The sequence below is a fragment of the Daphnia magna genome, linkage group LG5 (genome assembly GCF_020631705.1).
Source record: "Daphnia magna isolate NIES linkage group LG5, ASM2063170v1.1, whole genome shotgun sequence".
In the NCBI taxonomy this organism is placed as follows: domain Eukaryota; kingdom Metazoa; phylum Arthropoda; class Branchiopoda; order Diplostraca; family Daphniidae; genus Daphnia; species Daphnia magna.
Genome location: NC_059186.1, coordinates 4,053,776 through 4,124,089, shown reverse-complemented (window position 1 = coordinate 4,124,089; position 70,314 = coordinate 4,053,776). Strand labels below are relative to the sequence as shown.

The following is a 70,314-nucleotide window of genomic DNA, read 5'->3' as shown; positions in this document are numbered from 1 at the left end:
TGGTAAAATGTGGAAAAACCATGTAAGAAATTGCCATGGAAACGAGACAACCATTAGTTAGCTCACATCCTTACATCAGTGTGTGCTGGGAATACTTGCCGTTAGGCATAGCAAAGAATTAAACAAAGTTTTACCATTTTTTTTACTCTACTGGTCTACGCGAGACAGAGTTAAGGAATGGAAATCTCGTTTCTATGGACGAGAATCTATGCAGTGAGTCACTGCATAGATTCTGTGTTTCTCAAGACGTTTTAGTTGCCCAGCACCAATTGGGGTAACTCTTTGATCAACAAAAGTGAAGTCACGCCCGTCCGTCAGGGGACCATATGCGTTCGGATTTCTCGGTAGTCCATTTCTAGTTAGTGTGCCATAGAATAAATGATTCAGTATTTTGTTTTAAAAAATAGAACTTGTTACTTGTATCGCCAATCTTGCTCCACCAGGCAACAACAGCTTGTAACAAAACTCCGTGGTCCATTCTGTCCTATCCTTGACAGCTCGAAACCTACACAGGCGTTACAAACAAAAAATAATAATCCATAATAAATTTTATGATTATTTATTAAATTGTGGAAACTCACCAAGTTTTGAGATCGTGGGTAGCGCCATTGTATACAAAAATATAGCTTGGCGAAACGGCCACCAGTGTCGCGACCCACTATTATCTGTCTGCTTCTTCGGGCCAGGATAAAATGCGGACAGGAGAAACTGCGGACTTTCACCTGCGGACTGGCCCAAAATTTTTGACAGATTTTTCGTGGACTTAGGGATAAAATGCGGACCGTTTCGTACATGAAGCGATTGAAAGTGCGGACCGGACAGGATAAACTGCGGACTGGTATCTGTGGACTCCATGCCCATATCTGATATTAAATTTCAAACTAAAAATAGTATTTAAAAGTCAACATATGCATTATTCAAAACACGATATAATAGGAAAGGTACACTCTCGCGCTATCCCAGTCTCTTGGAAGAAACGGCGGGTGTTCAGTAAAGGGTCCCAAGATTCCTCGCCAGGTTCGCTAGTATAGGAGGCCCCTCGCCTCGGGGGTATAGTAAAAATTGGGGTTTTTCGTTCGTTATCTATAAAATTACCAATCAATGTGTCCAGAAATTGATTTCATTTAAGCTTAATTTAATTCCCTATCCTTAAATACCTAATTCATCTAGATTAGGCAATTATTTATATGTTAAATTTGTGATTGAAATTCACAATTTTTTGAAATTTGCGCCTTTCGCAACATTGCCTATTTCATTATATTAAACACGTTTGTCTTCTCTCTAGTGCAGCAACTTTTACACCTTTGTTAAAAATGGATATATTTATTAAATATTGACGAATTCTATTTATAATGAATTCTGCACTAGAGAGAAGACAATTCACGAGATGGTCTCACACCCTTGACTGGTGAGGTGGTTTTCTAGGTATTTTAACATCCGTTCATTACAGCTTCTTTATGAATTCGACAAATGAAATATGTCATTTTAGAAATTGCGATTGTGACTATCAGCTCCATATGCAACATTGCGAAACTTATAAATATAATCTTGAATTTTGGTCAAGTAGGGGTGCGTTTTATCGTCAACTTGTAGTTGAGCTGCTCAACTTTTTGGTTGACCATAAAACGGTTTTTACGTTGGTTGAGTAGAACTTTTTAGTTGAACTACGCAGTTAACCATAAAACGAAAATCGATCTCAACATGTGGAAAGCTCCTCCTCCTTTCCCATTCCTTTCAGAAATGCTAATTGTAAATTTGATAGAAATAAAAAAAAATGGTTGTTGTAGGAAATAACCGGTGTCTGTAAATTTTTCTAAAATATTGATAATAGTATTACGTAGTCAATTGAAATTTGCTAAAATTTTATTATATATTGATTAGTGTGGAGTAGCAGACGTAAGACGTCAACATAAAAAATTTGTAACAACAAAATGCAGATGTCACAATTTCTTCAATGTCTATTCAGTAGTTATTTACTTATCTCTAATCTCAAATTTCTGGAATGGTAATAAATGTTAATGTAGGAATTATTACAAAGTTTAACATATTTTTATTTTATATATTTTTTTTTATATCTTTTTATTTTTTTATTTAATATTTTACCTCTTGGCCTTAAAACACCATCACACTTTATATTCATTGTGATAGAAAAAAAAATTACAAATGTGTACCACGACCCACGTGCCACGTCCCTAACTCCCTATCTAAAGAAAGCCGTCTGCTGTGATTGCTTGAACAAAAAAAAGGTTGCCAGATTAAAGAAAATAAGAATTGTTATAAAGTGGGAGGGTCAACCAACTTGAATTTAGTTCAACCACAGTCTGGACTGTGGTTGAACTTTTGTGGTTGAGCTCGCAAAATTTGGTCGATCACAACCTTGGTTGAACTTTTTGTTAACCATTAAAACGGAAATAAAGCTCAACTGTGACGAATTGGTTAACGAAACAATACTGATTGAGCTCAATTTAGGTTCGCGTTGAGCTAAAAAGGGGGTATCATGGCATCGTCTGTAGTTATTTGTGAAAAAATGCTACTTTTTCCAAGTTAATAAACACATGAATATAGCGTATAAAATTCTGAAACGGTGACAACTTATGCACTAACTTGTATATTGTAACGCACAGCTGACGTAGGGTTATGCAACCTATAGAATTTATCTCATGGTTAACTCCCGAGAGTTAGATAAAACTGATGATTATTAAATGTCACAGGAAGGTTATCACCCAATTACTTAAATTCCTAGAACAGGAGAAAACGTCCATCGATGGTATAAAAGAAGACCACTCGGCTGGATCTGGGTTCCTTCCGTCTCAGTTATTCTTATGTGTCAAACTTGTTTAAACCTTGTTTCCCTTATTCTTAGTTTACTCTGTAGTCAATTCTCTTTGATTTCCAAATAAACGGCTCTGACGTCGATTGCCCGTTACATGGTGGAGATGCAGGGTAGGCCTTTTTGGTAAAGCAAGGTAAGACCAAGTTATCTGTGAATCTAGCGTAAAGAAAGAGACTCGGAGGCAGGTACTGTTGAGAGGTCCTTGGAAAGTGTGACCAGCTGGTATAACTACCTTAAATTGCTTGGGCATAGGACCACAGGCTTGACCAAGTTTCTTGTCTATTTTTTTGAGATTCACGAATACGTGGTCTTTTGCTTCTCCTTGTTAATTAGAGCCTACCGTAGGGCCCGTAAAAATTTTGGAAATTGTTAGAGATAGATGAATCCTAGTGAAACTAGGCAAAGTAAGCGAATTAAGGGATTAGAAGCGTCACCCGTCAGTGAACTGAAGGGACGCGGTAAGAATAGTGAAACAGGAGCGAGACCGAAGGAGTCAACGAAGAAAGGCGTCGAGAAGGAGAGTAGAACGGCTCAAGAGATCGGCCATTCCGTCCAAGGTTCTGGACCGGAATCTTTGAACCCGATCGGAAGCTCAAGTACAAAATCAACACCACGGTGCGGATTTCAAAAATTTGTGCTTCAAAAGAAAGTAAGGGACAGTGGTTTTGGGGAAGAGTCGATTGTCGAAGAAGACGAATCGTATGAGGAAGTGACGGTAGAAAGACGTACTTCCATCTATCCACCTGAACAAGACAGGTTCGAATCATTCGAAGAAGGGATAGAAGAAGCCCCAACAGTCTCATCCAGTGAGTCATCGGTTGCAGAATCAGGAGACGAAGGTGAAAATTTTGAAGTTTCACGAGAACCATCTCCCGAAGCCATGGCTCAACGACAGCTTATTCCGAAATTGAAATACAGAGAGCCGCCGATCTTCTGCGGGAAGAAAAATGAAGACGCTACAGATTGGTTGGAGCGTTACGAAAGTGTTGCAGCGCACAACCGGTGGGGGGACGATGAGAAGCGAGAAAACTTCGGAATGTCCCTAGAAGGAACTGCTAGAAAATGGTTCCTCTCGGCTGGGAACTTTACCCAATGGGAGGATACGCCAGCAGTTGCCGCAGCGGCAGGAGTCCAAGCTGCTCCCGCTGTGGTAGGCTTGCGAACGAAATTTCTTAGGGAATTTCAACCGCAGCACTACACCCGTTATCAAGAAGCAAAACTTCGACAGCGTAAGCAAGGAGTCGATGAACCAGGGGAAGACTATTTCTATGACATCATCGATTTGTGCCGCAAAGTAGATCCAAGAATGACAGAAGAGGCGAAAGTAGATTACCTATTCAAAGGATTGAAACCTACTTTGTTGGAAAAAATGTGGGTCGTCAACCCGGCGACGACTCAAGAATTTTTGGCAGCGCTAAAGCTTCATACTGAAGCTTTGGAAGTTGCTGCTCGACCAGATTGGGTAGTGAGCATGCTTGGCCCTGATGGGAGAAGACCACCACCCAGAGAAGAAAGAAAAGATGATCTTCGAGATCTGGTATTAGAACTGAAGGCAGAAATAGAAGAGATGAGACGAACTTCTAAGCCTAACAAGCCTTGGGCTGGAAAGGATAGGCCTAAGCCATCCCGCACGACAGATGGAAAACCGATTTGCCATCGTTGTGGAAAGGGAGGACATATCGCACGCGTTTGTCGAACCGATCTAAAGCAAGAGAGTAAAAAGCCAGATTTTCCTAAAGGAGACGAGAGAAGACCAGCCAAAAGAGATGAAAGAAAAGTTCCACGAAATGAACAACAAGACGAACCAGCATCGGTCGGAATAGTGTCGACAGATGAAGAGGAAGATAAAGAATCTACCATACTCATTATCCAACCGGCCAAGCTGATTACTGAAGAAGTTGTTTGTCAAGGGATAGAGCTTAAAGCTGTCATCGATACAGGAGCTTTAGTATCTGTAGTATCACCAAGCCTGCGAGAGAAGTTACAAGCAAAATGGGTTTCCTGCAAAGTACCCTCTGTTGTAACAGCCAGTGGACAAAAGGTACTTCCAATGGGAGCAATCGAGATAGAAGTGGAACATCGGGGCATGAAGGCCAAAGGAAAAGTGATTGTCCTTGCCATGAAAAACATTGAATTACTGCTAGGAAATGACTTCCTGAAACAATTCAACAGATTGGAGATAAATTACGATGGTAATGGACCAGACTTGATGTTGGGAAGAATGCCCATCAACATCATCGAAGAAGTGATGTCCACACAAAAGCTGATTACAAAAACTGGAAAAATGTTACCTCCACGAACAATTGTATCAGTGGAAATTGAACCGGCTAGTTTGCAAGAAAGCACCGGAATGATAGAACCATCAGAACATCTAGCTAGAGTGAAGGGTGTAACGTCAGGAAAAGTTTTGGTGTCAACCGTACAACCGTTGGGACAGGTGCTGATGGTTAACTTAAACAACCATCAGACTTATATTCAAGAAGGGACAGTACTTGGACAAATAGAGCCTATAAACTCACCGATCGTAGCTGTGGACGAACGGGAGCAGACAGAAAAGACCGAAGAGCACCACGAAAAAGATGAAGCAATCCTTGTACTCAAGGAAGAAAACGTTACGCAAAGAGAAATGGAGCTGATTCCACGTCAAGCTTTTCGAGCACAAATAGCAGAGAACTTCCCACAACAAGAAACGGAAGAATTAGTAGATGTCCTACTAGAGTTCAGTTCCTGTTTTGCGCTGAAAAATAGCGGACTTGGGATGTGTAAAGTAGCCGAACACGAGATTCACACTGGAATGTCAGCACCGGTACATCAAGTTCCTTATAAAAGCGCATGGAAGGAAAGGTCCATCATACAAAAACAAGTAGAAGAAATGCTGGAGAAACAAGTGATCGAACCATCCAACAGCCCTTGGGCAGCGCCAGTGGTTCTGGTAAAGAAAAAGGACGGCAGCTGGAGATTTTGTGTCGACTACCGTCGTCTAAATGCTATTTCGGTAAAGGATGTATACCCATTACCAAGAATTGAAGAGACATTGTCCCGGATGGGCAAAGCCTGCATCTTCTCTACAATGGACCTGGAGAGTGGGTATTGGCAAGTACCCATGCATGAAGAACACAAAGCTAAAACGGCGTTCGTAACACCAGATGGCCTTCACCAGTTTCTGGTAATGCCGTTTGGATTGGCATCAGCCCCAGGCACCTTCCAGAGGATGATGGATCTAGTGTTGTCAGGTCTAAGGTGGACGATTTGCTTAGTCTACCTAGACGACATCATCATCTACGCGGGAAGTGCAAGCGAACATCTAGTACGCATTCGACAAGTGCTAACAGCACTGCATAACGCAGGACTAAAAATTAAACTAGTGAAGTGTCAGTTTGCCGCCCAAGAAGTGAAGGCTTTGGGCCATGTGATTAGCGGAGAAGGCATTCGCCCTGACCCGGAAAAACTAAAAGCTATAGAAAACTTCCCGTCACCAAGCTCGTTACAGAAACCAGCTGAACAACTGAAGTGCGTTCGCAGTTTTATAGGATTGTGTTCCTATTACAGACGGTTTATTACTCAATTCGCTCACGTAGCTAAGCCCCTGACAGACATGTTCAAGAAGGGAGGAAGCTTCGTGTGGGAAGTGCAGCAAGAAGAAAGCTTCAAGACATTAAAGCAAGCGTTAGTGAAAGCCGCTACACTAGCTTATCCCGATTTCACAAAGCCTTTCGAAATTCACCCAGATGCGTGTGATTACGGTCTTGGGGCAGTGCTGCTACAAAGAGTAGACAACGTAGAAAGACCTCTGGCTTATGCAAGCCGCCTCTTGGCAAAAAGTGAAAATAACTATTCCATAACGGAAAAAGAATGCCTTGCGTTAGTCTGGGCAGTGAAGAAGTTTCGAAGTTACATCTGGGGAATGGAAACCATCGTGGTAACCAATCACCACGCCCTTTGCTGGCTACTCAGCAAAAAGGATTTGGCAGGACGTTTAGCACGCTGGAGTCTTCAACTACAGGAGTTTCTCCTAAGAATCGTGCATCGCAACGGAAGATTGCACACAGACGCAGATGCGCTATCACGCTACCCCGTGAATGTCGTAACAAGTTCAGATGAAGGTTTAACATACATTCTGGCCGTGTTAAGCATCGACCAAGACACTAAGAAAGAATTCCAGCGCGCTCAACAAGAAGAATGGAGCGAAGCGTTTGCCGCCATCAAAAAAGGAAAAGTGTCGGGACGCTATCGAATCAAAGATGACTTGCTGTTCTATGAAAAGATCGTGGACGACGGACGTCTTTTAAAATTGTGTGTACCACAGACGATTAAAGAGGAAGTTATGCGTTCGTACCATCATGACATTACCGCAGGTCACCTAGGATCATCTCGCAAACCTGTGTATCAGCGACCCGCAGGATTTATGGAAGTAAAAAGAACTGAACGCCCGTTCGAGAGACTAGGATTGGATATCCTAGGCCCGTTCCCACTATCAAAGAAAGGGAACAAGCAAATTATCGTGGCAGTCGATTACGTAACAAAATGGGCCGAAACGAAATCACTTCCGACTGCTGACGCAAACGAAGTAGCGGATTTCCTAGTGAAAAGTATTTTGTTAAGACATGGAGCACCACGTCAATTAACAACAGATCAAGGCCGCTGTTTTACTGCAGAAGTGACACAAAAAGTGATACAGGCGCTCGAAACGAATCATCGCACCACGACAGCTTATCGTGCGCAAGCCAACGGACTAGTGGAACGTTTAAACCATACATTGGCAGACATGTTGTCAATGTACGTGAGTGCTGACCATCGTGATTGGGACGAGTTGTTACCATTTGCAACATTCGCCTACAACACAACCCGGCACGAAACTACGGGAAAAACTCCATTCTACTTGGTCTACGGAAGAGAAGCTGTACTTCCGATAGACGTTACGTTGAATGCAGACCCAAACCCAATACCACCTGAAAATCGTGATTCATCGGAATGGGCAATTCAACGTCTGCAGCAGGCTCGACTAGAAGTACAAGCCAGAGCCACCGCAGTACAACAAAAACAAAAAGAAATCTACGATGAAAATCGTAGAGAAGCAACCATGTACCTACCAAATGAGGAGGTACTGGTCTATAAACCCATTAGAAAAGTGGGCAAGTCAGAAAAACTTCTACATCGTTGGTTTGGACCCTATACAGTGGTGAGGCAAACAACGCAAAGCAATTACGAGCTTCGATTAGGAAAATCACCAAAAACAGAAATTGTGCATGTCGAACGAATGAAACCATTCATTGACATGACTAGTGTTGCACAGTGTACCAAAAATCCAGTGCCTTCTGAAGATTTGCAAGAAAATCAAAATAAGGGGCCAGAAAAAGAAGCATCTGCCAATGCTCAAGATCAAGAACAATCAGAAGAAACAAATACAAGGCCCTCAGAGGAAAATGGTACACAGTCAGAAACTGCAGAAACAAATACTGACGTACCAACCGTACCGCCAACAAGACAAGGAAGACAAGAAACCGTGCAAATGGCAAGAGCAGAAAACGCAGGCATACGAAGATCTGCTCGCATAGCTCAAAGAAAAACAGTGATGTTGACCCTACCTTTGATGCTGCTGCTTTCCGTAATCTCAGGACCAACAACTTCCAAAGAGATACTCGCCTATCAAGGCGTTATCTTCAAATCTGAAGGAGAGATAGCCTTTTCAGACTCTGAGTGGGTAGTCGTCACCGACTTCACATTCAATCCTTTAGAAACCGTCATTAAAACTCTACATGATGTATTAGGAAGAAAGGTCAACACTCTGAACTTCAGATACGAAGGTCCAAACGACGGGTTTAAAAAACGGATAAAAGAAGAAGTCGAGGAACGAGCACGAGCAGAATTAAAAAACCTGAAAAAGAGTCAAGAAAGACTTAGAGAACTAAAACAAGCAGTAAATATAGGCAGTACCCGTAAGAAAAGAGGCCTAATCGATGGAGGAGGAAAAGTTCTCAATTGGCTCTTTGGGGTGTCAACTGAAGAAGATCTAGAACACGTCAACAATCATGTTGAAAAGTTATCAACAGAAACCACTTCAATCGCTCACGCATTGGAAGTGCACGCGTCACTAATCAACGAGACGCTTTGGGAAACAAAATCAACGTCAAACGCCGTTGAAGAACTGCAAAACGCTTTTGAAAAACTAGAACGTGAGGCGTGGAAAACAGATCACAAAATTGATGGAATTACCCAAGAAGTTGAAAAACATGAAATAGCCAGAGCAGCCATTGAAAACACCTTTCGTGAAATCAAGTCAGCCTTAGCATGGCTGGACGAATCGATTGAAGATTTTGCCGTCGGCCTAACAACAATGGCAATGGAAAGACTTCCAGCACTACTTTTCCCACCTATGCAAATCCAAGCAGTGTTAAAGGAAATAAAAGCAATTTTGCCATCTGGATGGTCATTGAGCCCTTCTATTCAAATGGGAGACACCTGGCAAGTCTATAAAGACGCAAAAGTAGCTGTGGCAGCAATTGAAGGCAATTTAAGAATTTTCATTCACTTACCTGTGTTCGAGTTCCCATTTGGATTCACTCTATACGAGGTAATAAGCTTGCCAAGACCAACGAAAAACGCCACCCAAGGGGCACAGTTTCATCCGTTACCGGCATTCTTAGCTGTGGCAAAGGATAGACAAGCGTTTACCGAATTGTCAACACACGAAGCACATCGCTGCATGATGACAACCACATCGATTTGCCCTATCAGCAAAGCAATAAACAAAAGGCATAGGGAGCCAAGCTGCGCAATGGCATTGTTTCTAAAAGATGAGAAAAGAAGCCGCGTACAATGTTCAACGAAATTATCTCCATGGACCGGACAACAAACTGTATACCTGGGACACCGAAGATGGGGATACACCTCAGCACAAGAAATGACAATCACCATAACTTGTCCAAACAGCAGAGGAAAAACTAACACAGTGATTAAACGTGAACCTTTTGACGTGTTTGAAGTTCCAACAACATGTACGGCGTACACAGAAGATTGGATTTTTCAAGCAAGCTTCAAGAAGAACGTTAAACATTCGTTGAACAACGTTACATTACCGCCGCTATCCGAATTGGAAAATGCAGACCTCATTCCACAAGAGTATGAAACGCGGAATATGGAAACGGCAGAGCCAGAAATGAGAAAATGGAAAAATAGGCCTCAGGCAACAAGCAAGGCCTCAATACAAAGCCGCGTTACTCTTATGGGGGAACATTTACGGATAATAGAAGAAGAAGAAAAACAAAGAAAGAGCACCGAACGTACAATCAACGTCCGGTATCCCTTCGAAATTATCGCTGCTATAGCCACACTGTTTCTCAGCCTGGCAATAGCACTATTTCTTAGCAGACGACAAAACAAAGTTGTTCTGTCAAATCTGACTAAACGAGTGAATGAACTCGAAAGTCGACTGAAAAAACACGAAGAGAAAGTTGAAGAGCAGTTGTAAAATGTTCTTCATACGTCAGCAAATCTTTTTTTTTTTTCCTCTTCTTCCCTCTTCTTGCTTCTTAAACTTTATATTCCGATTCTCATTTTGAATGTTCCTATAGTATAGGCATAGGAAAATTAAAAGAAAAATATTTCTTTTGATATAGAATTGAATTCTACTGTTAAAATGTTCTTTTTGAAAAATTTTTAGACCAAATGTTCCAAATGTTATCAGTCGAAATAGGAAATTCCCTAAAAAAACCCCAATATGAATGTTTCTTTCAAATAACTAGAAAATAACATAGTTATTTTGAGCTGTGCTAAAATTGTATTGCAATCGGGACGAGTTGCAGTCTGAGAGGGGGGATGTAACGCACAGCTGACGTAGGGTTATGCAACCTATAGAATTTATCTCATGGTTAACTCCCGAGAGTTAGATAAAACTGATGATTATTAAATGTCACAGGAAGGTTATCACCCAATTACTTAAATTCCTAGAACAGGAGAAAACGTCCATCGATGGTATAAAAGAAGACCACTCGGCTGGATCTGGGTTCCTTCCGTCTCAGTTATTCTTATGTGTCAAACTTGTTTAAACCTTGTTTCCCTTATTCTTAGTTTACTCTGTAGTCAATTCTCTTTGATTTCCAAATAAACGGCTCTGACGTCGATTGCCCGTTACAATATTATTAAAATATGTAACCACTAATCCCATTTGCAATATGCTTACAAACGAACAATCAATATTAATGTCTCACACTTAACGAAAATGAATAGTAAAAAAAAAAACTTCCATACAACTTATGAACATTTTTTTAGCACCACAATTTCCAGCATAAAATTCTGATCAGAAAACATGTAAGGGGAAAATAAAACTGTAATTAAAGAAGGATTTCGGTTTTCTTGTTCAATGAAATTTTAGGAACGAAATCCAGCGCAGCGCTTGTGTAGAAGTACGTGACTTTGAGTCGAAATATAAAATGCGCATAGAAGTCCGATTCTTTCTATAGTAAACATACATTAATGAAAATCCATGTGCATGTTATTTTTTTGCTCTTTTCGTTTCTGAAAAAAATTTTTTGCTCCCCCTATTACCTATTTTTAACGAATACTTCACGATGTAGGTAGCGCGCAACTAGTCACGGAAATAGTCTATATCATTCCGGAATCTCTTCTTACTCATCCGCATATGTAATAATATTTTAGGCCAAAGTAGGTAATGGTAACATCATATAAAGCTGATATTTGCTTTGATGATAGGAAGTATTGAAATGACTAAAACACGTACAAGTTTTATGAAAGTATTCCCATGAGATTTTATTTTTTTTCAAATATACTAAAAAGCGTAATGATGCAGTAGGGGAGGGTGGGGCTAGTTGGTACAATTTTTTTTATTTCTTCTCTGGTTTCTTTAATTTTTCATATTTTGACACCCAAAAAATTGTAAAAGAAACTCAGATAACCAGCTTTCTCGTGCTATTTTTTTATTTGATCTACGTTGAAGAATTCATATCGAAATCAACGTTCAAAAAGCTAAAAAAAATTTGCCTACATGCCCTACTAACGGGGTAAGTTGGCAGTGGTAGTGGGGTAAGTTGGCCCCATGTATTTCAAAGACGGATTTCAGTGAAATGTTGATGTTGTAAACAAACTAGAATAACATTACAATAAACAAAAATCCTATAGTTATTTTAGAGTGGGAAACTCAGAAATAAGTTGTGATAACTTACATAAAGATTAATAGCCTTAAATGCAAAAAATTAAAAAAAATATACATAATTCAGGCAAACATTTCACAGGTGAACATCGTATAAAGTGAAACACTTAAAATTTGCCAAATTTTGGCCTCTAATGCATACCACTGTTCACCGTAAGTCATATCTAGCAAAAATTTGACTTACAATTCCCTGACATTTTGACAGGCCATTTACTCTATACATATGCATGTATAATGCCTATGCCGACATACCCCATGTTGCAATGTATCAACTTGCCCCAACCCGGGGTTTATTCAAATAAAAATTTTTATTACTCCTTTATAATTGATTAAAACAAATCCAATGTTACAGTTCGATAGAGGACACAATTTTCTATAAAACTAATATTTTTTAAAAATTATATGCATACAAAGAAAAGATAAAATTGATGAATACCAAGCACGCAACTATTGTGGATTTGACGCAAAAAATTTCGTTATTTTCTATTTCCTAAACTATTTGGGATAAATTTATAAAACTTTGCACAAATGTGCGCACGATAAACATCTTTGACTATAAATTATTTCAATAAAACCTCGTTCACACAATTCGTCTAAATTAAGAATTGCAAACTTGCCCTCCTGCCAACTAGCCCCACTCTCCCCTACATTAATCATCAATTTCACAATCACTGATTTCTCCTTCATCAACATCGTCATCATCGCTTTCATCATTCTCGTAATCATAATCATTAATATCTAACAATACAGAAAATGTTTTGAATGCTGACAATCTTCTTTCAACAACCTTCTCGTATTCCCTTTTCAATAAAAAAATTTGCTTCTTTCAATGTATATATATTCATTTTGTTCCAACTGCGTCTCGTTCTAAAATTTCTTCGTGCAAACTGTTCTTCTTGGTCGTAAGACCCTCGATATATTCACGCATTTCTTTTTCTGTTTCAGATATTTCTTCTTCATACCGCTGCGACAACATCCATACATCAATGAGTTCGAAGTCATCTTCAATTGTACCTGGAAATGGGGAAAACAAATTATACTCTATAAAATATTAGTGTATCAATTGACTTACCCCCCAACGACTGCCAAGGAAAAATACCGCTATCGAAATCTTGAGGAGTGACTAGCCTCCATTTTCTTATTTCGTCATCCCCTTCCTTCCGTTCGTTTTTTCTCTCCCTATTTTCACAATCAGCTAAAATTTGAGGAAGAGCCGCGTTAATTGTTACAATCAACGTTTCTGCATCCTCTTTGGTTTTCCGAAGATTCACCCGAATCTTCATGCGCTCCTTAGCCGTAACCTCTTCCGCCTCTATTCTCTTCTTGAATCGTTGTAGAGCCATATGAAGCCCCTCTAAGTGATTACGTTCATGATCAAGCGGAAGATTCGAGGTTGTAAGATGATGTTGATGATTTATAGCTTTTTCCTGTAGTTTTTGCAATAATTCAGGCACCTGGTCTTCTCTCAATTTCTTTTCATTTAACATTTCTTTCAATTTAGCCCTTAGAAAAGGAGCAAGCTTCCAGGCTTTTTTCAATCTCTTTGTAAGAGTAGAAGCTATTTTTCTATTTTTCTTGGCGTTGAAGTATAAGATACTGGAACTCATTGAGTCACGCTGGCCTAAGTTATAATAAAAAGTACATTAACATATGTTATGTATATATTAAAACATAAGACTTACTTCCGCGATCCATTCTCTTTGTTTTAAGAGCAAGAGATGAGAAGTAAGCAAACCCTTGTTCTTGTTCCTCCCCTAGTGTGGCTGCTGAATTCGCCTTCCAGTGTCCAAGCCAAAGGGCTTGACAATACCAAGCATGGGTTTTCCCATGCCAGCGGGATAAAAACGGGGTGGAATCTTCCGTTTTACCTTGGTATTCCTTGATAAGGGAGCCTACATCATGGGCAAACTTCCAAAAGTGGCAGATGACATCTTGGCAGATGAACTTGGCCGGCATCTTCGTCAGTGTTTCGGATTTTTTTTTCAAATCAAATCCAAATCCAATCAAATCCAAATCCTCCCGGATTTTTAAGGGATTTGGATTTGCATTATTTTTCAATGGCTTGGATTTGGATCGAATTTGATCCCCACAAAAAAAAACGGATTTTTCCAAATCAAATCCAAATCCTTTATAAAGATTTGTTTCGGATTTTTTTCCAATTTAGAATTTTTTTCCTGTACCACCCAGCAACTGTTTAGTATTTACCTTTCTTGTCGTCTGCAGACTCTGCACTTGATCCTCTTACCTCCATCACGATATAATAGGAAAGGTACACTCTCGGCTATCCCCAAGACCGGCGGGTGTTCAGTAAAGGGTCCCAAGATTCCCCGCCAGGTTCGCTAGTATAGGAGGCCCCTCGCCTCTAGGGGGTATAGTAAAAATTGGGGTTTTTCGTTCTTTATCTATAAAATTACCAATCAATGTGTCCAGAAATTGATTTCATTTAAGCTTAATTTAATTCCCTATCCTTAAATACCTAATTCATCTAGATTAGGCAATTATTTATATGTTAAATTTATGATTGAAATTCACAATTTTTTGAAATTTGCGCCTTTCGCAACATTGCCAATTTCATTATATTAAACACGTTTGTCTTCTCTCTAGTGCAGAATTCATTAGAAATAGAATTCGTCAATATTTATTAAATATATCCATTTTTAACAAAGGTATAAAAGTTGCTGCACTAGAGAGAAGACCAACGTGTTTAATATAATGAAATAGGCAATGTTGCGAAAGGCGCAAATTTCAAGATATTGTGAATTTCAATCACAAATTTAACATATAAATAATTGCCTAATCTAGATGAATTAGGTATTTAAGGATAGGGAATTAAATTAAGCTTAAATGAAATCAATTTCTGGACACGTTGATTGGTAATTTTACAGATAACGAATGAAAAACCCCAATTTTTACTATACCCCCGAGAGGCGAGGGGCCTCCTATGCTAGCGAACCTGGCGGGGAATCTTGGGACCCTTTACTGAACACCCGCCGTTTCTTCCAAGAGACTGGGATAGCGCGAGAGTGTACCTTTCCTATTATATCGTGCCTCCATCGTGTGTAAGACCAGACATATACTCTTTACCGTTTTATTAGATTGAAAAATTTCGTGATTTCGTCATCGTATATTAAAACTATTGGAAGGTAAGGAATACTACCAGTTAGCCGTTTTTTCCACTAGGCACTAGGCAGCCATATCTTTATTTTATGGTGACTAAAAAATAGTTATTGTGACTCTTGTATTTACTTTTTTGCTCTTTTCACCATTGTCAGTCAGAAAACTCAGAAATAAAAAGATTTAATCCATCTTAAGAAATCTAAAGGAACCTGTTATTAGAGTTTAAAAAAAAATATGGATTTTGTAAGAAATCAAAAGTCGAACAGACTTTTTAGCAAAACTTCTATTAAAAAGTAAACTAATCCAATTAAGTCTTGGGTTTTTATTTGATATTAAATTAGGGATTTAAGTAAAAAAAATTAAAAGGAAATTTTAAAAATTTTTACCTTGACACAGAAATATGTAGAAGAACTTGTATGTAACTATGTGTTACATGTTGCAATCATAAAATTAACAATTGATTGTGAATTGGATTGGATTTGGATCGGATTTGGATCGGATTTGGATCGGATTTTCTCAAATTTAAAATGATTTGGATTTGGATTTGGATTTGGATTTGATTTGGATTGGATTTTGCTGATTTTTTCGAGCTTAGGATTTGGAACGGATTTCAAAACACACGGAATGATTTGGATTTGAGTCAAATCCGGCAAATTTAGAAAATCCGAAACACTGATCTTCGTTAATAAAAAATGAACCGCTCGATAGGACTCGCCTTTTTCGAGATCGGTTGCCCCCAATATAATTCCATGGCGGCATGAACCCATAAGGGTGCCAGTAATATCAATTATCTTTTTTTTTATGATTCAGCTCGGCCGGCGGCATAAGTCGACGTCCCGCATGTGTCTTTTTTCTTTGCATGTTTAATTCTTATTAGTTGATATAAATAAGGCTAAAGTATAAACTAAAACGTTACCACAGGCTTGACCAAGTTGATTTGTCTTTCATGGTTCCTCCTGTCCTCGCACAATTGGACAACTTCGTTGCCAAACAATGAAGGGGAATTATACCTGAATAGTATTATAATAAATTAGTTGTGAAGAACAATTAGTATTATATAATTTTTATAAGAAACATACTGCGTGGAATTCATCCAACGGTAAAGTTTGAAGTTTCCGTCAATATGAACGGCAAGATTTTCTTGTCCGCATGCCTCGCAGTATAGTATTTTGCAGGATAGAACTGCAGTTAAGATCCTATGGCGAAAGAATTCAAGTTCTTTTCCAACCCGGGAAAAATGAGTACGATTAATGATCCCGTTCTGAATGAAGAAATCAATGGTAAGTTAGTATTGGATTTTTATTTTTTTACTATAACATACTCCTCCGCGGGCTTTAGTGACTTCTTCAAGACACTCGACGTATTTTCTTACGGAAGTTGACGGGCTTAGGTGCTGGAAGTGATGCCAATGTAATGTCAAGTCTTCGGCGAAATAACAAGTTGTTTTCTTGGCTGTCGATGGGAAATACCCACATGAAATGTACATTTCATTTGATGCTTTAAAGCTGTCCTTGCATTTACAGCAAATAAACGCCGTCGAGTGAAGATCAAAAGGACCTAATAATAGTTATAAATGCTTTAAATGAAAATTTGTGAATAAAGTACTATTTTGTTACCCTCTTTGGTTATTATTGCCAAAGATTTTGATCCGGCTTCTCTGGAAAAAGTAACATGTTCACGGCAGTTGATGCACCGGGAAGGGACAAATAACGGAGCTGGAACGGCTAAAAAACACAAGAAAAGGAATTAAAATAAATACACTTTCAGCAATTAATCCAAATATGCGAGAGAAAAAACAATGCAGACCTTTTACTTTAACAATTCCGTCCACGCCAATAAACTCCTCAGGTAAGAGGAACCGAGAACTCAGATCTTTGTTGTTAAAAAGTTCACGAACGAGGAATGGTCTCTTAAAGTGAAATTTCAAAACACAGGTGCCACACAACAACTCTTTACAAGTGCTACACTTAATGATGCAGGATGACAATGGGTCAATCCGCGCGGATTTGACAAATTCGATGCGCGACCAAAACTCGGATTTTGTTGAAATTTGGTAAGTGAATCAATAAATATGTTTAAAATTTATTGGCCAAAGGATTTTTTTTTTGTGCAATTAGGGAAAAAGTTACAGCAAAATGAAAATAAGATTTTTTCATTTTGCCATAACTTAGGATTTTTTCCGCGTGTTCATTTTTATTTATTTAAGACTAGTTTTTATTTCTCTATTGATTTTTGAATAAGTATGTCTTATTCAGTTTTTCACGCTCTTTTTAATGGTATTTTTTTGTTTCAAAATTTTTAAATTTAATTACGTCATTTAACTTTTAAATGTTCAGAGTGTGTCTTACAAAAGTAGACCTGAACAGATTCGCTTCTGAGATTTATTTGTAATTTTTGCACTAAAAAAAGAGGACATATCATAGTATATGCTCTATTTTTTCGCTAGGGTTAAATTCTCCATAGTGCCGATTTAATTGTTTGAAATCTCCCTATTTTGATGTAAAATATTGGCGGGCCATATTTCACTCATCTCTTTACCCTGTCTCCCCTTTTTGACCTTGACTACCCCAGGCGGTCTTGGCGGATTGGTCAAAAAGGGGAGACAGGGTAAAGGGATGAGTGAAAATGGCCACCGAAGCCAAAATTTTACATCAAAATAGTGAGATTTCAAACAATAAAATCGGCACTATGGAGAATTTAACCCTAGCGAAAAAAATAGAGCATATACTATGATATGTCCTCTTTTTTTAGTGCAAAAATTACAAATAAATCTCAGAAGCAAATCTGTTCAGGTCTACTTTTGTAAGACACAATCTGAACATTTAAAAGTTAAATGACGTAATTAAATTTAAAAATTTTGAAACAAAAAAATACCATTAAAAAGAGCGTGAAAAACTGAATAAGACGTACTTATTCAAAAATCAAAAGATAAATAAAAACTAGTCTTAAATAAATAAAAATGAAAACGCGGAAAAAATTCTAAGTTACGGCAAAATGAAAAAATCTTATTTTTATTTTGCTGTAACTTTTTCCCTAATTGCGCAAAAAAAATCCTTTGGCCAATAAATTTTAAACATATTTATTGATTCACTTACCAAATTTCAACGAAATCCGAGTTTTGGTCGCGCATCGGATTTGTCAAATCCGCGCGGATTGACCCCAATGGCTTTTCACACTCAGTGCAGAATGACTGTCTGGGAATACAATTTTTTTAAATGTAGGAATTATAAAGTCATCACTGCAGTTGTTGAAATCCTCATCTATAACTTGTTGACGGGAAGACCATTTCTTATCTTGCTTGCATTCACTGATGTCGTCATCATCATCAATGTCTTGAACAAAACACTCTGATTTTATAAATTCTGCTTCACATTCCTTAATTTGACTTCTCAGCATTTCAGACCCTGCGTGAAAAGATATTGTAGCGTTCAAGCATCGTTGTAAGAGAACTCTCGCCATCCGTTATAACTGTAACGGATAGACAAACGACCGACGGAAGTGTCATTCGAGTGTCATCCGATTGCTGATGCATCGGATTCGCCGACTGACCCTTTCCCACGCCTGTAAGACTATAAATGGGACTGTAGTGTAGACCTTCGGTGCCAGTAGTTAGATAGAACCGTTATGTTACTTTGTGTAGTGTTTGAGTGTTGAAGAGATTGAATACACCGATATTGATTCACCGAACCCATCGGTGATAACTCGTTACATGGTGGAGATGCAGGGTAGACCTTCCTGGTAAAATAAGGTAAGATCATTGTGCTTGATTCTGAGTTGTTAGGGGACGAAGTGAGAGAGTAAGAAACTAGGAGGCAGCTGCTGTTGAGAGGTCCTTGAAAGGTGTGACCAGCGGGTATTGGTACCTTAAATTGCTTGGGTATAGGACCACAGGCCTGGCCGAGCTTCTTATTCGTTTGAACGTCCACAACTCGGGTAAGAGAGCAGATCTTGTCTTGTTTTACGCGGGTTAAAATAGGTCTACCGGGGGGTTCGGCGATCCTGAATGATCGGGTGTAGATGAGTACTGGTCCACTGCGGCAAAGTAAACGGTTAAGGAGGATTGCAGCGTCACCCGAGGGCGAAGTAAGGGAACGTAGGGGGGCAAACGTAACGGAAGCTCAAACGGAAGTTACGACCAAAGTTTGTATTAGTACTGGGACGCAAACCTCTCTAGCGATTAGTCACCCCGCCCCGAGCATCGGAGCTGAATCAGGGAATCTGGTTGGGAGTTCTGGAGAGAGGGCGAATCGGGGGTGCAATTATCGGAAGTTCTTGCTACAGCGGAGACCGAGAGACAGCGGTCTAGGAGAACGGACGGTCGTAGATCCAGACGACTCAGGAGAAGAGGCGGGCGCAAGAGAGCGATCCGCTACCTATCCACCCCTGCCAGGAAGTAGGGCTGAGGGTAGGCTTAACTTGGTGGAAGCGGGGATAGAAGGGGCCTACTACACTGAGTCACTGCAGTGGGATTCCGGCGACCTACGAGAGGACGCGGTAGAGCTCAGAGCGACTTCCGAGCCGGAAGAGGGCACCAGTCAGGAGGGCTCGGGTTGGCACGGTTGGAGAAGCCGACCCATATCCTCGAGAGAGTCATCACTTGCAGAGTCGGTAGACGAAGAGGAGCTTGCGAGTGAGTCGTCAGGCAGTTCAGCGGGTTCTCGGGCCGCGTCACCAGTAGTCATGGCCCAACGACCACCTGCCCCCCAATTGAAGTACCGGGCTCCTCCGATCTTCTACGGGAGGAAGGATAAGGATGCAGTGGATTGGCTAGAGCGTTATGAGAGTACGGCTCTCTATAACCGTTGGGGAGCAGCTGAAATGGCCGAGAATTTTGGTATGCAGTTGGATGGAGCAGCTAAGAAATGGTTTCTCTGCTCGGGAGCGCCGGGGGTGTGGCGGGATACACCGGCAGTGGCAGCAGCACCGGGGGTGGTGGCTGTGCCTGGGGTGGACGGACTACGGACGAGATTTCTTCACGCCTTTCAGCCGCAACATTATGGCCGCTATCAGGAGGCAAAGTTACGACAGCGGAAGCAGGGGATAGACGAATCAGGGGTGGAATACTTCTACGACGTCATTGATTTGTGTCGGAGGGTAGACCAAGGGATGTTGGAAGAGACGAAAGTGGATTATCTGTTTCGTGGTTTAAAGCCTACCCTTGTCGAGAAGATCTGGATGACTAGCCCGAGAACTACGGCGGAATTCTTGACTGCGGTGCAGCTGCACACGGAAGCGTCGGAGTTGGCTATTCGACCAGAATGGGCTGTGAGCGTGTTGGGACCAATGAAGGGGTTACCTCCTCCAAAGGAGGAAGCTGGGACTGAGTTGAGAGACCTGGTATTGGAATTGAAAGCTGAGATCACCGAGTTAAAACGCGTGTCAAAATCTCCCAGGCCGGAGGGCGGACGGGGAAACTCGGGGCGACCTCAAAATAATGTGTCGTTCGCATCTCGGACTTCGGATGGGAAGCCTATCTGTCATAATTGTGCCAAAGCGGGGCACATTGCTCGTTTCTGTAGAGCGGAGAAGGGCCAAGACCAGATAAGTACGGCCCCAAAAGAAGATGGGAAGGGCGGTCAGCGGAGTGATCGTCGAGACGAGGGAGAGAACAGATGGAGAAACGATCGGCGCAAGGAAGATGGAAAGGCTTTGCAGGCTAGGCGACGGGACTCCGAAGAAGATGACCGGAATACCGTGGGCATGGTGTCGGCCGACGAAGACGACTCAGGAGAGACGGCCGTACTGCTTATCGACTCTTCCCGCCTGATAACCGAAGAGGTAGTGTGCCGAGGAATAAGGATCAAGGCCGTGATTGACACCGGAGCGGTGGTGTCGGTGGCGTCTCTGAGCTTGCAAGAGAAACTAGGAGCTCGTCGAATATGATGGGACGGACCGTCTGTAGCAGTGTTTCGGATTTTCTAAATTTGCCGGATTTGACTCAAATCCAAATCATTGCGTGTGTTTTGAAATCCGTTCCAAATCCTAAGCTCGAAAAAATCAGCAAAATCCAATCCAAATCAAATCCAAATCCAAACCATTTTAAATTTGAGAAAATCCGATCCAAATCCGATCCAAATCCAATCCAATTCACAATCAATTGTTAATTTTATGATTGCACCATGTAACACATAGTTACATACAAGTTCTTCTACATATTTCTGTGTCAAGGTAAAAATTTTTAAAATTTCCTTTTAATTTTTTTTACTTAAATCCCTAATTTAATATCAAATAAAAACCCAAGACTTAATTGGATTAGTTTACTTTTTAATAGAAGTTTTGCTAAAAAGTCTGTTCGACTTTTGATTTCTTACAAAATCCATATTTTTTTTAAAACTATAATAACAGGTTACTTTAGATTTCTTAAGATGGATTAAATCATTTTATTTCTGAGTTTTCTGACTGACAATGGTGAAAAGAGCAAAAAAGTAAGTACAAGAGTCACAATAACTATTTTTTAGTGACCATAAAATAAAGATATGGCTGCCTAGTGCCTAGTGGAAAAAAACGGCTAACTAGTAGCATTCCTTACCTTCCAATAGTTTTAATATACGATGACGAAATCACGAAATTTTTCAATCTAATAAAACGGTAAGGAGTATATGTCTGGTCTTACACACGATGGAGGTAAGAAGATCAAGTGCAGAGTCTGCAGACGACAAGAAAGGTAAATACTAAACAGTTGCTGGGTGGTACAGGAAAAAAATTCTAAATTGGAAAAAAATCCAAAACAAATCTTTATAAAGGATTTGGATTTGATTTGGAAAAATCCGGTTTTTTTTTGTGGGGATCAAATCCGATCCAAATTCAAGCCATTGAAAAATAATGCAAATCCAAATCCCTTAAAAATCCGGGAGGATTTGGATTTGATTGGATTTGGATTTGATTTGAAAAAAAAATCCGAAACACTAGTCTGTAGTCATGGTAAACGGCCAGAGAGCTCTCCCGCTAGGAGCCCTCGAGCTAGAAATCGAGCATAGAGGAATGAAGGCCAGTGGAAAAGTAATTCTATTGGAAATGAGAAGGATCGAGTTACTGCTGGGCAACGATTTTTTGAGCCAGTTCAAGCGTCTTCAAATAAATTACGTTCCAAATGGCGCTGAATTTTTGCTCGGAGAGTTACCCGTGAACGTAATCGAAGAACAGGAGGCCGTGAAAGCACCTAGATTGGTCACAAAGACGGGTAGAATGCTTCCGCCCAGAGCCATTGTTCCGGTGGAGATAGAAACCACGACTCTCAATGAAGCAACGTGGATGATTGAACCTTCGGAACATCTGGCTCACACCAAGGGGCTGACGGCGGGTAAAGTGCTGGTGTCTTCGGATCAACCGTTAGGATAAGTGTTGATGGTTAACTTAACCAATCGGCGCGCCTATCTAAGAGAGGGAACCGTTTTGGGGCAGATGGAGGCTGTGGAACCCTCCATTGTCGCAGTGGATGAGGGGGAAACGCCAGATTCACTGGGCGACGATGTTGGGGAGGACTCAGCTGAGTCAATAAGCGACTCAGATTCTATGCCGAGAGTGACCTCGATTCCTAGTCAAGCTTTTCGGGCTCAAGTAGCATCGACGCTTCCCCCTGCTGATGTGGAGAAGATGGTTGAGCTACTCGAGGAATTCGACACTAGTTTTGTGTTGAAGGAGGGAGAACTGGGGGTGTGCAAGATTGCAGAGCATCGCATAAATACTGGTACAGCTACGCCGGTACATCAGTCTCCCTACAAGAGTGCTTGGAAAGAGAGGGCTATTGTGCAGAAACAAGTGGACGAAATGCTGAGCAGAAGTGTAATTGAACGTTCAACTAGCCCGTGGGCATCACCTGTGGTCTTAGTGAAGAAAAAGGATGGAAGTTGGCGTTTTTGTGCGGACTATCGCCGCCTCAACGCCATATCCGTAAAAGATGTTTACCCGTTGGCGAGGATCGAAGAGACACTGTCTCGGATGGGGAACGCTAGCATCTTCTCGACGCTGGATCTGGAGAGTGGATACTGGCAAGTACCACTAAACGAAGAGGATAAAGTCAAGACGGCGTTTGTCACCCCCGACGGACTTTATCAGTTTCTTGTTATGCCCTTCGGGTTGGCCTCCGCACCGAAAACATTCCAACGCATGATGGATTTGGTTTTAACCGGTCTGAGATGGACGATTTGTCTCGTTTACCTGGACGACATTATCATCTACGCGGCTGATGCAGAGGAACACTTGGTGCGAGTGCGACAAGTGTTGACCGCCCTGCGGAAGGCCGGGTTGAAAATTAAGTTGGTGAAGTGTCAGTTTGGGGCCAGCGAAGTAAAGGCTTTGGGCCACGTCATTAGTGGGGATGGAGTTAGGCCTGACCCAGAAAAAATTAATGCGGTCGCAAACTTCCCTTCTCCGTCGACCCTGTGTAAGCCAAGTGAACAGTTGAAGTGCTTACGTAGCTTTTTGGGGCTTTGCTCGTATTATCGCCGGTTCATTCCTCAGTTTGCACACACAGCCAAACCCCTGACGGACATGTTTAAAAAGGGTGGTTGCTTCGTGTGGGAAGAGTCGCAAGAAGTCAGCTTTGAGCTGATGAAGCAGGCGCTAGTGAGTGCGGCCACTTTGGCCTATCCTGATTTTACAAGGCCGTTTGAGATACACCCTGACGCCTGTGACTACGGTTTAGGAGCGGTGTTACTACAACGCGTAAATAACATTGAGAGGCCCTTGGCCTACGCGAGTCGCCTCTTGTCTCCAAGTGAGTCGAATTACTCGATCACGGAGAAAGAGTGTCTCGCTTTGGTTTGGGCCGTGAAGAAATTCCGGACTTACATATGGGGCATGGATACTTTGGTGGTGACCGATCATCACGCTCTGTGTTGGTTACTCACCAAGAAGGATCTAGCCGGACGTTTAGCTCGCTGGAGTCTACAGCTACAGGAATTCCTACTACGGATCATACACCGAAATGGAAGACTTCATACGGATGCAGATGCGTTTTCCCGCTATCCGGTCGACGCACCGCAGGAGCTCGACGAACAGCTGTATTGTACTCTAGCTGCCTTCAGTATTGACACTGAAAGTAAGAGTGAGTTTCAGCAAGCGCAGCAAGTGGAGTGGACCAAGTCTTCGCGGGTCTGGAGAAAGGAAGAAAATACAGCCAGTATCGCCTTAAGGACGGTCTGCTGTTCCAGACCAAGGTCGTTGACGACGGCCTCCTACTAAGGCTATGTGTGCCTCAATCCTTTAAAAACGAGGTAATGCGCTCTTGCCATCATGACATTACCGCCGGCCACCTAGGTGTCACTCTTACTCTTGACAAAGTGAGGGGTAGATACTACTGGTGGGCCTTGGCCGAGGACGTGCGTAATTTTGTGCGGGCGTGTCGGGAGTGCCAGTCCCGAAAACCAGTTTACCAGCGACCAGCGGGGTTTATGGAAATTCAAAGAAGTGAACGTCCATTCGAGAGACTGGGAATGGATATTCTGGGACCTTTTCCACTGTCCAAGAGTGGGAATAAAAGTATTGTGGTAGCCGTAGATTACGTCACCAAGTGGGCGGAGACTCGAGCTCTACCTTCAGCAGATGCGTCGGAGGTAGCAGATTTCTTGGTGAAATTTGTGTTGTTAAGACATGGAGCTCCACGCCAGTTGACGACCGACCAGGGACGTTGCTTCACTGCTGAGGTAACTCAAAAGGTGTTGCAGGCCCTGGAGACGAACCATCGTACGACAACGGCTTATCGTCCCCAGGCAAATGGTTTGGTGGAAAGGTTGAACCACACCCTAGCTGACATGCTGTCCATGTATGTTACCTCCGACCATAAGGATTGGGACGAGTCGTTACCTTTCGTAACGTTCGCTTACAACACCAGCCGTCATGAAAGTACGGGACGAACTCCATTCTACCTGGTGTACGGAAGAGAAGCTGTTCTCCCCATCGATGTCGCTCTGAACGCGGATCCGAATTAGGTACCTCCACCTAACCGGGATCCGTCCGAATGGGCGGTGGAACGTCTTCAACAGGCCCGATTGGAAGTGCAGGCTCGCGCTGCTGCTGTGCAGCGGAAGCAGAAAAAAGGAGGGAGGCGACGACATATCTACCTGGAGAAGAGGTACTGATCTACAAGCCTAACAGAAAGGTAGGAAAATTTGAGAAGCTTTTGCATCGTTAATTGGGATCGTACACGGTCGTACGACAGACCACTCCTAGTAACTACGAGCTGCGGCTGGGACGAACGGTTAAAACTGAAATCGTTCATGTGGAACGTATGAAACCGTTCGTCGATTGCGTTAGCATTCCGCCGCCGGAACGAGAAGCTGCCGTTGGGAGCTCATCAGGAGTCCGTGGACCTGAACCGAGAGGAGTAAACCGGAACTCTCCGGCTGACACTCCCGCTGCACGTGATGGGCCGTCACATGCTACAGCCATCGCACCCGAAGGCGTCACCCTTCGACGCTCTACGAGAATACGGGTACCGAGGAAAACATTCTTACTTGCTTTCCCGTTGATGTTTTTGCTTACCGTAATCATGATTACCGTAATTACCGTTTTTAATTACCGTCAGGTCCGGGTCCGGTAGCTGCCAGCGAGATCGTCACCTATCAAGGGGTGATATTCAAGTCGGAAGGAGACTTAGCCTTTTCCGACTCGGAGTGGGTCGTAGTGACAGATTTTACGTTTGATCCAGTGGACCAAGTGGTAAAATCGTTGTACGAGTGGTTAGACATTCGAGTGAATGCCATGTCCGATCACTACGACGGAGTTAAATCACAGTTTAAACAGGCATTGCAACAACATGTGAAAGAACGGGCACAAGAAGAATTGTTGAAATTGCGGAAGGTTCATCAGCGCTGGAATGAACTAAAAACAGCCGTCGGTGTGCAAGAGTCCAGAGTGAAACATGGCCTAGTGGATGGAGGAGGTCGACTTCTTAACTGGCTTTTTGGGGTCTCTACCCAAGAAGATCTCGAACACGTGAACGGCCGGATCAATAAGCTTTCGACGGAGACAACATCCATTGTGCATGCCCTGGAAGTTCATGCTTCTCTCATTAACGAGACGCTGTGGGAGACTAAGGCAGGTGGCGACGCCGTAGCCGAGCTACAGATTGCTTTTGCAAAAATTGAATGAGAGGCCTGGAAAATGGACAACAAAATGGACGGGGTGGTGAAAGAGATCGAAAGGCAATGGATTGCTACCACGAAAGTTGGAGATGCGTTCCGTCAAATTGGGTCCGCCGTGGGATGGATCGAAGAGGTAATGGATAACTTTGCCGTTGGATTAGCTGTTATGGCTATGAAACGTCTACCAGCTACCCTTTTTCCCCCGCTGCAAGTTCAAGCCACCCTGAAAGAAATTAAATCTGTGCTGCCGTCAGGATGGTCCTTGAGTCCATCCATTCAGAAGGGCGATGTCTGTAGAGTTATCAGCAGACGATGCATTTCGTTGTTTAATGTCACCGGCTTTAATTTGTCCGATAAGTAGCGCTATTAATCGGAAACACAGGGAACCCGGGTGTGCAATGTCTTTGTTTGTAAAGGACGAGGCCCGTAGTCGCACCCAGTGCACGACTCATGTTTCACCTTGGCTTGGCCAACAAAATGTATATCTAGGCCATAGGAGGTGGGGTTATTCAACTACTGAAGATACAACAATAACAATAACTTGCCCGCAAAGTCGTGAAAAGGTTAACACTTTAATTAGAAGAAAACCTTTTGATGTCTTTGAAGTTCCAATGTCGTGTACCGCACACCTGGATAATTGGATTTTTCAAGCAAGCTTCAGGAAGAATGTCAAGTATACACTGAACAACGCGTCACTGCCGTCACTCACTGAGCTTGAAAAAGTAGGGCAAGTTTTGAAAGCGCCCGAGGCTAGTAAGACTATACTAGAAAGGGAGGGGGGACAAGAACCCAAAAAAGCCAGCCAATACTGACGCGCCGTGCGATGATTCAAGGTCACGTAGATAAATACCTTTATCAAAGCTTGATGGAAATGGAAAGTACCACTGCACTGTCTTCCAGTAACCGTAGTAAGACTAGAAAGGACAATGAGTTTTGCAGAGACAATAATTGTGCGATTAAAGGAACACTTGCCAAGACCACAGCTGTAAAGGAAGCTCAACCTACAATGATTATAATTTAAAAAGTAAGCTTATGGATATGATAAAGACTGACGCATGACGGCTGAATCCTGTCGGTCAGTGTCATTTACAGTAAATGAGTGTAAAGTAGCTTTACCATGGCAAAAGAATCTAATAGTTTTACCGTGTCTAAAAATTCTACCGTTAGATGGCGAAAAGTTTGATCGGAAAATTGATCGCCGATCAAATCATTTTTTTTGATCGCCGATCCGATCGCCGATCAATCTCAAACGATCGGATCGGCGATCAATTTTTGATCGTGATCGGGATCGCGATCAATTTTTGAGCGCGATCGTGGCAAGTCTGGCCAGAACCATTTAATATCTGATTATGTGATGATAATGTATGTTTTCTTTTACATTGTAGGCTTTAAAAGGCCTTATTGTACTATGGTTTCAACCCAATTCAACAGATGGTAAATCGTTCAATAACACAATCCTATGGCGGTTGAGACAAATAACTGTTTGTCAACATTTACTGGTTATGGATTATTACAGCCAGGCGCAAGTATCAGATCGGCATCAACAACTCATTAAGAAGTTATGTCAAATGTTCAGCTACAATGGATGAAGGTTGTGGAAGCTTTGGCCAACTGAAACAATGTCATCAAGAGTAGACTTTATGTTTAACTTGAGACAAGAGTCCATGTCGATTATTTCATCTGTAGCTTTTTCCAAGCCGGTTGTTTGGATGCAGTTTGTGACTGGGTCAACCACAAGTGGACAAAATTCGCTATCAAGATGTCCTTTTTTTAACGCTCTGCCTTGCAGCATTGGCATTATTGCCTTTGTGCTGGGAGCATCTGTTGGAAAATAGGTGTGTTCTACTCAGACAGAGAATAGTGTCATCCGACCTGAGAAGATGCATAAAACTTGATCTGGATTTGTTCTTGGCGGTGTTTATTCATTTCAACCTTGAAACTTGTCAATCTTTCGTTAATAATGAATGTATTAGTGCAAACAACAGAGGTGTCAAAATGAGGGCAAACTATTTTGATTCTTGCAATTGACGGCTAGTTCGTTGTAAATGAGCAACGTTCAAACAACAGATGGTAAATCATTCAATAACACAATCCTATGGCGGTTGAGACAAATAACTGTTTGTCAACATTTACTGGTTATGGATTATTACAGCCAGGCGCAAGTATCAGATCGACATCAACAACTCATTAAGAAGTTATGTCAAATGTTCAGCTACAATGGATGAAGGTTGTGGAAGCTTTGGCCAACTGAAACAATGTCATCAAGAGTAGACTTTATGTTTAACTTGAGACAAGAGTCCATGTCGATTATTTCATCTGTAGCTTTTTCCAAGCCGGTTGTTTGGATGCAGTTTTGACTGGGTCAACCACAAGTGGACAAAATTCGCTATCAAGATGTCCTTTTTTTAACGCTCTGCCTTGCAGCATTGGCATTATTGCCTTTGTGCTGGGAGCATCTGTTGGAAAATAGGTGTGTTCTACTCAGACAGAGAATAGTGTCATCCGACCTGAGAAGATGCATAAAACTTGATCTGGATTGGTTCTTGGTGGTGTTTATTCATTTCAACCTTGAAACTTGTCAATCTTTCGTTAATAATGAATGTATTAGTGCAAACAACAGAGGTGTCAAAATGAGGGCAAACTATTTTGATTCTTGCAATTGACGGCTAGTTCGTTGTAAATGAGCAACGTTCATTTTTCCCATTACAGATTATGATGGCAGGGAGGAATTTCCCACAAATAGTGCAAGGTACGAAATAATCCATGTTACGGTGACACTTTGTTGTTTCCAGGGTTGCGGTGATAGTGCTTTATTCCAAAGAATTGGTGCAAAGGCAAGGCCTTCGGTGGAACACGTTGTCAACAACAAGGATATAAATGAATTAAGCAGTTGTCGTGGTCAAAACTTAAATGAAATAAAATTTTGCCTGGAAAAAAAGACACTCATACCAAATTAATATTACTATTTACACCGTCGAACTTTTCTGTAATCAGAAAATTTTGCTTCATTTTTAATCCAAAATGATGTATGCCATAATATTACAACTAGCCAGTAAAAATGCTAAGCGACAAACCAGGAAACAAATAGCCAACTACTTTTCATCGGGGTAAAAACCGGTAATCGGGGTAAGTAACCGGTTTCTTGGATCCGATAGGCTTCTTTCCCCATTTTGACCCAACGAAATGGTCACGGACCGAAATAAAGTGTTAAATTTTCTAGAAAATTTACAAATATTTGAAAAATTAAATTTACAAAGTGAAAAAAAAATGAATTGTGTATTTAACCCTTTTACGGTATTGGTTTGGTTGATGATATGAACCTCCTAACAAGTAATCAATCTCACGATCAAGATCAATGAGGGCCATTCTCCTTAACTCCGTCTGGTTGGCTGTAAAAAAAATTATCTGATTAAAATCTTACTTTCTAAATCTTGAATCAAAATTGTACTTACTTCCAACACCCAAAAAACCAAAAAGCACACTAGGCATACAGGGATAAATCCACTTCTACCAGGGGAATCCAGCAGTAATTGGGGAACCTCGTTGGCAGGAATAATTTCGTAATCTAACACGTTTTTGTAAACCACAACTGCATATAGCTCTTCCATTTCTCTCCAAGTTTTCAAAAACAACTAATTTGAATACGGAGTAGTATGGGAATGGTGCTTGTGGTAGTGTTTACGAAAAAAACAACCTCAGGACTTGAAGGGGTGAAGTACGAAAAACGAGCTTAGCGAGATGATTCCCTCACGGGGAATATTGGAGAGGGTTGCATACTGAAACACTTAACGCAGGGGCAACATGGTGGCTTCAATTATCGCGCGTTTTCCTACAAAGAACTTGGTTAGTGTACCGCACACTATCAAGCACTACATTAATTTGTTGGTAAGCCCCCCAAATAAATGTATCCCGATACCCCACGAAACTACACTTTCATAGGTACACTTAAGCAAGTGTACTTCAGTGGGGTAAGCAATTTTTTTCCGTGTACTACTCTGGGTTCATGGGTTTCGTGAGATCACCCATTCCAGACAAATCAACATTCTTACCCAGACTCATCCCAATCACATCGGTCTGCTTTCCCGCGCAGTAGAAAAACTCCCTATTGGCGGCGAGGACCTCTGTGGGGCAGAGTTTGTCCACGAACTCATCTCTCAAGTAAGAATTGTGACTGGACCATCGGCTACTTCTACACCTGGAAAACGAGACGTTCGTCTCCCCCTCTGCATGACTCTCGCACCGACGGGAGTAACAACAGCTTCGGCCGGTATGTCAAATTTTCATTTGTTCCTCCAATTGATTTGCCGGTTGCCGGTCGCACTGCCCATTTTGTTGATGCATGGGCCCGTCTGACGAGGGACCCGTGGGTTTTATCTACTGTTGAGAATGGATTTGAGCTGGAATTCATTGCTGAACCTCCCTTTCAACGTAGTATACCACCGAACGCTTCGATGGATGCCGTTCAGCTGGATCTTTGTTCAACAGAGGTTGAGTCTCTCATCAAAAAGGGCGCGGTAGTAGAGACGGAGAAGAAGGGGTGCTACGTCAGCAGATACTTTCTTGTTACAAAGAAAGGACCAAACGAGTGGAGGCCCATTATTAATTAGAAACCTTTAAATCAGTTCCTTTGTTGCCACCATTTTAAAATGGAGGGGATTGTCATGGTTTGCCACACGGTGAGGCAGGGGAATTTTTTGGCAAGAGTTGACCTTAGTGACGCCTACTTTACCATCCCGATTTTTCAAGGCCATAGAAGATTTTTACACTTTCGTTGTCGGCGTAAGACCTTCGAATATACATGTCTTCCTTTTGGTCTTTGTGCATCACCATGGGTTTTTACTAAGTTATTGAAAGTAGCCGTCATCTTTCTCCGTCGTTCCGGGATCAGACTCGTTATTTATCTCCATGATTTACTTATTGTGGGCACTACTGTGGAGAAATGCAGCGATGCAGTGGCCCAAGTCATTAACGTTCTGGAATCTCTGGTTTTCTTGATCAACTTCAATAAATCTGAAACGGTTTCGATTCAATGCATCGAGTACATAGGGCTTATCCCTAATTCTGTCTCTATGACATTCTGCCTCACCGATAAAAAGATTTGTGACATTTGCCGGTTATGCATCGAAGTGTTGAAAATGTTCCCTTCGTCAACTAGCAAAAATAATAGGAAATCTTAACTGGGCTTCTTAAGCAGTCAATTTTGCACTAGCTCACTTTCGAAGTCTGCAGGCTACCTTCATTTCGTCTTCCCGAGCTAATAACAACAATTTGTGCACCGTTATTTCTCTCAATGAGGACATTCGTGCTGATCTGAAGTGCTGGACCACTTCCACGATTTGATTTCTGGCAAATTTCTGCTTCTCTCACGACCGGGCATGCGTTTGTCCTCCGAGGCTTGCCTCTCAGGCTAAGAAGCGGTTTGCCTCGACGTCAAGACAGGTGGGCCTTGGTCTAGAGCCAAAATTGGGCGACATATAAACAGCCTAGAGGTCCTTGCTGCCCTTAAACCCCTCGTATGTTGTGCTTCTTTCCTATCTAATTGCTCAGTAGAGATCGAGATCGACAACACCACCACCGTAAGCTACATTAACAAACTAGGAGGATGCAGGTCAAAGACCTTTGTGACGTTCCCTCCGCACCGCTAATTTTTTCAAAGAGAGGAAAATTTTTCTAACCGCCATTTTTGTTCCCGGCACTGCTAACGTACTCGTGGACGCAAAATCAAGGGTTTCTCTCTCAGCGGGCGATAAGAAACTTTCTCCAACAGATTTCATGTTCATCTGCCTTCAGTGGCCAGTCCAAGTGGACCTTTTTGCGTCAGAATAGAACCATCAACTGCCGCGGTTCGTAAGTTGGTTTCCACAACACAAACGTTGGAAGCTGGACGCTTTCAGCCTTCCATGGAAAGGGTTTGACGCGTTTTGTTTCCATCCGTTCAGCCTAGTTCCATTTTGCCTGTCAAAGCTGATGGAAGAGGTGGCGGTGGCAGTTCTCGTCACCCCGTACTGGCTGAGTCAACCATTGTTCCCGATCATAATGGACTCACCGTGGCCGTTCCATGACTATTACGACCGTCGCGAAACTTTCTCAGCTTTCCTCTTGGAGAGAGTCATCCACTGGTCCAAGATGACTCCATCCGTCTTATCACCTGTAAGCTCTCAGGTTCCGCTTTGCTGAGAGCGGAGTTATACAAGACGCTTCAGCCCTCATCCTCTCCGCAAAATGAAAAATTACAAACGTTGCATACCAGACCACCTGGAATTTTTGGAGAAATTGGTGTGCTTCGAGGGAAAAGGATTCTTTGTCTACTCACTCCGCAGATGTAGTTAATTTTTTGGCTGAATATAGCATAGGAAGGAGCTACAGGACGGTTAATGTCGCCCAATCTGCTCTTTCTTCTACGCTTGCTCTAAACCCGGGTAATGTTGCCGTCGGCGTGGACCCTCTGGTCAACAAACTACTTTAAGGCCTCTACAACAAATCCCTCTCAGAAAAGGGTACCCTTCTGGGGGAACACTAGACGTTTTCCATCCGACTGAGCGCCTCTTGCGGGTGTGTTGGTGATCACACCACGCAGAGACTTATTTGTAGCCAGACGGCGTTCGCACCAGGTGGAAAATTACTCTAACGCTCCACCCTAAAATCCTCGTTTTTTCGTATTCTGTTCCTCGCAAAAGGGTACCCCTTTTCTGAAAGGAAAAAAAGCCATAGTGGAGCAGCCAGGGGTCTATGACTTGGATATTTTAATCGAAAATTTATCCGTTACTCGTTATTCGAATATTTTTCGTATTCACGAATAAAACTTCCTTTTTATTCTTTATTCGTTATTCGTATTTGTTTGTACTGCTTATTCGTATTCTTTTAGGAAACGAATCAAGTTTTTCCTTTTTCGACAGAACACTGCAAAATTGTCAGAGTTAAGTTGGCGAGAGTAGTTCATGTCCATGATCCAGGCGACATGGGAGCGATATTTTTAAATCGTGAATTCTGCGTGGCTGCCGGGCTGAGTCTTGTGTTTACCAAAAATACAAACCCACGTATCCGTTAGTTTAACAATCAATCATTATAAGAACTCAATTTATTCAATTGCAAGTAAAAATAGTGAATATCCTCAAGAAATGGGCTCAGACAATGGGTGGTATTGCGTTGAAGATATTTCTGCTGCTTAATTTGAATTTGGGAAAGGATATGATTTGTCTTATTTTCAAGATATCAAGGTATGTGTTTCATGAACGATGTTAACTGAACTAAATTGGTACTTTAAACAGAGCTGTTAAGTCACAGAACTCGAAAAGAACCGGAATGGAACCGGAAAGGAAGCTAAAAGGAACCCGCCAGGAGCCCGAAAGGAACTGTACTGAACTGAACTGTTTTTGAGAGGAAAGTCACGGCCTTTTTTTATGGAAAAGATGGGGCCGTGACCTGAATAAAGAAAACAATAGGAAAAGAAGGCTCCATGCAAAAGCCAACCCCGACTCGAGGTGACAGTTTTGTCAACTCATTTAAGTCGAATTTTAGGGAGGTTAAAGGGTACCCATCCGCTAGGATGAGTCACGGATTGGTGAGCAGAATTATAGTTTTAAGTTGTAAGATTTACGAGAGAAAGCGTGAGTTTGAGGAATAAATTAGTATTTAATAGTCCTGTGTTAAAGCCACCCCCGAAATGTGGTTACCGTTCGGACAGATCCCCTAACTAGGGTTTAAGTGAATAATTAGTAAAAATATTTCTATATCTACGGTTATTTATGCATTGTGATCTTAATCTAGAAAGGGTTGAATGTTCTGTCGCGTGCGGTGGAGGTGCAGGAATATTCTAGGCGTGGGATCAGGTAGGAAGATGTTCTGGGAGTTTCCGGCTAGACGAGGGTGCTCCCGTGTTAGCCGGCTGATGTAAGAATATGTCTTCAGGCGGCGCAGGTATCTTTTTGGGGAGTCGATGGGAATAAGGTCCATTCTGTTGCTGCTTGCAGTTTTATGGTGGGTTCTAGTGGAGTGTGTGTGACGAGGGATGTGGGGCAGAGAAAATGAAAAAGTCATGCTTGCAGAATGGGAATTCTATTACAATATCCAATTTGTCCAGCACTTTGGTTGGATTTCAAAAAGCGTAAAGGAACATCCAGCTCAAGGCGTACTTCTATACATGATATAGTATGTAATTTATTTAAGTCATTTATTTTTATGACAATATTATCATAATTGTTCTAGAAAAAAACAGCTATAGAAAACAGTATGGATCATTTTACGCTCTCAGCATCCAAGAACACAATGGAATGGTCTACTGATAAAGGTGGGTATGGAAACCTTGTCATTGAATTTATGAACACCCCTGAATGTCATGCTGCAGTAGATGCATGGACTGGCATTGTAAGAAAACATCAATGTATGTAGCTAATTTATGTTCATGATACAAATCTTAAATTAGTCATTTGTAATTGCTTTTTTAATACTGCTATAGTGATGAGAGAAAAAGATCCTGAATGAATAGTTCTTCACGAGAAACCCGACGCAAGAAAAAACGAGTGGAATCTTCATGGTAAATCTTTCGGTCGTTTTGCCTCAATACGGACGGAGGCTGCAGCTGAAATTTCCTATCATCAAAATTTTGGATTATAAATGATCAGAGGGGATTCGGAAAGTGACATTTATTGATTAATTGATATGCTTCATCAAATTAAAACTTTTATTTGTAGACTTAGTTGGAGATGTGGCTTGTTATAATACCCCTTCTTCTAGCCAACATGATGTGTTGCTGAGAATTGGGGATGCTTGTAATCAACAACGTTCTAGTTATATCATCTTTTATAAGTTAAGTAACACATAACTTTTGTATTATTGAATAACACCACTGCTTTAGATACCCAGCAGTCATGTGCGGAATTGGTCATCCATGGTGATGAACATTTGAGTGTGTGAGCAATTTTAACAAATCAAATGAATTTTCATGTAACTGTAATGTAGGGCTGGTCATTTATTCGTAATTTTTGCACCCTTTTGAGCACTTAGGTGATTTTAATGAAGACGTCAGCTTGCTCGAAACTCTTTCATCAGGTCAACGTGTGTAATTAGCTGATGTTCATCAAGGTATTATGATTAAAGTTATTCATATAAACCCGCCATCACACAGTTTGTTTGTATTTCTCAGAAAATGGGTCTCATTCGGAAACTCTCTCTGCTTTTCAATCATCAGCTGGAAATGATATTTTTGAGTCAGGTAGGCCTATAAGCATGAAATTAAAATTTAAAGGCTTTGAGGCAGTAGTTCATATATTACATGAATTTTAAATTGTAGGTAATGAACAGTCACTTTCTATTAATTAACACCCGACCGATCGTATCTTGTGTCGCAGCTATCAATGGGTCCCAAACAACTAGTAGTGGTTCAGCAAGCTCGACTTCCACTAGCCAAGGGGATGAGCTAGTTGGACCAACTACCTCCAGTGTTTCATATGTTTCAGGAAGCAATGGTTACGCTTCTCTTCCCCAACCCGCTCTAATGCCGGCAACTAAGTTATCATCGACATCATGTAATGCTAACCGAATTCCATATGCCCATTCCAAGCGTGGAAGGGGTCTTTCAAATGGCCGTTGTATTATTAGCACAAAGAGAGGTAATGGCTCACAAATCCCTAATACTTCTGTGAAGCGCCCAATTCTACGTCCAACAAGTGGTGGTAGTAGTATAGGTAGAGAAGCAAATACTAGTTCTCAGGCAAGAAACGTGTATACTGTAGCCTACTGCTACCAATCGACGTATTATGCCTGGAAAGCTAATTCCAACTCACCAGAAGTAATAGTTTGTTACAAATTTTAAAAGCCGTTTTATATTTGTTTGAATTACTTACTTTTTAAATTACAGTAGTCCTACTACTTCATAACCAAAGGAACGCTTACACCACAGTATGCAAAAACCATTGAACTTCCAGAATCGCCACGCATGGCTAAGTCTTAAACAAGATTTTGCTAAAAATCATTTAAATTACCCGTTTCTCGCCCAACTATTCAAAGAATTTCTTTTGTTACGGGTGATATAATTATGGTTTTTAAATTCTAAATAACCGAGATCTCAAATCAACCAAGATAGTTGTAAGCTGTTTGTTTGAATGTTATACGTTGTTTTTTTATAACTGACGGAGCAAAGAAAAACCTTTGCTGTAATTTTAAACAATACACCAAATAATGAAGTTCCTGATCGCTCCATTCTTTTGAGATTTTATTTTCTACCAAAGTTGCACTAGGAATCGGTCCCACGCCATTTGGGGGAGCTTTTTGTCCGATTGGGAAGCGTGTTTTGATTTCCGGAGCGGTCCTTGCGGTGCGTTTTGTGCCCAGGTGTATTCCACGTGGCATTAGTTGCTGCGCATTTACCCATTTGCGCCGAGTGCACCGCACCGTTAGAAAAAGTACCGACCCGTTCCTACCCGATTAGCCATTTCTCTGGTAGGTCGGTGCGCTGTATCAGGTTTCACTGTATCTGAGCCGATCCCTAGGATGCACCTGTATCTTACGTTTCCTTACCTTTTTGAAGCTTCAAAAGTACTGCCGTTTACAGGTGGGAAATTAACATTCCTATATATGGTACACAGAATATAAATGCAGGTGCGATTCATAAAATGTTATGTATGCATTGTAATTATTTTCAAAATGTTTCCATAAATGATGAAAGTCTAATATATAAATACATATATAATTATAATATAATATAAAAATAATATATAAATATAAATATAAATATTATATATATACATATATATATACCTAATATATAAAGCATTTCATGTTTTTTTAGTCGAAATATGCGTTAGCGGTGTCTGTGAACGTGAAAAATTGTTCGACGTGGATTAAAGATAGACTACATGCGTAGCAAAAGAGTCTGCTTTTGATTTCATATTTGGGATAGAACTCTTTCGCGGTGCGGATAGCAGGATTCCTGTAGTCCAGCAATGGCGCCATCCTCCATTGTTTTTCCAACCCCACCCTGTTTTGCTGGGATTTGAATAGGGAAACAAGTTTAGCATTAAAAATTCTCCTCTCAGTGAAATTTTTCTGTGTTTCAGTGCATTGGATAACTAGCACCATCATCTGGGTAAGAGATTAAGCCTAATTATATTGTCACAAACTTAAAATTAACGGTCACCTTTTTATGTCGTGTATAGGGCAATCCAAATGTAAACAAGAAAATTCAAAACCACACTAAATGGTAATAAAATGAAACGCGTATATTTTCCATTAATAATCATGGCTACATTTAAGAATTATGTAAAGGACAATCTAAAATTTATATATTGTAGCAATGCGTTGTATTCACGGTTAACAAGACTAGGACTGAGACCCGATACACGACTACGGGGGGACTATATACGGGGGAAACACTGGCGTCACACGTCCGGTAGTATTGAATACTAACCGGATCACATAACGTGGTCATTGACCACGTGACATCCCCCCCTCTAGCTGCATTCGGGGTAGCTCGAATGGGTATGTATGATGTTCCGCCGCTCGTTTTTCCCTCTCCGAGTCGTCTACTTCAAAAGCACGGATAGTTTTACCAAAACTAACTGCGTTCGTCAGACTACCGCCGATCCGTTTCAAGGACGCTTCTAATGAAGCCTGCAGCGATGAGTCCGTAGATTTCTCGCTCGTCATGCATCCTTGTTCCTGGGCGTCTGTAGCTACAGCCCAGCTTACCCCTTTTAGACGTGGCACAAAGTCGTTCCCCTTCCTAGTGGATGATAACGAGTGTTGCCTACCGACTAAATCCACTCATCAGTTTGAATGGAGCAACCGTGTGGAAATTCGACAATGCCGACCAACGGCAGTTCCGCTCTCGAAGAATCCCTCTAATTTGTCTGCTGAGGACACTCCATTACCAGAGAGCGTGGATTATTCATTGATAGTGCCCATCTCCGGTGGCCCAGGTAAATGGCTTCAGGGACTCTCCATTCTAGTACAAAATGATCGCACTCCGTTTTCTTTTTGTCAGTGTCTTGCAGGAACAGCACCATCACATAAGTCTTCTTAAAATTTTTCCGGTAGATGGCTTTACTGGGCGGGCATACTGAACTCGCCCTTCCCTGGCAAGAGCGTACCTCGGCTTTGGTCAGTTCAATAAATGTTTGCCGATCCCGCCCTACCGCCAGAAATGCGGGAATGGGTGCGTAATGAAGACCCACGTTACCTGCAGCACTAAACACTGCCAACACAAATGTTCGATTTAACTCAAATGTCTTAATAGTAATCTCAATTATTGGCAGATGAATTAATAGCCAAAGCCCGTTTGTTGTGGCAGCTACGACGACCCGGGCTTACTGGTATGCCCTCCATAGGTCACAATTCTGCAAAGCGGGTGTTAGTGCCCAACCCATCGCCAAAAAAGCTCGAATTTCTTTAAGAACCGACCGCAGTTGAGTAGGTGGGAAAAGTTCCGGGGGTAAGTTACCGGTTGCCAACAGGGCGAGACCAATGCCGATGTCCTCCAATGTCATGCTGGCCCAGTTTAGAACTCTTTGAGCAGCTCGAAAGGCTTCGTCCATCCTCGCCGTCATAATCACTTGACTTTCTAGGGCGTTCACGGCACTCACCACATTCTGTCTCCATTTGTTGAATTCCTTCTCCAGTGATTAGTCAGCTCTGTCCAGCTGCTGCATGGCCAGTACATGTTCCCCGAGTTCTCGTAATGTCGCGTTCACTAATGTTGCTTGATGAGCCACCGCACTCACTATCCCCGACGTTTCCCCTCCCGGCCTGCAGCTGTCCATTAAGTCCTTCTAGTTCTTGACTTGTCGCCACCCCAAACGGCCAGTGCAGTGCGGTACCACCGACGTGAATAATACCTCTATTTGCCCTTCTGGGCCCTCTTACCACCGCCTTCCGCAGCGTGTCGTACCGCTCACGTACAAGTCCCAATAGCTCCAACCCGTCCATGGCCCTTTCCACCATCTGCACCCGTAACCGTGCACTCCATTTTGTTTCCTTCGCCTGCGATTCTTTCTTCTTGGCCGAGTCAGTGAACCAAAGGTGCAGTTTGTTTAGGGCGTTTTCTATGGGTCCGAACGAGACATCGGTCACTACTACCCATTCCGAGTTACTAAAGAAGACCTCCCCTTGTAATTGGAATATTACTCCATCCCTCACAAAAGTCTCTTGGGAATGTCCTTGGGTGGGTTGTAACCCCATCAGCGGTCCCAGTAGTCCTAACAGAAGGAGAAGAGCCCCCACTGCCACCTGTGTCATTTGTCCGTATCGTACCGGTGGCATCCGGGCTCGTGTCGATCGACGCACCTGATCGTCCATCCTGTCATTTCGAGCTTCATGCACATCCTCGTCCAGGGGTATAGTATCTCTAGTTTCGACCTCTCGGTCACGGATGCCCTTTCCCCCGGCAATTAGGTTGCTGCATTGCGGCTCCATTCTTCTTGCTTCTGCTCCCGTACTTTCTCTGTCTACCACTGTCCATTCGGCCCCTCTGATTAACTTTTTTATTTTCACCACGTGCACCAGTTCTGTTTGTCGACCATTTGGTCTCTTTACTTCGTAATTTAATGCCGTCGCCCGGTGTACCACCACGAATGGTCCCAGCCACCGGTGAAGTACCTTTTCGGCTCTCCCTACCTTCCGGAACGGCTTGTACACCAGTACTTCTTCCCCTGGGCCGAATTCCGGTGTAGCTCTTCGAGTCGCGTCATAGTACCGCTTCTGTCGTTCTTGTACCTGTACCAATCGTTCTTTCACCATCTTTCTAGCGGCTTCCAAATTCCGGGCCAGTGCATCAGGATCCTCTGAAAGTGGCGTCGCGCGTACTCCCATCACCACATTCGCCGGCAACCGCGCTTTTCGGCCGTAGAGAAGGTAAAAAAGTGTCTTTCCGGTCGATTACTGAACACTAGAGTTGTACGCGAATGCAATATAGGGCAGAATGTCGTCCCAGTTACTGTGTGTGCTGTTTATATACATCTATAGCATATCCCCCAGAGTGTGGTTCAATCTCTCTACCAGGCTATTTGCCTGAGGATGATAAGGAGTTGTCGTTATATGGTCCAGCTCTATTAGACGCATGACTTCCTTCGTGAACTCAGCGACGAAACACTTTCAAAAGTCCGTAACCATACCTTCCGGCGCCCCATGCCGTAAGACAATCTCTTCGACCAAGAACTCAGCCGCGTCCCGGGCCGTCGCAGTTGGAACGGCCCTCGTCTTTGCCCACTTGGTGAGATACTCTACCGCAACGATGATACTCTTCTTGCCCCCCGCCGACATGGGAAAAGGCCCCAATACGTCCATCCCAACTTTTTCGAAAGGCCTCTCCACGCGAATGATTTCCATGTGTCCCTGAGGTTCTACTGTCGGGTTTTTCCTTGCCTAACACTGTGGGCATGCACGCTCGTAGTTTATTACATGCTTTCGTAAACGTGGCCAGTAGTATCTTTCCTCTATCCGCCCCAGCGTCCTATTTACTCCTAAATGCGCAGCCCAACGATTGTCATGGTACACGTATAAAATCTCCAACCGTTGACCCGGGGATACGCATAGACGCAAGCTTATTCCTTGTTTACCCAAGGTTCGGCAATGCAGTAGTCCATTAATCAGCACGAAATTTTTGTAGGCCACGGCTGTACTCCTTTCCAATTGCCTGCGTACCTCCACCCATCCCGGGACTGCCCCTTGCATCTCCCTCGTCCAACGACGCTCCTCCTCCTATGCTGTCGACGACAGCATGGGTTGAAACTCCTTGCCGTCAACTGATACTATACGATTTAGGCGCCATGGTGTCACTGTTATCCCTAGTTCTCTCACTAATTTGGGAAAAAACACGGACGCTACCACCCCTGTATCTATCACGGCAGCCACCCGTTTTCCCCAGAACAACACATCCAGTACTACCATCCTCTGGATGTCGATTTTCAGAATTGGCCATGCTAGCACCTCCGGGACTACATGCTCTGTCACTACTAGACCAATAACTTGCTTACCCTCTCCAGCGAATCGTACCTGCTGTTGCTGTTGTTGTTGTGGTGCCCCTCCTTCTCGCTGGGAGCTCGGGCAGTTGCGACGTGTCCTATTCCTTCACACCCGTAGCACACGACCTTTCCGTCTAGCGTCCGACCCCTCAGGCCTCCCTGACCGTTTTTTCTTGTTGGACACTCTCTCCCGATGTGTCTCTCCGTCTTACATCTGCTGCAGATAGGTTTCCCATCCGAAGCCCATTTCAGTATCGATCGGTTATCCGACCGATACTGTTGACTCTCCACTCTTTCTCCTTGCTGTGCGGCTGCCCTTGATGCGTTCCTTGATACAACGGCTCCCATCAGTCCCTCTAGCAATTTTTCTTTTCGATCCATTCTCTCACTTCCCGTGGTTGGTGTCTGTTTTCCGACCACGTCCATCGCCCATTCCTCGTGTCTTGCTCGGGAAGTTATTTCCTGACACCGCTTAATTTCTTGAAGGAATTTGTCACACGAGTTGGGTTTCAAACTCCAGAGTTTCTCTAGTAAACTTGGCTTGAGTCCTCTCCATAGGTGCGCCAATTTCGTAGCTTCGGTCATATTCGGGTCTACTCTGCGGCATAAATCCAGGATGTCGTAAAAATATTGGATCGTGGATTCCTCGATCCCTTGTTTGCGTTCTCTCAGTTTCGCTTCATTGAATCGATTCTGATTGACTGGCTTGAATTGCTCCAACAGCTGTGTTTTAACTCCTGGTTCAATTGGCGGTCATGCATCATCCTCCCATTCGGCTGCTAGTTGTCCCGCGGCCTCTTCTCGCGCAGGGTATTACTTCTGCGCTGCCCCGGACAGCGACAGCTCCACGTGGTTGCGAAGTTTGTCATCTCCCCATCGATTATATCTCCCGATTCTTTCGTATCGATGCATCCAATGCACGACATCTTTCCCGTCCTTTTCCACAAGGTGGTTGGGGATTCGAATTTTATCTGCGCGGCCATCGCGTGCCTTGCGCCCACTTGCTGTTGAGCTGCTCTGAATCCCCGGATGTAGCTACTGATATTCGATGATCTTCTTCTCAAATCAGTGAAATCCCACTCCGGCTGCTCTTCTCCGTGTTCTCCCGATCCTTCTTCCTCTTCAGCGTCCTTCCACTGCTCAGTTTCCTCCTCACTGAATGTGAGATGATACTCCTGCCGAACGGATGCCGGTTGCTGCTCCTGTTGGGGTTCGTTAGCCCCAACATCTATTTCTCCTCGCTCTTCCGTTCCGCTTTCCCCCAATGGTCGACTGCGTGTCCTCGCCCGCCCCCAGGATGCACTCCCGATCTCGGGTATCCCCCAACTACCCCGTGCCACGAACCGTCCCCGAGCGTCTCGGATTCTTTCCACGCTCATTACGTCCTCCTCTCCTATCATCTACTTCCCGCAATCCTCACACCGATTGTTTCTTGCCGAACTCTTCGGCTCACGGTTCACTTCTCCGCTTCTTGCCGAAAACTTCGGCTCACGGTTCACTACCCGATTCTTGCCGAACACTTCGGCTCACGGTCACTTCTCCGCTTCTTGCCGAACTCTTCGGCCTACGGTTCACTGTTCCGATTCTTGCCGACCACTTCGGCTCACGGTTTCCACTATCCACGTTCCCTCAATGTACCCGCCAGCACCGCCTTAACCCTTTTCACCGTTTTCCCCCCAGCGTCTCTCCTTCGTTATGCTTCCCCCGATTGTCCTACGGTCAGATCCGTGACCCAACAATTTAAGGTGCTAAGACCAGTTGGGTCGTCGACTCTCAGGGGTCCCTAACAGCCACCGCCTCCGCTGCACAGAATCGAACAGAAACACAACCACAAAATAGACTTACCAGAGGTTCTGCATCTCCACCATGTAGCAATGCGTTGTATTCACGGTTAACAAGACTAAGACTGAGACCCGATACACGACTACGGGGGGACTATATACGGGGGAAACACTGACATCACACGTCCGGTAGTATTGAATACTAACCGGATCACATAACGTGGTCCTTGACCACGTTACAATATATTAGTACCAACGGAATGGTGCCAGGGAAAAATCCCGCTCTTCTTGTGCCTCTCTGTCACAACAACCCCATATTTGTCTTCAATCTCTGCTATTATTTTGTCCGACCGAGCTTTCAAATGTACTTTTTTTCTCCTATGAACAGTCCTCGCTTTTGCACTGTCAGCAATATTGTAACGCGGGGAGTTACTTGAAGACCCGGGTAGTTACTAAGACACGTTTATTCATCGTAAAACGTACACCACACTACAACTGATATAAGTATAGTGGGGTGCAGTAAGGGACACATACAAGTATTTATGCACTTTTGTGGACAGCAGCTACCGGGGAAATATCTGGTGACAAGACTGCCGGAAATCTCGGGTAGAGTTGCGGTCAATAACTGATACAGGAGCGCCGGACGTGACAACTAGTCCATGGGCCCTCAATAATCGCGACAATATCATTTATAAATTTTAACAGGTAAGGCAGTAAGTCTTTTTGATTAGTTCATACCCGCAAACTTCATTTCTCGGACTTGCAGTTGTCGTATTGCTAAAGCAATACCCTCCAATTCTACTTGGATATTACCAACAGTCCAGTTCCCGTCAACTGGTTTGTCTCGAATTTTCCTTGCTTGGACAACTAGTTGTTTCATTATTTTATCCATATCGCTCTCTTGTAGTTGGAGCTTTTCTAACCAACCGCAAAATTCCTTTCCGTAGTTGATGACATCCTTTTTGGCCTGTAACAAGTTGCATAAATTAGTTGAAGAAAACATTTACACTAGTCTACACTACATTATTATTCGCCGTTATAAGACGTTTAGGCAGAGTAAAAACCCTTTTCTTCTCTTTACTTGCGTTTTCACAAATAAAACCTTTACTTAGGTGATCGAAACGATCTGTGATGAAACAAAACGTGAACGAAACGATGTCTGAAAGAAAAAAATTGTAAAAGGCTAACGTAAAATCACAACTTAATTTTTAAATGCTTACTAGAGCTAGTCATGTGTTTTGTAGCAGCATTGTATCTGGAGAATTTGCTGAAGCATTGCTCCATTTCCTCTCCAACGGTCGCAGCAGCTCCTTTCCGAAAATGACCGAACCATAATACCTGTAAAAAGTTTTAAGTATGAAAATACAATCGAATCCAAATTGAAATTAATTTTGATGTCATTGATACCTGGCATGACCAAGCATGCGCTTTCCCATGAAAACGTGAAAGAAACGGTTTCATCTTTTGCGTCAGGCAAGCAAATTTAGGATCGATGGTTCCTAATCTTTTTGCGAAAGGCCAGTAACGGCAGATAACATCATAGCAAAAAAACAAAATGCCGAATTGCAATGCCCACCACTGAAGGAAAGCTACAACTCGGTATATTTCTCCGCGACAAATATGTGCTGCACGTAGTATTAAACCCTGACGACAGCACATACACATGATTCCCGTTTCATCCATTTTCTTTGAATGCGAATGAGAATCAGATTTTCCGGCTTTGAAAATGGAACCACCACACGTCGCGTTTCTTTTAGTCTGCAAAATAAATAAAATTATAAATATTTTAATCCGTAACACTTGTAGACTCATTCACCTCAGGAAAAGCTTTGTTTACTTCCGCAACAAAAGCTTCCACTTCATCATTTTTGGCTATGGCCACATTTTCCAACCCCTTTTTGGCTCCATGGCTGCAATATGACGGGGGAAAGAATTATTAAAGCCTACTGTGGAGGAAGTATTTAGCAATTTTTTTAATTATTTACCCTTGAGCTGATTCACATCTGTAACATTTCATGTGTTCTACACTTAATATCTTTTTTTGAATTCTTATATTATTGAACTCGTATTCCCCCATCGCCATTATAAACTCCGTGTTGCTCAAACTAGGGCACTAAATGAAAGACCAGCGTAAAATAAATAGGGTAAAAACGCGAATTCGGACACCGTTTTGGCTAAGAGACTTCCTTATGGGAAATGTGTGTATGGCCGATCTGCTAATTCCGGACAAATTTTCTAATTCACCGGACATTTTTGCTAATTTCGGACAGTAATATTTTTAAAAACTAATTGATTCATTCGATTCAATTTCTTATTCTTAATCGAATTGCTTAAGACATTAAAGGGGATGCAATGAGAAAAAAACGAGATATTAATGATTAAAGTAATCATAACAATGATCTGTCAAAATGAAATGTCGTCTGCCCAAACCCAAATTACACTAGATCGCCACTCTTCCAAAACACAGAATTCTATTTAATTAATACATCAATTAATTTATCTCAATAAGTAGCCAATAGTTTAAAAATTAATAGATATAAATTTAATAATTTTTAAGTGGTGAAAATTTCAAGAAAATTGCGTTGAAACTACGGCAAGTTTGGCTTAATGTCCGATATTACAAATCATAAAAATGCCTCCTAAATTGACATTTCATCGACCATTATTGATATCACTACATTCGTTAGGATGGCCTCTGTTGAACTGTGGAAATCGTAATGTTTAAAGTCTTGGTATATTTATAAAATGAGTGATTGCGTTTCTCCTTTTTCACCTAAGCCACCGTGTTGCTAATTTCGGACAGCAGACTACAGCAGACGACACAAAATGACATGCTATTTATTTCAATAATCTAATACTATAATAGCTCAGCGGTAGAGTACATTGCTGTCAACTATGGGTTCCTTGGTTCAACACTCATGGTGGATAAATGATTTTTTTTATTTCCTTATATTTTGTGTACTTAGGGAAAACTTTGAATCACTTAATATGTCTTAAACTTACGTTAACCTTATTAATATTCATATGGTTAGATACCCTGAAAGTGCCTTTACAAAAAAGTTCAATTTGTTGTCCATGTTTGATGAAAAATGTTCATCCAATTCGCGATTGCATTCTCATTTTTTTTACATAAGCTCCCGTGTTGCTAATTCCGGACAGTACACTGCAGCAGAAGGCACAAAATGACATGGTTTTTATTTGACTATGAAAACAAACGTGATAGGTTAGTGGCAAGGTGTTGGGCTGCAAACTGAAAGGTCTTTGGTTCAATACTTGTGTAGTACATTACAAACATTTTTTTTCAAATTTTCGTTTTTTGCCTATTATTGGAACATTTTTTAAATCACTTAATATCTCTTAAGCTTACATTAACCTTGCTAATTTTTGTATGGTTAGATTCCCTAATGTGTCTTTTACAAAACACCTCAATTTTTATTTCATTTTGGATGGGAAATGTTCATCCAATTCACGATTGCATTCTAACTTTTTTTACATAAGCTACCGTGTTGCTAATTCCGGACAGTACATTGCAGCAGAAGGCACACACCGACGTGCTTTTTATTTGAGTCACTTAGTAACTATGTTAGGTTAGTGGTAAGGTGTTGGGCTTCAAATTGAAAGATCTCTGGTTCAATACTCGTGGAGAACATTGAAATTTCTTTTTTCAAATTTTTGTTTTTTGCGTATTATTTGAACATTTTTAAAATCACTTAATTTCTCTGAAACTTACATTAACCTTACTAATTTTTGTATGGTTAGATTCCTCAAAGTGTCCTTTACAAAACAACAAAATTTTTATTTCATTTTGGATGGAAAATGTTCATCCAATTCGTGATTGCAATTTAAATTTTTTTACATAAGCTCCTGTGTTGCTAATTCCGGACACTACGCTGCAGCAGAAGGCACAAAATGACATCCTTTTTATTTGAAAATTAAAATAATCTCTATAGCTTAGTGGTAAGGTATTGGGCTATTAAGTTAAAGGTCTTTGGTTCAATACTCGTGTAGTACATAAAAAAGTTTTTTTTTCTCAAATTTTCTTTTTTTGCGTATTATTGGAACATTTTTTAAATCGCTTAATATTTCTTAAACTTACATTAACCTCACTAATATTTGTATGGTTAGATTCCCTGAACTTTCCTTTACATGACAGTTCAATTTTTATTCCATTTTAAATGGAAAATGATCATCCAATTCGCGATTGCATTCTCATTTTTTTTTACATAAGCTCCCGTGTTGCTAATTCCGGACAGTACAGTATCCTGCACAAAAATCCGAACACCGATTTAATTTTTTAAAGCCATCTATTGGCGGGGTAAAGGGTTTTTGTTTGTTTTTCTTTAAGGGGGAGGGTAGACGGGGTGATGGACACGACAGGGTAGGGTTGGGTAAGTCTAGACATTTTAAAAAGGTGCCTTAAGGTATTACGCTTTAAGGCAAGTTACAGGTCGGGACATTTTTGCAACCCCCAGGGTGGTGTGTTTTTTAAAACGTCAGTTGGAAATTTAGGGCTTGGGCTTGGTAATGTTGCCGAAACAATTTAGGATATGTTCCAGCTGCCTGTAACTGATTACGTCGCTGTCAATAGCGTAGGTGTAGCGTTTCTGAATGTGATGCTGGAGATCGGCGTTCGATTCCAGATGAGGTGGTGAGTTAATATGGTTAACTTACGAGAAATTCTCGTTTATATATAAAACAAATTTTCATCGAGCAATATGTGCTTTTTTTGTTTATTTAATAATTTAAAAAATAATAATCTCTTTCGTTCTAGAGAAATTAATATTTCCAGCAAATTCGAATGAAGAATATTATAACGATACCAAATATTTTGCAATTCTTTTTTGGGAATCGAACTCTGATCCACGGCGTCGCAATCAGAGGCTCTACACATATGCCATCGGTACCGAGATAATTGTGCACAGGCAGCTATCTAATTTATTTGGGTAAGGAGAATTACACAGCCTAAGTCCAACATTTCCAACTGTCGTTTAAAAAAAACACACCACCCTGGGGGTTGCAAAAATGTCCCGACCTGTTACTTGCCTTAAAGCGTAATACCTTAAGGCATTAAAAAAATGTCTAGACTTACCCAACCCTGCCCTATGTGTCCATCACCCCGTCTACCCTCCCTCTTAAAGAAAAACAAACAAAAAACCCTTTACCCCGCCAATAGGTGGCTTTAAAAAATTAAATCGGTGTTCGGATTTTTGTGCAGGATACTGTACATTGCAGCAGAAGGCACAAAATAACAAGCTTTTTATTTTAGTTTCAAATCTACTGCGATAGGTTAGTGGTAAGGTGATGTGCTGTAAACTGAAAGATCCGTGGTTCAAAACTCGTGGAGAATATTTAAATTTTTTTTTTCAAGTTTTCGTTTTTGGTGTGTTATTCAAACATTTTTTAAATCACCTAATATCTCTTAACCTTACATTAACCTTAATAATTTTTGTATGGTTAGATTCCCCAAAGTGTCCTTTACAAAACAGCTCAATTTTTATTCCATTTTGAATGGAAATGTTTATCCAATTCACGATTGCATTCTAACTTTTTTTACATAAGCTCCCGTGTTGCTAATTCCGGACAGTACATTGCAGCATAAGGCACACAATGACCTGCTTTTTATTTGTGCTTCATAAAAACTATGTTAGGTTAGTGGTAAGGTATTGGGCTGCAAACCGAAAGATCGTTGGTTCAATACTCGTGGAGAACATTGAAATTTATTTTTTCAAATTTTCGTTTTTTTTTCGTATTATTGGAACATTTTTAAAATCACTTAATATCTCTGAAACTTACATTAACCTTACTAATTTTTGTATGGTTAGCTTCCCTAAAGTGTCCTTTACAAAACACCTCAATTTTTATTTCGTTTTCGATGGAAAATGTTCATCCAATTCGCGATTGCAATTTTAATTTTTTTACATAAGCTCCTGCGTTGCTAATTCCGGACACTACACTGCAGCAGAAGGCACAAAATGACATCCTTTTTATTTAACTTCAAATTCAACTGGGATAGCTTAGTGGTAAGGTGTTGGGCTGTGAACTGAAAGGGCATTGGTTCAATGCTTGTGTAGTCTATTCTCTATTACAAAAAATTATTTTATCTCAAATTTTCGTTTTTTGCGTATTATTGGAACATTTTTTAAATCACTTAATATTTCTTAAACTTACACTAACCTCACTGATATTTGTATGGTTAGATTCCCTGAAGTGTCCTTTACAAGACAGCTCAATTTTTATTCCATTTTGAATGGAAAATGATCATCCAATTCGAAATTGTATTCTCATTTTTTTTTACATAAGCTCCCGTGTTGCTAATTCCGGACAGTACACTGCAGCAGACGACACAAAATGAAACGCTCTTATTGTTGTTCTTTAATATCAGTGATAGCTCAGCGGTAAAGTGTTGGAGTCCTAACACTATATTCAATGGTTCAATACTCTTCGAGACGATTATTTCCTTCAGTGTTTTTTTCCTTTTTATGCGTATATTTTGTAAAATTTTTAAGTCGCTTAACATGTCTTAAACTTAATCTATCCTAACTAATATTTATTATTATATGGTTACATTCCCTGAAATTGCCTTTACAAGACAATTCAATTTGTTGTCTATGTTTGCGGGAAAATGTTCATCAAATTCACGATTGCCTTCTCATTTTTTTTTACATAAGTCCCCGTGTTGCTAATTCCGGACAGTATACTGCTGCAGACGACGTAAAATTACACTGCTATTCATACTAGCTGAATAAGGTCTACAGCAGCATAGTGGTAAGGTGTTGCGCTAGCAACAACAGGTTTATTGGTTCAATACCCATGCGGAATTTTAAAAAATTTTCTTCAAATTTCATTGTATTTCTAATTTTTTGAAAATTTTTAAGTCGCTTTTTATGTCTTAAACTTAAATTATCCTAGCCAATATCGATATGGTTAGATTCCCAGAAGTGTCTTTTATAAAACTATTCCATTCGGTAGCACATTTGTTGCATAAAATTCATCAAATTCGTTATTGCATTTTCATTTTTTTTACATAAGCTCCCGTGTTGCTAATTCCGGACAGTAGTCTACAGCAGATGTCACAAAATGACTTGCTTTTATTGTTGTTGACAGATATCTGTCGTAGCCCAGCGGTACGGTGTTGGGCTCATAACACTAACTACATTGGTTCAATACGCAATGCCTGCAATCAGTATTGAACTATTGACCTAATGGTTAGCAGCACAGTGTCTAGCCACTAAGCTATTACAGACACCAATTATTGAAAATGTATAGCATGTTATTTTATATGTAGTCTGCTGTCCGGAATTAGCAACGTGGGAGCTTATGTAAAAAAAAAGGGAGAATACAATCATGAATTAGAATAAGATTTTCCATCAAATAAGGTGAAAAAATTCAACTGCCTTGTAAAGGCCATTTTAGGGAATCCAACCATATAAATATTAGTAACGATTATATAAATTTAAGACATATTAAACGACTTAAAATTTTTTCCAAATATACGCAAAAAACGGAAAATTCAAAATATAATTCTTTCATCCTCTGCAAGTTTTGAACCACAGATCTTTTAATTGGCAGGGCAGCACCTTTCCGCTAAGGTATTACAGATATCTAATACCTGAAAGAAAAAGCATGTCATTTTATGTCGTCTGCTGCAGTTTGCTGTCCGGAATTAGCAACACGGGAGCTTATGTAAAAAAATGAAAATGCAATCATGAATTAGATCAACATTATTCATCAAACATAGACAGCAAATTGAACTGTCTTGTAGAGGCAGCTTCAGGGAGTGTACCCTATAAATATTAGTTAGGATAATTTAAGTTTAAGACAGATTGAGCGACTTAAAAATTTAACAAAAAATACGAATAAAAAGGAAAAAAACAAAATTATTTTTGCCTCTCAATGAGTATTGAACCATTGAACTTATTGTCATGAGCCCAACACCGTACCGATGAACTATCACATATGTTAGCAATAAATAATATAAGCATGTCATTTTGTGTCATCTGCTGTATCAACTGTCCGGAATTAGAAACATGGGAGCTTATGTAAAAAAATGCGAATGCAATAACGAATTAGATGAATTTAATGCAACAAATGTACTATCGAATGGAATAGTTTTATAAAAGACACTTCAGGTAATGTAACCGTATCAATATTGGCTAGGGTAATTTAAGTTTAAGACATATTGAGCGACTTAAAATTTTAACAAAAAATACGAATAAAAAGGAAATAAATAAATAATTTGTGCGTCTCAATGAGTATTGAACCATTGAACTTAGTGTTATGAACCCAACATCTTACCCCTGACCTATCACAGATATCTGTCAATACCAATAAAAGCATGTCATTTTGTGTCATCTGCTGTAGTCTACTGTCCGGAATTAGCAACACGGGAGCTTATGTAAAAAAATGAAAATGCAATAACGAATTTGACGAATTTTATACAACAAATGTACTACCGAATGGAATAGTTTTATAAAAGACACTTCAGGGAAGGTAAACGTATCAATATTGGCTAGGGTAATTTAAGTTTAAGACATATTGAGCGACTTAAAAATTTAACAAAAAATAAGCAAAAAAAGAAAATTAGAAAAAGTAATATATTGGTCTCAATCAGTATTTAACCATCGAACTAGTGTTATGATCCCAACACCCTGCCGCTGAGCTATCACAGATATCTATCAACAATAATAAAAGCATGTCATTTTGTGTAGTCTGCTGCAGTCTGCTGTCCGGAATTAGCATCATGGGAGCTTATGCAAAAAAATAAAAGGAAACTCAATTACAGAAATGTAAGGGATTTCACTAAAATCCCTCTTATACCTGGGCAAAGGGGTTAAACAAAAGTTAAATAGTTAAATCTATTGGTATTTTGTTAAAATTTCTACGAAAATATATGTGTCCGAATAAGAGAGAACATTTTCGAAAGGGTTAGCCGTTTCGTAGTTAACAGGGCATAGTAAAATTAGGGAATTGTCTTCTAAAAAACAAAAACCCTATTGGCTTTAAGATTATTTAATTGTTTATGAATCAATGAAAATTTATTTTATAAAAGAGTTTTATGGATGTGCTCAGGCTAGATCCAGAGTCATTAATGTATTTTTCTGTGAATTGCGTCAAAAGGACACAAAAAAACATAAAAACATTGTATATTAATCGATTCGTCTTAAAATTCTGCGTCGATTGATGTAAAAATATCAACAAAAAATTAAAAAAAAAAAAAATGTGTCCGACATTAGCATTGTCTGTCCGAAATTAGCAAAACTGGGTGTCTCTTTATATTGCTGAAATTATTATTAATTTTGCACTTCATTAGCCAGACTTGGACGCATTTTAAAGAACTTTTCATATTCTACAATTTAGTATAATTATTTTAAGGATTCATACATTTTTTTCTTTGATATTCTTTGTGCCGTCGGAGAGTTAGCTAGTAGCTAGTACACAATCTAGACAGGTCGCCCGTAAGCAAAACGACTAGATTTTATTTAGCATTTTCTCGGGTATTATAAGGATTTATAAGTAGTTTTTTTGTTGAATAACGCATTTCCCCTTTTACTTTTGATTTTTATCATTAGATTTTGTATTAAATCTTTTTTGCGACTGCAATAACAGTAAGGGAAAAATGTATTTTTGTGTCCGGAATTAGAAAGAACCTGCCCTGTGTCCGAATTCGCGTTTTTACCCTAAATGAAATGACAAAACCAGCTATTATAACTTACTCGATTGTGTGTTTCGGAGAGTTCTTGAATGGTTTCGATAACTTTGTTCAGGGAAATTCCAGGCATTTTGTGTTGAAAATGCCAACACCATTCTAGTAGCTCGGTACAAATGAGATCAAATGAAGTCTCATCTATAGCTGAAGACGGATGAAAGCCATAAGCAAAATAATCATCCCCTTTTGCTTCGAACCAATAACTGAAAGCACTGCACTCCACAACGGTTGACTTCATATCCCAACGACCTGAAATACATTTAAAAATTTTGGAAATGAAATAAATCATGAAAATTTCTAAAGTTGGCCTGATTTACCATCAGCTGTGATTACGGCTACGTCTCTTGAACCAGGTTTCGTTGTAGACGTACTAGTTCTTTTACAATATTGACAGGAAGGCACAAGAAGAGAAACAGATACTTCTACGAGAAAGTTATAAATGATCAGACCACGAAAGTGACTTAAGAAAATATTTTTTTTGCTCCAATTACCTTTTTCTGTGATGGTCTCTTCATCGTCAAATAAAAACTCACTTTGTTGTAAGAACCTTTTATCTTCTCCATTTAGACATATCTCTCGATTATGTAGTACCAGCTTGAAGTGAGTTATAAAGTCACATCTACTACACAAGTCTTGCTTACAAGTGAAGCAGGGAACAGGATAGGAAGTAATCTTTTTACAACTACAACATTGACGTTCAGTGAAGGAATGTATCCTGGTGTAATGAACAAAAACCATATCTCTCTTGTAGTCCCAAGCTTCCCAAGCCTCTTCTTTGTCTTTCATTCTGCTCTTCCATTCCGTTTCTTGATTGGCTTCTCTCTTCTTTTTTTTAAATTTGTTCCTTCTTTCTTCAATGACATCTTGTTCGAGATCAAGAGAATTTAAAAAATCCCCTACACCAATGCTTGCTGTGAACAACCACAATGTAGTGCAAATAAAGTTGTCAATCGTAAACTGATAAAGTGACAACATAGTTAAACTTACCATCCAAGGGAATAATTTCACTACCACCAGGTTGAATGGAAGCTGGCTCATCATTACCATATTGATCTTGATTTTTCCTTCTGACTCTGCCTCCAAAATCACTAAAATAGTTTCTTATTAGTTTGACTCCCGTTCCACGTCCCTCTTCTTGGGCACGACTTTTCCTTTTTTCCGATTTAGTCGTGGCTCGATGACTAGCCAAAGATTTCTTTAGAAGATCTCTTTCTGACATTACTTGTAGCAAAGTAATGAGTAAATGTAAATGAAACACTCCACTATAACAAATTGTAAAACTGACAGATGGCTGGGTTTGCATTTCGGTAAACACACTCAGCCTGTCATCCGCACAGAATTCACGATTTAAAAATATCGTAAACTTCCACACCATGTCACCATCCTCACCATCCGTGTTGGATTAAATGGTAGATGTAAATTAGGAAAAACGCAAATATCATTCCAGCAGTCAAGATCAAAAAGGATGAATAGCTTGATGCCCTCATCCGGGAAGACTAAAAGATAACAAAAGAACCAAAGCAGAAATGAGGGTTACAATTTTAGTTGTAAGTAGTAAATCAGTAGTAACCTGATTTACTCACCGTTTTACTTTTCATATCTACAAAAAAATACGTTACAATATTTCAAAAACAATCAACGATCCTGAAAATGAAGTCACAATCTAAATTATTCGAAACAGCCGTCAATAGCAGACAACATGGTCTCCACGTACAGTATCCAGCACAAAAAAGTGAACACCGATTTATTTTGAAAAAGCCATCTGTGGGTAGAAAAAATTAATAGTTTACCTTTTTTAGGAGAGGTAGGGTGGTTTTGGCGCAAAATCATCATAAGGGGGGTTGGGTAATGTCAGTCCAGACACCTTTTTTTTGCCCTAGGTATTAAATGTCTGGAAAAAGTGTAGACTGTATTACCAGTAGACTCCCCTACCCCCCCGGCTAAGTAGAACAATTTTTGCAATACAAAATAGAGTCTTTCCATAACTCGTTATTGTCATTATAGGGTTGGGTAATCGGGTAGCGTATGGAAACACCAAATTATTTTTATGTTTGTGGCTTATTGAATACGCTTCCGTCGGCGACGCGGGACATCCGCGTTCTAGACTTGGATGAGATAACTGTTTTCAAAATTATTCTCGGTCATGAATACAGTGTAATTGTTTACGAATTAAATAAACATTTATCATATATAAATACTTTTTCAAAATTTTATATATTGTATATCTCATCAAAGTTTTATTTCATTATATTCATTAGCTAGATAGCTCTAAATACTATTAACGCAAACAAGCTTTGAACGTGGATCCTTCAAAGATTATCCATCGCTGCCATGCAATAAAAAATAGTAAAATTAAAGTAAAAAACAATTGATTAATGGAAATGAAAGTGGATCATTTATTGTCCACAACACACATTAAACTATATAAATTGTTTCAGTTACTTTAAAGACAATTTACTCAATAAAATAAAATAATGTGATAAAGTAATTGGTATAACATGATAAATACAATTAGTATAATCAAAATTTACCTGTTTGAGAAGGTACCAACTCTTTTTAGATAAAGGTGTCTCTTTATTTAAAACAGCAAAAAAGCTAAAGAAGTAAAAAAATAATATTTAAATCACGTTTTGTATGAGGGCAACATGATAATAAAAGCCTACCCGACGTGTACCTTCCGACTATTCTTCTAGGCTCTCCAAAACTACAATTAATATAATCGAAAGTATAGCTGTAAGTACAAGTTAAATAACCTACATAAGAAAAATGTGTTAGTCTTTTAAAAACGTCCTGTGCTTTCCTTACCATAAGACCAATTGCTGTGAGAGAAACGTTGAGATCTTGTGTTTGCGATCCAAATTTTCCGGTCGTTTCGACTGCTAAAGGCAGGCAGTTCCATGGTAAAACAGGGAGATAGTCCGTTACCACCAACTGTAAACACTGGAACGTGGAGCGCACAGAATTTTTTCTTCATGATTTGAAATCAAAGCAATGCAAAATAAGAAAGAAATGAGCCTCAACGACAAAGAATGCCATGTTCATTGTTACCCTTGAGAATTATTGATAGCTCCTATGATATTAAGAAACAAGGGCCATCCAAAAGAGATTATGTCACCAGAGCTGTGCAGCAAATGGAGCACACAATCAACTTGCTTTTGCTGCACGTCTGCCAAACTGGTACTAGACAGCTCATTTTATGGCGATGTTAACAACGTCTGCAATCCCTGCCAAATTAATAAGGGATAGAGTTTGCTATTCTTCAACTGCCTAAACACAAAAAGCCTTACTGTTTCGGATAGTTACCTGGTTTTCTTTTAAAGGGGTAGAATATTCATATTGAATTGCTGATCTAACTAACGTAGTAATGATATCTATTCCCCATTCTCTCAAGTGGTTAAGCGGGTGGATGATGACTTCCAGCAGGTGATTTGTTACAGGACACCAAAGAACTTCTACCCTGTTCAGATTTACAAGACCAGTTTCCATCAGTTTTGCTATTTCAAAAAATGAGGGCTCCTGCAGTAAAAATAGAAGGAGTTCAATCTATTAGAATTCAATGTACTTTTATCCAGATTGAAGTTGTACAAACCCTGTTAGTAAAAAAAAAAAGGTAAAAAAATCTCAGATACAATTAATTATATTGAAATTATGCCTGTTTGAGAAGGTACCAAACTCTCGTGTCTGTTTATCGTAATAATTAAAAAATCGTATAGTAAAAAAGAGTATTTAAAACACGTTTTGTACGAGGGAAACATGATATATGAATATGAAATCATGATGAACAGGATGATATAAGAATATAATTATACCTTTCTCGACAAGTTTCCCAGCCGAATCTATAAATTCCATCGTTCTCTTCACGAGCAGTCGGCCCTTTTCTTAAAGTAATATCTTTATTCATTTTAAATGACAACAGGCCGCCATTAAAAACGAAAATGACAACAAACGAGAAAAAAAAACAATTGCCGGTTCAAATGCGACGGCGGCTGCTGAGATTTCGAGGGTAGGGGCTAGGGGCCCACCCACCACTGCGTGGCTTCAAAGGATGGTCACGTGACCATCACTGAGCCAATGAAAACCCTGGAAATGGACCTCTCCGTACGTACGTGGAGACCATGTTGGTAGCAGATTTTTTACATTGATTTTGCCGGTAATAACGCCACCTAGGAACGCCAACTGGAGTCAGACACAGATTTCTAATTTGTCGAAATGTATTTCCCTAATGGCAAACCAATTCTGGTTCGCAGTTTTTACAAAATATGCCTTGGGTCAATTTTAGGCATTGTGTTTATATTACGTTGTATGATTTAAAACTACAGGACTATTCACAAAATACCCTCACGCTTCAGCAACCGAAGTCCCATTCTTTTCGAAATTCGGAAGCAATACGTCATTAGGATGGCATCTATCTCTTGCAGGACAATCGGCGACGTTTTCTTCTATATTAAAATCTTTTTATTCATGTTGTCCTGAGCCTATTTACGCCAATATTCCAGCAGCATTGGATGATGCCTGGTAAACAAGCGCTCCTAGTCGCTGACTGCCGCAAAATTTATATTCAGCTTCAATACATAAACAGGCAACTTGGAACTTGAAGTTAAAATATAGCAGTCTTCATAAACACTAGTGTTTTCCAAAAGTGTTTTACTGAAAAAGCTATAACCACAAAGACGAAAATAGACATCGTAACTTTTCATCATTATCGTTAATCTTTTATTACATGTATAATGTTGTACTAGAAAATTAAATTTTTCATTTACGTCCAGAAAGCAGCAAGTGACCTTTTGGTTTCAATTTGCTTTCTAGGATCTCTTTCTGTTTTTCTTCCCTCTGTTTTTGTAGGTTTGCACGTCTCTCAATTGCAAAATTCATTTCTTTTACAGTTTGTAGAATTTTTTCCTGCATGATTGAAAGGCATCATTTTCTATGCATTTTTAAAATAGTCAAATATTAAAAGTTACTCACTGCATAGATTCTGTGTTTCTCAAGACGTTTTAGTTGCCCAGCACCAATTGGGGTAACTCTTTGATCAACAAAAGTGAAGTCACGCCCGTCCGTCAGGGGACCATATGCGTTCGGATTTCTCGGTAGTCCATTTCTAGTTAGTGTGCCATAGAATAAATGATTCAGTATTTTGTTTTAAAAAATAGAACTTGTTACTTGTATCGCCAATCTTGCTCCACCAGGCAACAACAGCTTGTAACAAAACTCCGTGGTCCATTCTGTCCTATCCTTGACAGCTCGAAACCTACACAGGCGTTACAAACAACAAATAATAATCCATAATAAATTTTATGATTATTTATTAAATTGTCGAAACTCACCAAGTTTTGAGATCGTGGGTAGCGCCATTGTATACAAAAATATAGCTTGGTGAAACGGCCACCAGTGTCGCGACTCACTATTATCTGTCTGCTTCTTCGATTGCGTGAATCGGTAATCGGGCAATAGAGTTGGCTAACGTCCGAAGTTGCCAGTTCGATTAATTGTGAAAAAAAAATTGGACACAAACTAGTAACAGTTTTTGCATGGCGGCTTACGGAGTTTCGCCCGTTGTAGTTTTAGTTTTAATTATTTTCCATTGAAATTTTCATCCGTTCCATTAATAATTGGATTACGAAATTCCCTCGTTATCAGGTAATCTTCTAATTTTTATTTGACCTCGATATAGACTGTAGTTTATTTATTATTAATTTTTTTGTAGACGTGTTTACTTTCTGTAGCAGACAAAAACTGGCGGGCTCCCTTATCAGCCCGCCAGTTTCCTCTACAACATCCATTTTTGTCTGCTACAGAAAGTAAACACGTCTACAAAAAAATTAATAATAAATAAAGTACAGTCTATATCGAGGTCAAATAAAAATTACAAGATTACCTGATAACGAAGGAATTTCGTGATCCAATTATGAATGGAAAGAAAGATAATTTCAATGGAAAAAATTAAAACTAAAACTACAACGGGCGAAGCTCCGTAAGCCGCCATGCAAGAACTGTTACTAGTTCATGTCCAATTTTTTTTTCACAATTTCATCGAACTGGCAACTTCGGACGTTAGCCAACTCTATAAAACATTATTGAAATTCAAGTCACATTTTAAAGTGATGCATAAGAGGTAGTTTCTTTGCCATTTTTTATTTGGTTTTACCGATATGGAAATTTCAACTTTGATTAGAGAATAAAACCATGTAGTTTGGGAAATAGTCGCGAGATGGTATTCACGTACATTCAGTCGAATTTTGTTTTACTCCGAAATCACACCCCCATGATTACCATAAAACGATGATTCACCCAATAGTTTCGGAATTCCATAAGAAAAGAGTTGCCATAGTTATTTTGCGTATCGGGCTCTTCCCTAGCAAGACAAGTTTTCTCTAATCCAAAAATGATTGATACAGGATTGTAGACCTTCTTACGCTGATCATTTTTAATGTAGGGTTTAGGGTGTGCAAATGAGCGAGAGTGTCCGTAAAACGCGTACGAAGTTTCAAAGTTTACGGAACTGACGCGCTGCCCAATTCGGCCAGAAGAAGGGTCGGAAGGGGGGGGATTGCGCGTACCCATGGGAGAGGGGACAGTGAAGGGTGGTTTACCTGAGCCACACCATATGGCCCCATGTTTTCCCTTTGCTTCTCATGTTAACGGTGGTGCAATGGTTAGCCGGTTAGCCGGTGATGCGAAAGATCCGAGGTTCGAATCTCGGTAAAGTCTAGATGAATAGCGAGCTAATGGATAGCGAGTCGCAATATATAGTAAATTTTTTTGTCGACATGTTAGCAAGTCTTAAAAAGTCTCTGGTCTCGATGGAAGTTGATGATCAGTGGTAAATACTAATGGTTCACGAACGCGAGCAGGATCGTGATGAGTCATGACGGGAAAAGAGAAGAAGACACAGATGAACCTAAGCTGCAAAATGAGTATATTGTCACATTGTACAAGTGTACATCAACTTCTTTGTTGATGACTCACTGTTAAGGGGACGGGGGACTGCACGTGCCAAAAGCTCCCGGGGGAGAGGGGAGTGTGAAAGGGGTGTTATGTTAAATACATTAAGATTATAACTTGATGACATCATGGATTACGCGGATTATGACTGGACTTACAGAGTCTAAGTCCAACTATAATCCTTCTTCTGTTTTTCGCCGAGCAAATCATAAGCTGAAAAGATCGAACGATGATCTCCTTTTGGGATGCCGAGTGAATCCGAAAGCTTTCTTTCTGTTAGGTACACATTTTAAAAATGTGACATTATACTCATTTGGAAGCTCTGGGTCGTTTCTATCTCTATCTCCCCTTGTCCTCTCCACAGTCATCACGATCTTGTCGCGGTCGTGAAGATTTACCACCGATCTTCAACTTCCATCAACTACGGAATATTTTTAACAATTTCAACTTTTCAAAAAACTTTGATTTCCTAACCGACTTGATCGAGATTTGAACCTCGGATCTTTCGCATCACCGGCTAACCGACTAACCATTGCACCACCGTTATCATGCAAGGCAAAGGGAAAACATGGGTCCGTATGGTGTGGCTCAGGTAAAACCCCTTTCACTGTCCCCTCTCCCATGGGTACGCGCAATCCCCCCTTCCGACCCTTCTTCTGGCCGGCTTGGGCAGCGCGTCAGTTCCGTAAAACTTGAAACTTCGTACGCGTTTTACGGACACTCCCGCTCATTTGCACACCCTAAACCCTATATTAAAAATGATCAACGTAAAAAGATCTACAACCCTGTATCAATCATTTTTGGATTAGAGAAAACTTGTCTTGCTAGGTAAGTGCCGCGTATCGTCTTTCACATTTCTCTAGCTAAATTATTTATTTTTATACGTGTGTAACGATAACGATAACGTATGGGCTTTGATTTTTACACTCGCAGAATGAGAAGAGCAGCGTTTCACCTTGTATGGCAAGTTTTTCGTGCCAAAAGTCTCCCCTGCACCCTACAAAAAAAAAACCTCAACCTCGGATGCTATCCGTCACCCTCACCTCAACCTCGGATGCAAGTCGTCACCCCCCACCTCAACCTCGGATGCTATTCGTCACCCCCGCTATACTATGGCGTTATCGAAAACGCTACATCGCCCCGCTATTTTGAAAACTACCCGTCAAATCTATGCTGCCACCTGGCGGCGAATCAAAGAAGCTCTATCATGGAGCTACTAGATAGGAGTTTGAAAACTCGCCAGGGCCACTAGCGCCACTTGTGTTTGGTTCCGAAACACAAGTGTTGATTCAACACTTGTTCATTTTTATAATTGTAAGTACTGATATATTTTCTTTTTTACAAGTAATTTTAAGTATTTTCAAGTAAAGCTATATTATTTTGAATTCCTAATTACTATCTGTATTTAGGAATAACAATTACAAATGACTGTGTATTTCAATAATTCAAAGGAAATGATTTTATATCATGGTAAGTTTTGTTGTTACTCCCAAGTAACACATGTTGTTGGTCCGATATCGGACCGTGTTGGCATTTGTACCTAGCCGATATCACGTGCCAACCTAAACCGATATCGGCTGGAGCTCAGTTTGGCGCACCGATCTGAGTAGGCCCGATATCCCGACCGAGGTCGCACCGATACGGAACCCATGCACTGTATCCTACCAATTTCTGTATTTACTTTTTTTATTTTATTTTTATTCTTAATTATTTTACAAAAGAATATATTACAGAAGAAGTCATCGGTCATTGTTGTATTTGTAACATTTACTTATTTTAACAAAAAATGAACAAACGGAAACTGAAAAAACAGATCAACTAATATAAATTTTCAGTCCTCATCCGAAGTCCCTTGGAGATCATTTTCATCGTCTTCATTCTCTTCGTCTTCATTTTCTTCGTCTGTGATGTTATCGTTTTCTTTGTTTTTTTTCTTCTTCAGCAATCTTACGCCTTTGGTTCCTTCCGCCTTTGCGATCCTTTGAACCACGCAGGAAATTTACAATGCAGTTATTAACCGTTGAATCATCGTAAATTTTCTTGTGGCGCTTGCGAAGTACAACTAAAATAATAAAGAATAAATACCTTTTAAAAATATTTTAGTTGACTTTACCTTTATATGCTTTGTAAAATTCAGTTGCGTTCAAAGGTTTTTTTTATAGTTTTCCTTTTCCTTGGTGGCTATATTCGATTGCAACAACCTTGTCTAAGCAATGCCTTAATAAAAGCTTGGAAGAATCAGCAAGAGTACCACCTCCCAAAGATATAAGGTAACGAACCTTAATAGAAAAAAAACAACTTGCTTTAAATGAAACTAGTTTGCTGTTGATGAGAATGTTGACGTAAACTCTTAGGTGAGCTGTCTGGTGAGACATGAACTAATATATACAAGAACATATAGTTATGAAGTGAATGATTATACGAGTAAAATTTACACTCACAATTGTTGAGGTTTCTGTTGTTAGCACTTAACTGTTCCCGTAAACTGTTGGATGAAATGACAGGTGGGCTGTTAATTGAACTATTAAAGTGTAAGGAACGGTCAGCCGCGTTCCTTACATCCCTTTCTCCTTTCCCACGCTTACAACCCTTTTCCCCTCTTCCACCGATAGGTCATCTACCGATGGCTCCGGCCTCCAATCTCCCTTCTACCTGGCCTTCAAACGTGTGAATTTTCCACATAGGTGTTACATTTACACACAAAATATTAATTCCCTTTGCGACACCTGACCCTAAGTGACCTTGCTCCTTCGTATAAATGTTGCCCTTTTCCCCGATTGTCAGTCAGTCTTCAGTCAGTCTTCAGTCAGTCTTCAGTCAGTCTTCAGTCAGTCTTCAGTCAGTCTTGAGTCAGTCTTGTGTCAGTCTCTTTTGCAGTCTTCTGCAGTCTTCATCAGTAAGTCTCTTTAAATCGGACTCGTCTTGTTAACTGTTATCTCGGTCTTTGCCAAAAACTGTGTGCAACAATAAACTCATCATCATCACACACAACTATTCCCCATATTCAATATTAAAAGTAAGGAAAACTATTTTCATTCCCCGTCCTTACAAAAGCATTCAACGGCTGGTTTTTTGGTTTACCAACAGCTACTCTGGCCAACGTCTTTGGAGGACACATTCCTATTTCTATGATGGAACAATTAATTTATAAACTTTCAAGACTGGGAATTTCAATATAATACCTTTGACTTTTTTTACTTTCGACTTCACTGATCTCTGTCACAGATAGGACTCGCTAAAAATTAGGTTTTTTGCTGGCTTCCAAGCCGTAATTCTTTTACCACGTCTGGGAACCATCTTAATAAAAATAGTTTAAACACATAATTCAATTAACAAAGACGTGAAATTGACTTACGATTGATTGTCTGTCCATTATGAAATAAAGCATTTTGATTAAATCGAGACGCCAAGAAGAAGACGCCACCACTCCTCTTGACAGTTGATTGTCAATTGTTTTCAACGCTAACCACATCTATTTAGAATATTCAATATAAGAAATTAAAAAGCAAAAACTTATTGTTAACAACTGCTATTTGAAATTTAATGCTTTTCTTTATCAACTAAATCAGAAGTGTTTTTTAAGTTTTTCCATTTTTAATGTTGTGTGCCAGAAAAGAAGGTAAAGAACAACGCCACCTACACTACAGCATTACATTTTCCGTGGCGTTGCAACCATGCAACGCTGTATATTGCAGACAAACAGTATCTTTCTTATTTTCCTCCAAAGTGGTTGCTTTCATCTCGCTGTGTCATTTCATTACTCTTGATTTACTGTTAACACTTCATTTATTTTTTCTCAGTTCTTCTCAGAACTACAAATATCGATTGCAGTGATTCAAGACATCTAAAACGGTTGTATGGATTTAATTTTGTTTACAATACCACCCGTTTTCTCTAAATCTCGTCACGCCTTGCGCCGGCAAGTTAGTGTTTATAGGAAAATATTCTCTACTCCACTTGTTTCTGTTGAGCCCAGGCATAGAGGTGATCATAGAGATATATTTTTAAATATTCATGTAAATGTTAATCAAGAAATTAGAAATCAAGGTGGTTTTGATTTGGAAGAATCAGACACGGAAATGATGGTTCAGCAGTGTCAGACAGCTGATTTTGAATTAGAACAGTCAGGTATTTCTTTAACAGATGGTATGGAAAATTTAAACGATCACATTTTTCTATCATCAGGGAACGAGAGCCTACAAATCAATGGTGAGGTTGATGAGTCATTGAGTGTATTTGAGTTTAAAGAAGACGCTGATTTAGAGTTCAGGGAAGATTTGGCAAAAACATTTCTGACGTGTAAGACTCCTCTTAAACACATTGAAAAAATTCTTGGAGTTTTAAGAAAAAATGGTCATCCTAAGTTGCCATTAACAGCTAGGACTCTTTTGAAAACAGTTCGTAAAGCATCGCTTCAGACTTCAAATATGGCATACTTTGGATTAGAAAAGCGTATTTTGATCAAAATTAAGGGTGGATTAAAACCATCGGGGGATGGATATCAGGTTATCAAGCAACAGTTTAACATCGACGGAATTCCTTTGCATCGCAGTACTAACAAATCCTTTTGGGTGATTTCTTGTCGAATCGTTAATTCAGTTAATGATTCGCCATTTGCGGTTGCCATTTTTTGTGGTAGTTCCAAGCCAAAAAGTGCGAAAAAATTCCTTGATACTTTTATAAAAGAGTTAAGGAAACTTACAGATGAGGGAATTTTAGTAGATGGAAACGTAATGGGAATTAGAACAGAATCTTTTATTTGTGATGCTCCGACTCGTAGTTTCGTTAAAGGAATCGTTGGCTACGGTGGCTACAGTGGTTGTGAACGTTGTTGTCAACGGGGCGTTAATTTAAAAAAAAGAAGAGTTTTCCCAGAGATTTTGATCCCTTCCGAGTATCTGCGCACCAATGATTCTTTTCGTGTTATGGACGATGAATCTCACCACAAATATGTTTCGCCTTTCCTCGACTTGATTAATGTTGACATGGTTTTTGATTTCCCACTAGATCCTATGCATCTTGTATATCTTGGTGTTGTCAAACGTTACTTGACTATTTTATACAAAGGTGATAGAACAAATAAAAGTCGTTATCGTTGGAACAAAAATCAGAGGAAAAGGGTAAATATGCTTCTTCAAAAACTTAGAATTGCGCATCCCTTTGAATTTCACAGGAAAAGAAGAAGCATGGAAGAACTGAGTAAGTGGAAGGCAGTGGAGTTTCGTTCCTTTCTTTTATATGTAGGCCCGATTGTTTTGAAGCAGGTATTAGGGAAGGAAAGATATGAACATTTTTTGAATTTACACGTCGCAATTCGTTTGCTCACATCAGAGAGTTTAACTGAAGAAAACATTCGATATGCTGATGAACTCCTTAAATATTTTGTCGATCAGTTTGAGGTTTTGTATGGCGATCACCATCTTGTTTACAATATTCATTCACTTTCTCATCTTGCCAATGACTGTAGAGTTCATGGATCATTAGAATCTTTCAGTGCATATCCGTTTGAGTCTTTTTTGGGTTCTATTAAAGGACTTATTAGATCAGGATATAGCGAACTAGCACAGATTGCTCACAGACTTTCAGAATATGACGCTTTCGAAACGGAACCGATAAATAACAATCGAAAAGAAGGTTTCAGTTGGCGTACTATTATCCGTAGTTCAAAGGCAAATGCTTTTTGTATGCTTAGGAATGGTTTAATTGTAAAAGTTACATCTATTACCGACACTCACATATTCGGGCAAACATTTTTCGAACTTTCGAATTATTATACTGAACCGATTGAATCTAGCAAAGTTGGAGTTTACCAATCATCGACATTAAATAGCAACATAACGTCTTGGCCAAAAGCTTTGTTTGAAACATCTGCTAAAAAATGTATGGTAGTTAAACTTTCTACCAAATATGTGATAATGCCCTTAATTCACCAGTTTTGATAAATTCGTCGCATCAATTTTCATCGACATCGTTTTGGGAGAAAACCCATACGTAAGTTACGTACGTTACAATCCTAAATAATGCTGAAATTTACGAATATTTTTAATTTTCTAGAAGTCTTGTTCCAAGCAGATGAAACAAAAATAAAAAAGGGAAGTCATTACGTATTCACTTTATTTCATAAAATCACATTTAAAATTTCCTTTTATTTAGATCAACTTGGCGATATTGATCCAACCCATCACTCTTTCTAAATATTTATCGAAAAATTTTGATTCTATAATGATTATGATATGTATTTTTCGTCTGAATTAAAATACAATTTGGATCTTTATCAAAATGCTGACATTTTATTTTATTACAAAAATGTTAGGAGATAAAGACGTAAAAAAAATAAATCAGGATTGTTTCTCATATTGATGTCGGCCCAATATCGGACGCCAACATAAAAACTTGGCAATTTTTAAATGGTCGGCTGAGAGTCGGAGGAGAGTCGGCTAAGTTGGCCGATATTGCCAACCAAAATATCGATCGGGTCGACATCGGCCCAATAAAGTGTGTTACTTGGGCTGTTATTGTCCAAAATATTTTAATATTTATATCCTTTTTTTCATTTCATGGACAAACTAATATGAGTTGATTGATTGTAAAGTTAGTCACATTCATTATTAGTGGACAACACCAATATTATCATCAGCAGTGGTCAGGTGTCACAAGTCGACAAAAAATTTCTTAGCTATAGGGCTTTATTCATAATTACAATTTCGCTACGTATGATTATTTTACTTTTCAATATTACCTTATCGTGTACATTAATTGAAATTTTAATACAAATTAGATCATACCAAAGAAAACACTGTATTTTCAAAGAGACTAATACAGCTATTACAGTTTAAATTTGGTTTGTCGAGAAATCAATCTCCCAAGTTTCATTTCTTTGCTTGAAACAGTTTTGGTGGGATGAGTAAATTAATACTTTGTGTGTCCACCTTTGGCCTTTATAACAGCCATACATCTGTTCTGCATTGAGTTGACATAAACTTCAAGAACATTCAGGGGAATTTCAGACCAGAGTTTTTGTAAAGTGGCAAATGTTTGGTCAGCGTTGCTAGAAGATTTTAATCTTAACTGTCGGTCAAGATGATCCCATAATTGTTTGATAGGGCTCTTTGGGATCTGTTTTCTTTTGCCGTTTTATCTGGCAACGCAGCATGGCTGCGTACTTTTGTAGCGCAATAATATAATGAATATTTTGTGCTTCTGCATCCCAACAGCAAGGCTCTACTTTTTTTACAAAAGTCAAAAGTGTCTCATGTGTGTTGAAAAATGTGTTTCATGTTTTGAAATATTATGTCACTATCGAATTATGTTAGTGGGCTTTCAGTAGAAGCCAAAAAAAATACATTGATAAATTGGATATTCTTCAGTGTGATTGCCCTTACAGTTTATCTAAAGATTTGTGGAAACAAGGACTTCAGTGTTGCACAATTATTCCCAAAATAGATCATGGGGATATATTTGCCTACTTAGTTTTCTCCAGAAGTAATTTAGATTTTGAGAAAACAAAGAGAGCCTACAAAGGTCTCAAAGCTGAGTCAAAACAAGCAGTGAACGATGGGTGGCTGAAACAATTTATGGCAATGTGTTTGTCATCAGGAGTGGTTTTAGTTCAAGCTAAGGTAAGCCCATAAAGTTGTTTCTTATTTAAATGAATTATATTTTCTGTTATAATTCACAATTAGGTAACTCCATCTCAAGCTATCAGCGATACTCCTCACTCACCATGGGCTGCAATTGGTGTTGATGGTTGTGTAACATACGCTCATTGTACCTGTGCTGTAGGGTAATACTTAAAGTATTAACAAGAAAATACTTAATACTTCATGAAATATGGTAAAATGTTACAGATTAGGAGAAGTCTGTAATCATATTGGATGTCTTTTACTAGTCAGTGTATATTCAGTCGAAATTCATGAGGGTAAAGGACGTACCGAGGATAAGTGTACTTGGGCAGATCTTTCTTCGCAGCCAATAATATCAATAACAAAAAAGTTTTTATCTATCAAATTAATGCCTTTACATCTTTTAGGGAACCTACAAAGAAGTTCGTGAAATGGGAAGGACTTTCATGGCATAATGAATCTTGATGTAATGTAGTCTCAGATGGGTTCTCATCGCTGGGAACTTCATATTCCATGGTTGTGTATAAACTCTCTTCGCAATTACTTGGAATGTTGTGTTGATCAAGCTCATCTAAAAGTTCAAAATAAAATGCTTAATATTGACAGACAGATAAATGTAAATTTGTTGTTTGAATATTACCAATCGGCAAAGAATGATCCTGAATTACAGAAAGGTGAGTTGACTCTATTAATTTTAGTGGCTTATCCCCTAACAACAATGATGGCACAAAAACTGGATGCCTCGGGTAGATTTCTTTTGCAGGTTTCCCTAATATATCACAACAGAGTATGTATTAGCAATTTAGTATTAGCTTGATACAAATATACCTCCATAGAAATGCTTTGAGCATATCGTGATATTTTTGATTTTGGTATGACGATTAGCTTCCCTACGTTTAATCTTGTCAAGCCAAAGCTGACGACGAACACTGTTTTGTGGCAAAGGAAACAATTTGACACCATCACTGATCTTACGTCCACACTTAGCAACATGACAACTTCTCATTTTAGTTAATAATAGAAACACATTTTTCAACACACATGAAACACTTTTGACTTTTGTCAAAACAGTAGAGCCTTGCTGTTGGGATGCAGAAGCACCAAATATTCATTATATTATTGCGCTACAAAAGTACGCAGCCATGCTGCGTTGCCAGATAAAACGGCAAAAGAAAAATGATCGCAAAGAGCCCTATAGGGTTTAGATCCGGTGACTGTGGTGGCCAGTCCATAACGATAAGTGTGCCTTTATAAACAGATATAAAAATTTAGAAACAAAAAAATTTGATTATTACCCAAGATAATTACCATCATTAGTTTTGTTGGACAGGTACTTCATATTTCTAATTGTCTTGTGCTTTGGGTCATTGTCTTGCTGGAAAATAAACGGGAAATCGACACCTGCTACCTTCGACACTAGCTACCTGGGGGGTCGACACTGGCTACCCCGACACTGGCTACCCGACACTGGCTACCCATAAGGCCGACACTGGCTACCCCGACACTGGCTATCCGACACCGGCTACCTATAGAGGGTGACACCGGCTACCTATAGTTGGCGACACTGGCTACCTCTTTTTTGCTACCCCTTCAAAATTACCTATAATGGCCACCTGTCCAACTCAATGTAAGAAACATTCGTTTACTTGCATTTACTAAATAGTCCAATGAAAAGACCCCCCACCCTCCGTCGATTCTAAGCTTTCGGCTTGTATAAAAAAATGATTGCTTTTCGAATGTTTGGCAAATATACGCGAATGTAATCAAACGAATTCTTTTAAAATAGATAGTATTGTCACGGGTAATCTAGTTCAGTACACTCGATGATGTAAACCACTTGTAAAAAGCACCGTAATGCTGGCCAACGACACGGCACAGAACAAGACGGTGGCCTTCACCATTGGCTAACTAAACAAATTGTCTCAGACACTACACTAACTTAACCAATGGTGCCCTAGTGGAACTAACACATTCACACAAGCAAGAGATTAACTCACACACACCAGAGAAGAGAAAACTAACATCCACTCAGCATGGTCAGCAGACGAGAAGTGCGAGAGAGATCTGGATTAAATCTAAGAACGCCAAGCGACTCAAGGCCATCTAGCGCTCATCTGGTAAGCAAAAGTAAGGCGAACAGGACGGGACGTGACAGTATAATTTCATTTTTGTAACATCTTACACATGTAAATTACAAAACATTTGCTTGGACATTCATGCCACCTAAAACATATGTAAATCTTTAAAAATAAAAAATTAATTTATTGAACTATTTAACCTTTGATTTATTTGTGAGTAACTTCAGAGTAATAACGTAAAGGCAAGCGAAATTAAATTGAATTTCAAAAAAGGTATGCAAAGTAAAAAACCTTTGAGCAAAAAAATTGAAAGCAGTTAAATAAAATTATACTACATCAGGATAACAACATGAATTCACACCCGAACACAGTGGCGGGTAGATCAACTGAGGGGTTCCACGAACCCAGCGGTCGAAGGATCATACAAAATCCCACAGGGGCCGTTTGTGGGTTGATCATATACGGCGGTTGGATCATAAGAGTGGTTACTGGATTGTTATGGCGGGTGGAGCAACTGAGAAGTTTCCGGACCCCAATGGCGCATGGATTATAAGGGTAACCGGAACTCGTGGCGGATGGATCATACGATAGCTGCGTATTGGCTGGACTGGTCGCACTGATGAAGAAATAGGAAGTTCCTAGATGTATAAAAGGACAGAGAAGAAAAAAAAATTTATTTTCTCACAGTCTCAGTCACAACACCAACAGCAAAAGCAGTCATCACAGCAATCATCACAGCAAGCATCACCGTGTGGAACGGAGAAGGCGAGGAAGATTTTCCTGTCGTTGCTGAAGTTCCAGCTACTCGTCGCACCGGTGTTAACTACAACTCCGAACGTGGATACATCTACCACAAGCAAAAGACGCTGTAAGTACCGTAAAAATACATAGATTTAGTTGTAAATGTGAGTGTAAAAGCGTAAAACATAATACTAATGTAAAAAACGGCTTGTAACTATTTACAGATTGGACGAGATCGTCTACATCTGCAAGAATCAAAAGAAGGTTAAGGGGAATTGCAACGCTAGACT

At 40.2% G+C, this 70,314-nt stretch overlaps 4 protein-coding genes and 4 long non-coding RNA genes across 15 annotated transcripts; all 8 read right to left on the bottom strand.

Moving 5' to 3' along the window:
* Window positions 1–8,577: 8,577 nt before the first annotated feature.
* LOC123472274 lies at window positions 8,578–9,110 on the bottom strand. The gene is made up of 2 exons (XR_006646628.1): window positions 8,768–9,110; window positions 8,578–8,708 (listed from the first exon to the last, which is right to left on the bottom strand). It is a non-coding gene; the product is annotated as an uncharacterized LOC123472274 (long non-coding RNA).
* A 3,540-nt stretch (window positions 9,111–12,650) lies between these two features.
* On the bottom strand, window positions 12,651–17,100 carry LOC116916582. Of its 3 annotated transcripts, none has more exons than XM_045173666.1 (9): window positions 16,923–17,100; window positions 16,733–16,840; window positions 16,438–16,673; window positions 16,196–16,377; window positions 16,033–16,126; window positions 15,794–15,975; window positions 13,682–13,955; window positions 13,072–13,620; window positions 12,651–13,013 (listed from the first exon to the last, which is right to left on the bottom strand). In XM_045173666.1, the coding sequence occupies exons 6-9, from the start codon at window positions 15,881–15,883 to the stop codon at window positions 12,841–12,843; spliced, it is 1,086 nt and encodes a 361-aa protein (XP_045029601.1). In that variant the 5' UTR covers window positions 15,884–15,975; window positions 16,033–16,126; window positions 16,196–16,377; window positions 16,438–16,673; window positions 16,733–16,840; window positions 16,923–17,100; the 3' UTR covers window positions 12,651–12,840. The 3 variants fall into 3 exon arrangements, with proteins under 3 accessions (XP_045029601.1, XP_045029602.1, XP_032777733.2); XM_045173667.1 differs by having other exon boundaries at window positions 13,099–13,620; XM_032921842.2 differs by having other exon boundaries at window positions 15,794–15,969.
* A 26,281-nt stretch (window positions 17,101–43,381) lies between these two features.
* On the bottom strand, window positions 43,382–54,383 carry LOC116930519. The gene is made up of 12 exons (XM_032937905.2): window positions 54,225–54,383; window positions 53,629–54,137; window positions 53,133–53,552; window positions 52,959–53,063; window positions 52,649–52,890; window positions 44,921–45,048; window positions 44,752–44,845; window positions 44,343–44,693; window positions 44,156–44,273; window positions 43,958–44,094; window positions 43,674–43,902; window positions 43,382–43,601 (listed from the first exon to the last, which is right to left on the bottom strand). Exons 2-12 carry the CDS (start codon window positions 54,014–54,016, stop codon window positions 43,588–43,590), a joined length of 2,226 nt encoding a protein of 741 aa, XP_032793796.2. The 5' UTR covers window positions 54,017–54,137; window positions 54,225–54,383; the 3' UTR covers window positions 43,382–43,587.
* A 630-nt stretch (window positions 54,384–55,013) lies between these two features.
* LOC116930523 lies at window positions 55,014–56,671 on the bottom strand. Of its 5 annotated transcripts, none has more exons than XR_006646724.1 (6): window positions 56,451–56,666; window positions 55,945–56,157; window positions 55,690–55,865; window positions 55,447–55,609; window positions 55,305–55,394; window positions 55,014–55,236 (listed from the first exon to the last, which is right to left on the bottom strand). It is a non-coding gene; the product is annotated as an uncharacterized LOC116930523 (long non-coding RNA). The 5 variants fall into 5 exon arrangements; XR_006646725.1 differs by having other exon boundaries at window positions 55,305–55,372; XR_006646722.1 differs by having other exon boundaries at window positions 55,305–55,345; window positions 56,451–56,663.
* A 506-nt stretch (window positions 56,672–57,177) lies between these two features.
* On the bottom strand, window positions 57,178–58,113 carry LOC116930522 (39S ribosomal protein L52, mitochondrial). 2 transcript variants are annotated; one of them, XM_032937909.2, is made up of 5 exons: window positions 57,966–58,113; window positions 57,802–57,889; window positions 57,607–57,739; window positions 57,362–57,540; window positions 57,178–57,297 (listed from the first exon to the last, which is right to left on the bottom strand). In XM_032937909.2, the coding sequence occupies exons 1-4, from the start codon at window positions 57,991–57,993 to the stop codon at window positions 57,394–57,396; spliced, it is 396 nt and encodes a 131-aa protein (XP_032793800.1). In that variant the 5' UTR covers window positions 57,994–58,113; the 3' UTR covers window positions 57,178–57,297; window positions 57,362–57,393. The 2 variants fall into 2 exon arrangements, with proteins under 2 accessions (XP_032793800.1, XP_032793799.1); XM_032937908.2 differs by lacking the exon at window positions 57,178–57,297 and having other exon boundaries at window positions 57,341–57,540.
* A 3,226-nt stretch (window positions 58,114–61,339) lies between these two features.
* LOC123472223 lies at window positions 61,340–62,247 on the bottom strand. Its single transcript, XR_006646565.1, has 3 exons — window positions 62,025–62,247; window positions 61,863–61,961; window positions 61,340–61,800 (listed from the first exon to the last, which is right to left on the bottom strand). It is a non-coding gene; the product is annotated as an uncharacterized LOC123472223 (long non-coding RNA).
* Window positions 62,248–62,513: 266 nt separating this feature from the next.
* LOC116930524 lies at window positions 62,514–63,172 on the bottom strand. The gene is made up of 3 exons (XR_004398452.2): window positions 62,939–63,172; window positions 62,766–62,880; window positions 62,514–62,709 (listed from the first exon to the last, which is right to left on the bottom strand). It is a non-coding gene; the product is annotated as an uncharacterized LOC116930524 (long non-coding RNA).
* Window positions 63,173–67,544: 4,372 nt separating this feature from the next.
* LOC116935399 lies at window positions 67,545–68,419 on the bottom strand. The gene is made up of 3 exons (XM_032942713.2): window positions 68,034–68,419; window positions 67,846–67,974; window positions 67,545–67,776 (listed from the first exon to the last, which is right to left on the bottom strand). The coding sequence occupies exons 1-3, from the start codon at window positions 68,209–68,211 to the stop codon at window positions 67,586–67,588; spliced, it is 498 nt and encodes a 165-aa protein (XP_032798604.1). The 5' UTR covers window positions 68,212–68,419; the 3' UTR covers window positions 67,545–67,585.
* Window positions 68,420–70,314: the final 1,895 nt, after the last annotated feature.

Bases quoted from the DNA above. Each gene is read 5' to 3' on its own strand.
- LOC116930522 (XM_032937909.2), bottom strand. From the start codon at position 57,993: ATGGCGCTACCCACGATCTCAAAACTTG. The intron at 57,890-57,965 runs GTGAGTTTCGAC...ACGCCTGTGTAG, and splicing joins ACCCACGATCTCAAAACTTG to GTTTCGAGCTGTCAAGGATA. The intron at 57,541-57,606 runs GTGAGTAACTTT...TCAATCATGCAG, and splicing joins AGAAACACAGAATCTATGCA to GAAAAAATTCTACAAACTGT.
- LOC116930519 (XM_032937905.2), bottom strand. From the start codon at position 54,016: ATGGTGTGGAAGTTTACGATATTTTTAAATCGTGAATTCTGTGCGGAT. The intron at 45,049-52,648 runs GTAAGTTATAAT...TCTTTCATTTAG, and splicing joins TCTCCGAAACACACAATCGA to TGCCCTAGTTTGAGCAACAC. The intron at 44,095-44,155 runs GTAAGCATTTAA...TTTTTCTTTCAG, and splicing joins AAAACACATGACTAGCTCTA to ACATCGTTTCGTTCACGTTT.
- LOC116935399 (XM_032942713.2), bottom strand. From the start codon at position 68,211: ATGAGAAGTTGTCATGTTGCTAAGTGTGGACGTAAGATCAGTGATGGT. The intron at 67,975-68,033 runs GTATATTTGTAT...GTGATATATTAG, and splicing joins CTCAAAGCATTTCTATGGAG to GGAAACCTGCAAAAGAAATC. The intron at 67,777-67,845 runs GTAATATTCAAA...TTGAACTTTTAG, and splicing joins GGATCATTCTTTGCCGATTG to ATGAGCTTGATCAACACAAC.
- LOC116916582 (XM_045173666.1), bottom strand. From the start codon at position 15,883: ATGGGTTCATGCCGCCATGGAATTATATTGGGGGCAACCGATCTCGAA. The intron at 13,956-15,793 runs ATCAGTGTTTCG...ACACTGACGAAG, and splicing joins TTCATTTTTTATTAACGAAG to ATGCCGGCCAAGTTCATCTG. The intron at 13,014-13,071 runs GTAAGTCAATTG...CCCCATTTCCAG, and splicing joins TCCTTGGCAGTCGTTGGGGG to GTACAATTGAAGATGACTTC.